The following is a 60,948-nucleotide window of genomic DNA, read 5'->3' on the forward strand; positions in this document are numbered from 1 at the left end:
GTGGCAGTGCATCTTCGTCAGATAGGCTTGGCAGGTTTCTTCTGGTCCTCTGGAGGCTACTTGAAGTAAAATGTTTCTAAGTCCCAGGCTTCTGCATATGTTAGGAGGAGTACACTTTGTCGCCAGCCCCATGTCCAGGACCTTGGGCACAGAATTTGGGGGTTGAGACTCGCTCCAGCAGAGTACATTAGTAGAGTCCAGGGTAATACCTCACTGGGCCATATGTAGGTAGCCTAACATTTACAACTTCATAAATACCAAATTTTACCGATTCGGTATTTATGAAGTGGTAAATGATATGTAGGTAATCCATCGGTAATATTTACCGATTCGGAATGGGTCGGTAATTTAGAATCGGTATTTACCGATTCGGTAATGATGCATACCTTCCCATTGATTCCTATGGGCCAGGAGGCCCATAGGAATCAATGGGAAGCCAGTTACCATTACCGAATCGGTAAATACCGATTCGGTAATGGGGGGAGCACAATCAAGGGTGGCAGGGTGTCACAGTGACACCCTGTTGCACCCCTGATTCCTGCATGTGTGCACATGTGGCGCACATACATGCCCTAACGGCATGTATGTCTGCCACATGGCACTGTTAGTCCAGCAAAATATTGCTTTTTGCAATGTATTCGGTATTTAGCACCAACATATATTTGGTGCTAAATACCGAATTATTTTCCCTACACATCACTCAATTGAGTGTCACCTACATATCATTTCAGGATTCGGTATTTACCGAATCGGTAAAATTACCGATTCGGTAATTTTACCGATTCGGTAAATTACCGAATCCTGAAATGTGCCCCCTACATAGCAAAAGCCTAAATACCGGTCGGTAACGGGATATTTACCAAAAATCGTCCGTTACCGACCGGTATTAGGCTTCCTACATATGGCCCTTAATATCCCTGCACAGAGTGACCATATTAGTGATAGTGTTAGTGACCTAAATAAAGGTCACAATAAGTTTAGTCTAGACTAACCTAGCGTTTGGTCCTAGTTGAAAAAGATTTTTGATTTTCTACATAGTCCTTGCAGTGTTCATTCTTCCGGCGGTCATTTATATTTCCTTACATTTATGCTTGATCGCCATTTGTCATCTCACAATAAAGGCGCTGCCTTTTTTTTTTTTTTTTTTTTGCAGAGTTTTATATAGCGCGAACTTGACCCGAATCCAATCAGGTATCAGAGCGCTTTACATAGCACCAGTCACGTTACATGAGGACACACATTCATTTCCATTCACCATTGCTAAAGAGGATGAAGGGAGTAATGATGAATATGTAAGTGAAAAATATAATGAAAATGACAATTACATAGAAATGAGTAGATTAATGATGATAGGTCTACTTTAGGTTTCCCCCAAAATGTGGAAGTGGGAGGAGCTTGTGAACTTGTTGTGCTTTTCCGTGATGATTTAATACTGCATTTACAAACGTCCATCTTGAAATAACCCCCAGTCATTATGCATGCCCATGCAATACTAGTGTGTAGAGCTTTCTAGCCTTTAATGCTCAGCGTTTGTGATCTTCACTGTTATGTCTTTTTTCGAGGTCCTTTTACATTCTTCAGGTGAGAAATGCAGGCACCTTTTGCACCATTAACCCAGGCACCTTCTAGTACCTTTATCTAAAGCTTCAATGTTTGTCATATAGATTCTGCTTCAACATCTATGCAAAGAAGGTGTATAAAACTTGGGGAAATTTAGGGAGGAGCTAGCATTAGAAGATAGATTGCTTAGTGAGTTGATGCTCTGTCTCTCTGTAATATCGCTATTATTTTCCTATTTTTGCATAATAAAGATGTTTTGCGCTTCAAGTAAGCTCGGAGCAATATTTTTCTTTCACCAATTTTCATTACAAAAAACTGAAATGATCTCACTCTTTCTTCCTAATCTGTCCTTCAACTCTTCTTTTCTGAGAACTTTTGCATCTTGATTGTTTATATGAGAATTTCAACCACCCACCTCTGTTCATTCTAAGTAATCTCAGGATCTCTTCCTTGCTATGAGATGAGAGCATGGTAAAGGGAACCTCTCTGGAAGCTTTTGAACTCCCCAACATGTCTTGCCGTTACCAATTCGGCTGGCCATATTTTGGATGTTATATTTTCTTTTCATCAAGCCACTGAATCTAACCAACACAACCAATTCCTCTGAACTGAACAACAGCAGTGTCCCTTGCCCAATTGGGATGCCCGCTTGAAAAACTCCACCAACCAATGAGTTCCCTCATACATATACCTGAACATGGAACAGAGTATCTCACGCCAGCTTGAAGTACCGCATGAAGTTGTCAGTGCCACCATCTCAATCATTCTTTTCAGCAGAACAGTTTCAACCTTTTTCCATTGGATGTCAAGTGCCCTTAGTTCCTTTGGGACACTAAAGCTCCTATGGCCAAGGTAGTAAAATCTACATCAAGAAACTATCCACACTAAAATCAAAGAATCGTATTGTGAAATGCAAATGAATGCACATCACTGATCCAGAAGTCAAGGTTCTATACAATCAGCATTTGAGACACTACAGACCAACAGCAAACAAACAGATAAGAGATTTTAAACCATCCTTGTTTCTCCTGACTCTGCTTGCTTCTCAATGAAACAACTTAAAATGCTCTCGGGATGCAATAACTTAGATCTGACCACAGCATGAGAGCCCGCCCATCAACGCTTCTACCTGCTGCTCTATCAAGAAAATAATGACATTGCTCTTGAGCCCATCCCCTTCACCATCTTCCTTGTAAATTTCCTCTTTGGGCGTAGTGGGCGTACCGCGAAGTAGGCAACACTACGCGCACTCCGCGGGCGGAGCGGAGCACTACGCCCACGGTTATGTGCTCAGATTTAAGATTGCAATTTTTCAAAAGATATTTACTCATGTCATAAAATAGCCTGATATAGAACACTTAAGTACATGATTGGGAGCTGCAGTTCATCATTTATGAACATTTTCTCACACAGTTTCCAATAATTATAAATGAGCCATTAATTATATTATATATTCAATGACACATCCTTTCTTTTTTTCAAATAATGAAGAAATCCCTGCCTACAAGCTTTACAAGATTGTGTCATTGTTTTTTCTGCCACAAAGTGATATTCTAGGCTCTGTAGTCTTTGACAAATGTCAGTTCTCTTATTTGATATGCCTCCAAGGAGTCTCTCAAACACAAAATCTCTTGAATCTTTTTTGGGTCACCTCACTTTAATGCCTCCGTACCAGGTCATCCAGTTTCATAGCGTCAGGACACTCCCTGAGTAGTTCTGCACTTTGTAAGCCTGGTCATTCATTCATTAATTTTAATTTGTTTGTTCAAAGTGGTTTTTAAAAGGATAAGACTGAAATATTAAATTGTCTCTCTATTTGCATATGTAGGACTGGTTTCTAGGTTTCTTCTAATTGTATACCTATGGTATGGCTTCTAGATATGTAAATATTACAGTATTATTATTGTATATCTTGGGGTGGTTTCCAGGATATTATAGTCTTCTAATAGAATACATGAGACTGATTTCTAGGTTTCCAAACACTAGAATGTCTTCTAATTTTATACCTGTGCTATGGCTTCCAGATATTAAAATATTACAGTATTCTTATTGTATATTTTGGGGAGACTTCCAGATTATAAGATATTATAGTCTTCTAATAGGACGCAGGGGACTGGTTTCTAGGTTTACAAATATTAGAATGTCTTTTAATTCTATACCCGAGGCATGGTTACGATATTTACTAACATCAAAATGTCTCCTTATTGTGTACGTAGGGCATGGTTTCTCAGTTTGAAAATAGCACACTCTTGTGATCATAGTCGGGGGGGGGGGGGATTTGTTTACCAATAAATATCTGAACATTTTCTAAATGTGTATTCTGGCTGGAGGTTGATGAGCTATAACATGTATGGTCTTCTAAGTGTACATAAGTGTATATTTCTAAATGTAAATTCTCTTCTCACTGGATACCTGAGTCATGGTTTCTAAATCTGTCAACATTACAGCCTTCTGCCTCTGTATCTAAAGTATGGATTCCATATGTGTGAACATTACTATCTTTTAATTGTATATCTGAAGTATGATTTTTCTATTTGTATTTCTGGGGTATAGACTCCATATTTGTAAATCTTCCAATCTTCTAATTCCATATCTAGAAATGATTTTCAGACTTATGTATACTGCTGAGCTGTCCCTTACCCTAAAGCATTGTGCCTGATTAACAGACCTTTTGATAATTATAATGCTGTCCAGCTAGATACAAGGGATATGATTGTCAGACCGTGTCTATGGTTTTTAGCGTGCCGTGCGGTTTCTTGCAAGTGGTTGAACTTACAACTCCATCGCTTTTTCTGAACTATCCAATGCCTCACACTGCATGAACTCCACCTTTTTATCTGGATGAATTGAGCCCAAAATCAGCCATCACAAGACAACTAAATTTCCATTTGATGTTTTATTGCCAAAGTAAATATATTTTATGAACAGCAAAATAAAATATACAGAATTGTCCTCTGTGTACACTGCTGCTTTCTAGATATAGGTTGACTCCAATTTACACAATTTTTGATACTTTATTAGAAGATATTTTATAAAGGTGCATCTATGTACAGTTTATTTACATACATTCATAGGATGTGAGATAAACCAGTTAATACGAGCAAATCCATGTATATTAATTTCTATAGACTAGAGGAATGCATTGCTAAATAAGATGGTTTCCCTATCTCGATAGTTCCTGCGCACAGCATGTTTCCTGCATGCCCCTACGTTGCACCAGAAATGCAGTGTTTAATGCAGACCCTGCATCACTGGAGGTACCCGGAGACTGGGTGTTCACTGCCCACTGCTGGCCTATATCTTGCTTACAGTGATTCTGCATACCAGTAACTTTCCAGAAATATTTCAATAACTACTCTCTTCCTTCTTTGTGAAGAGGGCGAGATGAATGGAAGCAGGCACTGTCCATATACATGAGAGTAAAGCACTTCTTTATACATTACAAGATACATTACTGGTTTCTTTGTACCATTTCCCCTATTGGGCCCAAGGTATTGGCAAGTTGCTGGACACAAGTCAACAGAATTTTATCTGGCTCATTGGTCTCTGTCCTACTGTTATATAGACATCTGACAGGCATGTTAACAAACTGAACACTTTAAGGTAGAGGTATTATAGTGACGTAGCACCATTCCACTGAAACTGCACGGGCTCCGCATACGCACTCAACTGCATGATACATTACACTGCATCATAAGACATTTCAGTCCTTCAAGCTCTTCATTTAGACCTTAGGAATGGCAGTGTCCAACGAGATAATCCATCCAAGCGGTGTTGGTTCGAATGAGGCACAGGACGAGCATACAGCTTTCACTCCATAAACCATACACTGCTGGTGGACAGTTGAGGCTCAACCTTTGACCCCTCCAAGTCCACATCAGTACAGCTAAACAAACAGGTTAAGTCCAGGTGTCCCTAATCACAAAGTGTGTACAACGTGGCTCATGCTTCATTTAGTGGAACAAAAAATACTGTCAGGTTCTTGTGGAAGCAGTAACTGTGCTGTTGACCTGTTTTTGGTATCCTGTTGTGTGTTCGATTTAAGCGCTGACTTTGAACATAAACCTCACAAATCCCTGGGAGTAGCAGCTGGATATGATTTTAAGATGAATAGACTGAAAGACACATCTGAGAAGAACCCTATAACCCACATCAAGTACCCTTTGTGCAAGGGGCCCTGCAGGCACACTGGTTCTTTGACTGAACTAGCAGCAAAACAGCCCATACATTTTCTAGGTGCAGAAGACATCGGCCACATATAAATCAGTGTCTCTTCCAAGAAGAGAATGGTAGAAAGCTAAAACACGAAAGGATATAAAAGTACTAGTCTTTCTCAGACAGGTTTTTAGATATAAAAAAACATTCATATGTGGTGGCATCAAGTAACATCATTGTTGGTTCATGAGTCAATAAATTATCAGGATGATGGGCAGACAAAGTGCTATTGCTGGCTATTCTCCGTTGGAAAAGGGGGTCTCTGAGTTGGTCAGTTCGGTAGTCGAGGGGAGCGGCTGTTTCTGGGGAACCGGTGCACTTTGATGTGTTTCGATAAATGGTCGCTCCGGGCAAATTTTTTCTCGCAGACGGGGCACTGGTAGGGTTTTACACCAGAGTGCGAACGTCGGTGCCTGGAAAGCTCGTCCGATCTAGAAAACCTGTGCAAGACAAATAAGAAGAAGCCATGAGTACAGATGCTCAGGTGACAATTCAAATGTAATGACTGCAGCATTGACATCTTACTTGTCAACAGAACAAGGACAATCCTGCAAAGTATGAGTGTTAAAAGCAAGTACATCTAATACTCAATCAAAGTGTGCAGCTACAATACTTGGGTGCAGCCAGAAAATGGATTTGCCCCAGACTGCCTGGGGTGGAAATGGGAAACTTGTGAACAAATCATAATTTCAAACTCAAATGTTCATGTCAGAGGGCCTTAGCAGAAGTTAAAAAAAACTTTGGTGAAATAAATTGCAGATGGAATTTCTCATGCTAATAAATCATTGTCTAATTATACTTTACCTGCCTCGCGTGTGACTGACAGACAGAGCCCTGGAATACTAGAACTCAAGCCCAAAATGGCTGCGTTCAGTCGGTAGGTCTACATTCTAGGAGCTCGATGAACAGTAGCAATGCGCATCAAGGACTATGCCATTGAGAGTGAGAGGGTCACCAATAGAATAAGGAGCAGATAAACCATCCAGAAAAGAGCTGCTTGATGTTTATCAACCCACAACCATCATAATCTCCTTTCGTGCCATCATCATGACACATCTTTATGATACCACAATCAAAGGCGACTTTTATGACATCACAAATTTCATTACTGGCTTCTGTTCAAGGGGGGGCATCCAACAGATGATATAAAAATTGGTCTCAAACATCATGATACAATGGAATGTTCTGGTATCCTTATTCTTGGTGAATGTTGATGATGTTGAAGTAGAAACACTAATATTGTCCTTATCGCTGGATGACCACTTCTAAATCTTTGCAATATCACAACCATCACTTTTGTGGCAAACACGCAATGATGAACGCCTTTTGTGGCATCTCATGGCATCATTGTATCGTCAGCACTGCCACTGTCTTCATGACCAACTTTTCTGACATCACAATAATGATGGCATAGCTTTTGTCAAATTACAGCTGTTTTATATAATGTGTGTGACACTGCAGAGTTGAAGTATGGATGACCTCTGCAACATCACAGCCACCATGTGCGGCTTTTTGGTCATAGAAACCATGATGAACTGTTAAAAGAATACCTCTCTTCCTCCAGTTCGCAGCACGAGACGCTAATGCTGTCAGTTCCCATTCTATGCTTTCATTTAGACCGTGCGCGGCTGTGTGTATTTGTGTGAGTAGTGTAGGGAGAGAGGCCAGGTTGGGAGTGAAGGATGAATAGGACCGCATTGACTGTCGACACAACTACCAATTCATTCCACACCCAAAGGCCTTGAATAGATAGAAACAACCCTCGACTTCCTAGCAGCCGACTCAAAGTCCCCATCAACTGATTCTATTAATCCACCTCCTTCCAGAATCTTAGAAACACTGGTTCCTGCAATAGAACCATGAAGCCGTAGTGTTGGGTTTAAGGTCCAGTTATCGTTGGATTGAAAGTTTATGCATTAGCAATTTCCAGAATTTAATACTCCATCCAGTTTTCTCTAAAAGTGTGCAGCTCCAGGTCTTGAGTTCTCCAGGGTCAATGAGGACAGAGGAACATCATTATAAACGATAGTGCCAATAATGTTCTTCATTCAATGACTGCATCGCTCTTCTCATCCGAGCCTCTCAGAGAGCTCCGCTGCTGTTTTTGTTGGCTCGAAGAGTAAATCTCGCTTTTCCTCTAACCCACAATCCCCTTGGCTGGTGCTCATGGCCAAGAGCCACGGTTAGGACATGCAATCAGAGGAGTAATTACAATGGAGAGCTGCCACTGTTTGGCAAAGATGACCCATCCATCGTGCCTGGCATGGGGTGCCGGCACCCCCTCTGGCTCATCTTTGAGCCCTTCGAAGCTTGCTGGTGCTTGAGACATGAATGGCTGCAACTGGGTGCCATGATGAACAGAGCACTGGTTAAGGCAATACAAGCAGCATATCTGCTGGAAAGAGGGAGATTGCAAAAGAGTTCCAGTGTGACCAGAGCTAATCTGCAGAGAGCTGAAGGCATGGGGTTTGAGGTACTAGTGAGCCTTGTGCAACCACTATAATGCCAGGCAACCAATAACAGTAATCTGGGGGACAGTTCAGCTTCTTTTTAATGCAGCACATGAGAGCCATTTAAGTGGTGAACAAAATATGCGATGAATGAAAAATGTAAGGAAGAGATAGAGGGGTATGGAAAGAAAGATTGTAGAAAGGAAGAAGAGAAGGTAACAAGAAGGAATAAAGGTATGCATAAAGGAAGGGAGGGCGGAAGAAGGAAAGAGGAAAACTGAGAGGGAGAGAATGAAGGATGGTAGAAGGGAGGCAGGAAGAAAGAGAGGGAAAATGGAATGAAGAAACAAAAGAACGAAGAAAGAAAGGAAGGACATGTAGGTAGACGGAAAAGAAGAAAGAGATGAAGGGAGGGCAGGAAGGAAGCAAGTTAGGAAGGAAGGAAGGAAGCGAGGTATTGAGGGAGAGAGGAAGAGAGAAGAAAAGATGGAATGAGGTGGGAAGTTGGGAAGGGAGGAAAGAAAGATGAAAAGTACAAAGTTAGGGCAGAAGGAAGGAAAGAAGAGGATTAAAGGTCGGCGAAGAAAAGTAGGAGGAAGGAGAAAGCAAGGAATGAATGCAGGAGGGAAGGAAAGAGAGGATCAAGGAGAAAGGAAGAACAGAAGATAGTAAATAAAGAAAGGAAAAGTGAAAGGTGCAAAAAAGGAAGGGAAGAAGAAAGGAAGTAACGAAAGAATGAAGAACGAAGAAAAGCAAAGCATGAAAGGGGGAAGGAATGGTGGAAGGGACCAACTATCTATGACTCTAAATAGGGCAGATGGACATCAGTTTGGTGGACAGGGTGCACGGTCGAGTTTGAAGCAGAGTTCTCTGACCGCAGAACTCTAAATTGATGAATGAATTAATTTAAAGTGTTTATAAAGTGCAAACTCATCTCCTAAGGGATATCCCTGAGCTAGACCTCATCAGGCCCAATTGGATCAAACATGGAGATAGGACCCTGGAAGTTCAAGACTCTAGACTGCGGAATTCAGTGAACCCAAGCTTGAAAGCAGAGCCTAGCCTTTGCATTTCAGGAAGACCCTGAAAACTGTCTTGCCTTCTAAGTGGACAGCTGATTGCAATGAAGAATATTGGACGGGGGCACTATCCCGCTTGAGCCTTAACTCTCACCCATTATACTATGCGCTATCTGTGCAGCCCTGCCAAGTTTCCCATATCCAAGCAGGACTAGATGCTCCAGGCCAGATTTGTTTTGTGCATTCTGGGACCTGAAGTCTTGTTGATCCCACTCTAAAACCAGTACTACAAGTCTCATAATGGAAAGAAAAAACTTGGACTGGAGCAACTAGTCATGCGTTGGCCTGGGTTATGTGGTAGCTATGGTAAAGGTGACCACAAACTTGTTCTTAACCTAGCAACATCGCTCAATGAATTAATATTTGCTGCCAACATCTGCAGTGATCTGAAAGTCATATGTTCAAACATCAGTAACGCATGTTCCACCTTCCATCTTTCCGGGGTTGGTAAATTTGAGAACCATAGCACTGGATAATAGTAAACATCTATTATTTCACAGCACTTGTGACGATAGAAATACTATTTCAAAACAAAAAGATTCTTCTGCAGAACAGCTTCTAATCTGCTAGCTTGTGTCACTTCTTACTTACTCAGCCCTGTTAGGTTTTCCAGCTCCATGCACAATGCGCTGCGCCAATCCATGTTTTCCTTTGCATTCTGGGATCTGTAGTCTTATTTTTCCCATTATAAAATAGGACTACAAGTCCCAGAATTCAAAGAAACAAAACATGGACTGGACAACGTTACACATGCTCTTAGGAGACATGATGCCCTGTGCAACAAGAATCAGCCTACCGGGTTTGGTGGCTCAGTGAACTAATACATCCATTCCAAAAACCTTTGTTTGACCTAATGGCCATAGGTTCGAGGGTCAGTGGGTCCACTGATCTAATCATTCTACTGAGGTCGATAAAATGAGTACCACTGAATTTGGTAATTATGAGCACCTGTTATTCAGAACCAAGGTCTCCCAAGGGGTGATCGTGTGCTTTACGAATACTTATGAACTGATACGCCTCTTGCCTGGCCACTGATTTCTGAATCCTCCAAAGGTGGCCGAGCAGCTACTGTGTCATCACTCATGCCCGTGGGATCTCGCAGTGTCCATGCCATTTAAAACGTAGCCACAAATATTCCATAAATTGTCTAAAGCCCCAGCTCTTCTTCCATTTAACACTTTTATGAACAGGGGTGCGACCAACATGAGAATAGCCAGGCTCCTAAAATACTACTGAGAATTGTTAATTAAATGTTAGGAAAAGTGTAGACAAAGGCATCTGCTAATCTCTAGTCCTGCTAGAGAAATATGTAGTAGAAGAAGGCGACAGAACTACAATTTTGACAAAGGGCCAGTTAAATAAATTAGAACTGCAATATATTCAGTATTGCAATGTCAGCCCAGAAATTGTGCAAGAAAGAAAATACATCATTGATGAATATTGTAAGAGATGGAGGGAGCCAATCACAAATGAGTCACAATTACCTTGGTAAAGCCAGGAACTGGTATAAGTGTGAGCCTTAAGCCAATGTGAAATCTCTTTACAAAAAGCTGCGACCTGATAAGCAACTCAACAATATTGTCTCGTTAAAGTAGGAAACAGAACCAGTAACAAGTCAAGAACTGTCAGATACACAGAAAGTTTCAAAGCTTCCCATTAGGGGAGAGAGAGTTCTTCCGAAGGTCAGGTTCTGCAGTGACCAATCAGAGACTGGATCGCATGCACAGAGAGGAGAAACCTGTGCCACGTTTTACAAGGTGTTCACCTTGGCATTCCCTCAAAACTGCAGGACGCTGGCACAGATCAAGTCCGAGGATTATATAAGATTATTTCAGTTTGCGAAAGAACATGAGAGCAAGGATCACAAGGTATTATGAGCCTCATAAGATTGGCTTTCCATGAGACGCATTTATTTTCTTGATAATGAGCTGTCATTAGGCTCCACTTAACCCCTTCGCTGCCGCGGACATTCCGCTGCAGCGCTGGGGGGGGCAGGGGGGCAGCGCGGTGGGCCTGTGCTCATGACGGAGCCGCTCCGTCATGAGCCACAGTTGAGCTGTGCTCATGACGGAACGGTTCCGTCATGACTCCGCCCATTTGCGTTGTCGCCCCGCACAGGCGGGGAAACAGCGCCGCGCAGGCGGAGCGGCCGCCAACAGGATTGTCATGACGGAACCGTTCCGTCATGAGCACACGGCAACCGTGGCTCATGACGGAACGGTTCCGTCATGAGCGGGGAAGGGGTTAAGGGCATGTCTTGCAACAAACTCGATTATCTGTAAACATAAGTCATTGTTGACTTAATGCAGCACTGAAAACCCTACAATGACCTTAGAGTTTGACACAGCATTGACTTTAAAAGGATGGCATTTTTAAAGAAACCTACCAACTCCAACTTCAGATTTATATATTGTGTAGAGCTTTGTGGCTTGACACTTATAATAAGTATCTAAATACATTTTATAGCTCCAGTTACGAGGTTCACAGCTATGGGCAACATGGCACCATTTTAACTCATAATATCTGATGCAACTGGACCCCTAGTAGTGAGAAGATGTGATAATGTGGGCTTGAACATCTGTCTTTTTCAAAGAGTACCAAGTAAAATATTCAGATCTCAAACAGTGAGTACCAGTTAATGTCTGCTGTACCCAAGAGGATTGTGAGAAGATGGTGAAACAGTGCACGAGCGCCATGCGTGGGTTACCACTAGATGTGCACAAGCACAGGAATGAATTCACCTACAGGGAAGATCATTGTTAAGGCTATAACAAGATAGAAGCGCTTTGAGGCAACCAAAGGCGCTACACATGCATGACATAACATCATGTTTTCAACATCCCTCTTCCCTGAACCCACGTTCTTTGTTTTTGTTTCCTCCTCCCCTATCTTGTCCCTCGCCTCCCTTCCCTCTTTTCCTGCTACTCAGAGCTTTGAGGCATCTTAAAGTCAGTCAGTCTACCATGACATAATACTAGTCACATTGCAAAATATCTGAAAGGGGTGTTCAGAACAAGGTCATCGATGTAAGGTCCAATTCTTGTTGAAACTAACTGATTCACATGATGATTTTGTTACTACCTGAGCATGCGGCTAACGCTTTGCAGTCTGTCTGTTATTTCATACCTATGGTAATGTAATGGATTTTAATCCGTTTTTAGCTTGATAAACTTTTAAATTATGAATGCTTATTTTTAAATGTTTAATGATACTTCTCGTGCTTTTATGATGTAATACTTGAATCGAATAAAGCAAATATTGATTGATTGACATAATACCATGAGCCGCCTTTCTTCTTTCCTGTGCCCTTCCTCCCTCATTATTGTCCTTCCATCACATCTCCCTCTCACTCGCCTGCCCTCTCCTCCTCCTCGGCTCTTTAATGTGTGGTAAGAGACATGCAAAAATAACTAAATGCAATCATTTCTGTAAACGATCTAGGAAGCAGGTGGTATGGGGAGGCGCAGTCGGACCGCTGAGGGGCCTGCGAGAAACCCCTTCCGGGGGCCGGAACCGAGATCGGGTAGTAGCGGAGCTCGGGAAAACGACCGGCGCGGAGGGGTCAGCTTGGTTTGAAGTGACCAATTGGCGTGAGCCCTCTGGGTGCACCACAAGGATACAAGGGAGCGGGGCCTCTTAGAGTACATGTGCCTTTGTTGTTGGCACACCCACCCACACCTGCAACGCGGGCATCGCAGCCGCAGATAAAAGGATGAGCTCGGACAAGGCGGGGACAGCACAAAGGGACAGCTGAAAGGTGGAGCCGCTCAAGCATGTGCCCATGGGATGCCTTACAGCAGGGCCATGGGGTCAGCAGAGGGCTGCACACAACACTTGGCAGCAAGGTGTAGACCAGAGGCCACAGGAGAGGTGCTAGACCCTGGCTGGGAAGGGGCGCTCAGGGCGCTGTCACAAGGTGCTGTTAGGGACTAAGGACTGGACTTGAGTGACAGACAATTTGTTTTGACGTTATGCTTGGTTTGACTTGAGCTGTGTGGTTTCTTAATTCAATATGTGCAGAAAGAGAAGCTGCGGCCGTTTTGCACCATCAGAGGCTTGCTTCATCTGTTACCGCAAGGGAAGGTGGGGTGCATGTATCGGCCGGGGAACTTGAGGGCACTCGCCCATCTGGCAGGGGTTAACGTACCTCTGAAACCACCACTACAATGAACTAATATCATGTGCTAAACAAGACAACTTTGTCTCCAAAACCGTACAGTTACAGACCATGCACCTCTTCTGTGGCTGAGTTTATGGTTTCCCTTTTAAGCCTAAACATGTGGCAGCTGCAGGAGGCAGATAAATCTTTCTAGAACGAGCCCCAGGGGATCCGAAGACACCGATTTCTCGATCCAGAAATAGTTTCAGCACTTGGTGCGTTCTTTTTATGCAGCAGAAAAGCGAGCCCAGCTCAGCAGAAGTGCCCTGTTGTGAGAAGAGAACCCTGCTAAGGTCTTAAAATTCATGAAAAGAAAGCTAGCTCCTCCCCCTCAGGAGACAGTGAGGACGTAGAGGTCGATTCCCCAGCATTCCATGCGTTGCGGAAGGGAGATCATGCACCCTCTGACCCCGATGACATCACACGGATGACCTTTCTACCACCCTTCTGTTTGCGGCGTACGCCTAAGAAGAACAGAGTGACATTAGGGTGACCAACTGGCATTGGTGCAAATTCAGGACGGTGAGTGAAAAAATTCAGGACAAAGGGTCAAAATTCAGGACACAAATTCAGGACAGGAGGTCAAAATTCAGGACAAAACTTCAGGACAATAGGTACGTTTTACAGACACATCAGAGGAGATCGTGCAATAGTAGATAAGTAAGCTCAGCCATATCCAAACATATTCAACCATTCGCAAACCTATCCATCATGTATCCTTCCATCTATCATTTCACTCATCCATCCTTTCACTCATCTATCCATTATCCATCCATCCACCCTTTCACCCTATCCATCTGTACACTCATCCATCCACTCTTCTACCCATCCATCCATTCACTCATCCATCCAGCCATTTACCCTTTCACCCATCCAGCCATCCTTTCACTTACTCATCCATCCACCCAGTCACTCATCCTTCCACCCATCCACCCTTTCAGTCATCCATCCATCCTCCCTTTCTCTCTCCATCGACCCTTTCACTTAGCCATCCTTCCTTCCATCCACCCACCCATCCATCTACTCATCCACTCATGAATCCATCCATTGACCCTATCACTCATCCATCCTTTCTCTCATACATTTATCCTTTCACTCCTTCACTCATCCTTTTGTCCATCTACCCTCCCTTTCACTCACTCATACATCCTTACATCCACCCTTTCACTTATCCGTCCATCCATTCCCCCTTGCACTTCAATTCATCAATCCATCCATTCATCAATCCATCCATCCACCCTTTTACCCATCCAGCAACCCTTCCACCCATACATCCAGCTATTTACCTTTTCTCTCATCCATCCTTCCACTCACTCATCAATCCATCCATCCTCTCTCATTATCCATCTAGTCAATCTTTCATTCATCCATTCACCCTTTCACTAATTCATCCAGCCATCCAGCCATCCCTTCACTTACTCACTCGCCCACCTTTTCACATAAATTTTGAGCTGAGCCTTTTTGAGAAGAGGCCCATCAAGAAATTCACGCTCGCTGCAGGAGCCATTCCAGGACTGGGGCAGAAGCCCCCCAGGGCGGAGAGAGGATCCACCACAGGGGGGACAGGCGCCATCACAGGTGGGGGGGGGGCAGGAGCCACCACATGGGGGGGCAGGAGCCATCACTGGGGGGGGAGCAGGAGCCATCACAGCAGGGGGAACAGGATCCACCAGGGTGGGCACAGGGGTGGGCATGCAGTATTCTAGTATCATCTTGGTCTCTTCCAGGTTGGGGTAGGGCCTGGACAAGGAGAAGACAGGCTCTCTTTCCAAAATGTTAGTTTTGCCATCCCCACTGTGATGTACAGTACTTAAAGGAGATACTCCAAGAGAACTGATTTAACTGATTGTCCTCCTTACTTTGTTAATCAGTGTGGGTGCGATTGCGCCATTTCTTTATTTTATTACATTATAGACTGCATGTTTGAAGAACCGAGGTTTGCTTACAATTTAGTGACAGTAATTAAGCTCTGTGAAGAGAACCGGTGCTAGCTCGGTGTAATCAGGGCCGGTTCTACGATTTTTGAGGCCCTGGGCAGGAAGGAAATGTGTGAGGCCCCTCTAAATTGCAGAGACATGACGCACTCATGGCTGTTTGCATCTGAATCAATGCCCCTGCTCCTGAAGCTGCAGCCCCTCCCTCCCAGTCACCTTAAGCACCTCTTAACAGCTCATCAAGAGCTGAAGGTGTGAGGGTTGCCATCCCGCTGTGCCTCTCCAATGCTGCTGGGGATCTGAGCTTTGGTACTGCATAGGATTCGGTTTCACCCGACCTAAACAGCATCAGAGTCAAGAAGGGAGGTGGGTGGAAACTGTGCCGGTTTAGGGTGGTGCGACCGGTGCCCGGTTAAAATTACGGACAAATGGCGTCCGTTAAAGAATCCTTCACGGACAACGGACAGACGGCCGAAATTACGGGCTGTCCGTGAAATTTACGGACGGTTGGTCACCCTAAGTGACATGGAATGAAACCAGAACGCAATGAAGGTGGTTTTTAGGTCCCCTTTACCCCTCCGTTCTTGCCACGACCTTCACTGCCCCCAGAACTGGGCTAGCAAGGTCAGCGTCTTGGCTATTAAAGGGCAAGTCAGATGTAGCAGCTGCTACGTTCTGCCCCTGATCGAGGTGCATGGCAGTAGAATCTCTTCCGTTTCCCCAAAATTCTAACAAAGTGCCAAAAATGAACTAAAAGTTAAAGTGCTAAAAAATGACAACCAATTTACGTTTTTGGATTTTTGAATAGTGCAGATTTAGGGGATTAAAAATGTCCGCAGTATGGCCAGTTTCAGCTTTATAAAGTAATTACATCTGGAAGTTAGCCTGCTTGAAAGCACCTCCAATTCTCGGAATAAAACTGGAGGAGAGACTCAGATAACAGGGCAAGTTGCACAATTGAAATCGAGGGAAGGATGGATTTCGGCATTTGTCTTGATTCACAGAATGCAGAAACTTGCACAAGAGGAAACTACATCTTGTGTCTACGTGGGACGAAAAATCCACAGACTTAGCACTAGCAGAATAGTGAATTTGCACAGTGCAGCCCTTTTTGACTTCTAGAAATCCGTTTACCACAATCCTTGCACATATAAGAGCACTTGAAGTACCCTCCAATCTGGATGTATGATGTAACCACGCAAGCTATTACCACGCATGGCTGTACAACGCGGTCATTACAACGACCGCAACACAACCACGCAAGTCTTTACCACGCATATGCCTATACCATGCATGCCTTTACAACGATACTAGCATAGTTAATTTACATAAATATACATATGCATATATATATATATATTATATATATTTTATATATATATTAAATAAATACATAAATATACACACACGCGCTAACACCCTTACTACCCAAAAACTCATAGACTCCCTAAACCCTAAATCCCAAAAAATCCCAAACCCACCCTAAACAAACCTCCCATCCAAAAACCCATACTCACCCTAAACCTGAAAAATAACCTTGACCCCCAAATACCCATACCTGCCCCAAACCCGAAAAATACCCTTTCACAGTCGTAGCCATCGCCCAGTGTTATTTTTTTAGGATCACATAATTTTGGTCAAGAGGCGAAACCAGTATCCAGAGCACACAAGTATTGCATGGGTTATGTCAGTGGGATCCCAACCCTGGGCCCAGAGGTGTCATTTACGATGCAACCCCTGTGGACTGCTTTGCAACCTTTGTGCTTTTACTATTCTGCCTGCAGGGCCTTTAAAACGAAATATGCCTTTAGCTTCTATGACTTTTAGCAGCTGGTTGTTTTTGGCTTATTTTGGGGAACTGGGGCTTTCCATTTTTCAGACTTTTACCCAGAGCAAGAGAGAGAAAAACAGATAAGGAAGAAAGAAGGAGGAAGAGAAATGTAGGAAAACTGCCATGAAAGGAAAACGTTGGGATGAAAAAGAGATTGAGGTAGTGAGATAAAAAGACAGGAAGTGGAAGGTGCTGGAAGCAAGAGTTGTCCGGAAGGTCCACCATATAGGACCACTAGGCTTCCAGGAGAAGCCTTACTTATGCCACTGTGCATGTTTATAGTAAATTAAGCAGAGCCAAGTTTCTTTGTCCCAAGAGTTCCGTTTAGTGCTGTGATAGGGACGAGCGGGCTCAGGAGGCAAGGAGCGCTGAGTCCAGGGAACTGGGACACAAGTGATGATGGAAAGGCATCACATGAGGTGTTTGTTAGCTGAGCTGTCTGAGCTAATATGTTAAAAATATTCCTCTCCCTCCCATCGCCCAGGACCTTCCGATACACACGTGTTACATACTGTACATATTTGAGGGTCAGCGAGGGCTCACCGAAATAACCCCTGTGTTTTTGTGTTGATAGAAACCCATAGCAGAGCGCGAGGAGTGTAAACTTGGGTGGAAAAATGTGTAAAATAACTGATTGAAGACATTCCAACTTCTCAAAAATATTTACGGAGTGGGGAAGGGGGCGGAACGTTTAAGGGGTGGGGCTTTGGGTTGAGCATTATTATGAAGCACCTGGACCCTCCACCTCAACCCCTTCTCCTAAAAAAAGACAGACAAATCAGCTTCTGAGGACAATGTTAACAGTTCCAGATTACCACATAGGCAAAGTAGGCACCGGCCTATGGACGCCACTCCTTTTAGGGACCCCGTGACAACGGATCAAAATAGTATTGATTAGATCTTGAAAGAAAATTACAATCAAGCTTTCTTAAATATTGTTTCCAAAAGATAGAAAAAAATGAATCAACTCAAAGAAACGAAAACTCTACATCAAAGACTCTATCGAGAAAATACTGTATTAATGTAATGTACCCATAAACAACTTAAAGTACATAAACCAGAGACATCAGATTCACATAACAGTTAGTCTCTTAAAAGCTGATCTTCTGGCAGCTGGCAGTTTGTAAAGAAAATCTGATGCATTAGGTATTAGGAGATCATTTGCAAGGAGGGGTGAAATTTCGACTGCCTAGGGCCTCCTCAGGGTTTAATGCGGTGCTGATGTCCTGAGGCGGTTCAAACACCAATAATGGACAGCGGCTATGCAAAGCCTCCAAAGACGAGCTGGAAACTCTTGGAACCCAACTCTAAGCACGGGTTTATTTATAAAGTTTTATATAGCGCGAACAAGATCCCAAGGGATATCAGAGCGCTTTACAATCAAACTAGAACTGGAAGGCTAATAATGTATCAACCACAAGTTAAAAACACCAATGAATCATAGAGAGCACGAAAATTCACATGGAAGTTATGTTAAACAAAGTACAGTGTAACGACAGGGACACAGTATGTCAAAAAAGTATAGTGGTAAATGTTGAAACGATGGGAGTAGGAACAATGTCAACGGGCCAAGGGGTTAGCCCAATTACTGAAGGAGTTTATTCATCAGGAATCTTTTGACTTCCAGTTTGAACACCGTTGTTCTGGTGATTCTGCGTATTTCTGGAGGAAGAGAGTTCCATATCTTTGGAGCCACGCCAGAGAAGGCTCTGTGACAGGTTCTCTTTTTGTTAAGGATAGGTGGTTTCAGGAGTAAGGTAGTGGCGTTTCTAGAGGCTCATACACCACACGATAATTCAAGTTTTTGTGCCAGATACCTGGGCGTCTTGAAGTGGATAGCTTTGTGCGTAATCGTGGCAATTTTTAGCTGGATTCGTGCTTCATAGGGGAGCCAATTTAGAGTTTTTAGTTTCCAATCCATAAGGTGCTCTTCATGTGATATTGGCTCTATATTGGGTGACTGTGTGAAGGAAGCCAATATCATGTGACAAACAGTAGCACCGTGAGAGTTGGTGGGTCTTTGATTCCGTTGCACACATTATTAATCTGCAGAACGCACCACATCCACTGGAAAGCCTTTATGCTGCGAAACAATAAGGCTGGGTCTAGAGGGCACTGCATTCGAAAAAGGTCTCAGGAGGTCACCTTCTACAAGGACACTGAGAGGTTTTACCAACCTATATTAATAAGTGTATTCAATGAAATGGCCATATTAGGAATTCCGAGCAGACATGCAAGAGGTGTGGTCGAATGACTAAACTATTGAACCCTAATCCAAGCTTTGGCACTTTACCAACACTTGTGCAATTCTGGGCAAATAACAATCTCCCTATGCCTCAAGAGGTTTAATGAAAATATATAAATCCTAATTTGATGTACACAAGCTTCAAATGTCTCCCAACCCCAAAAGGATGCATGGGTCCTTGTTTTTTCCAGCTAGGCTAGCACTCTATAAATATTGCATAGGAGGCACACAGCAGTATAGAGGACATGTGTCTACCACCCTAGGCTGGGAGCAGAAATATAGAAACACTGACCGAGAGAATTATGGGAACAGTTATGCTAATTCACGTATCGTCATTACACATGTCATCAATAATGTCTATAGCTAGGAATTTCATTATCCAAAATCACTCATTGTATTGTATTGTATTGTATTTTGTATTTGTAGAGCGCACTGTAACCCAAAGGGCATCCTGGCGCTGCAGTAAGATACTTCTACCACCCTGCTTCCTAGCTAGCTAGTTAATATGCTAATTAGGTGGAGAGAGGGAAAAACAAACAGCCAGAGTACACCTTCCCATACAACATACCTGGAACCAACAGTGCTCTAGGGGACAGTCACAGGAACCCCATTAGTGTCATGGTTAGAGCCACAACTGTCTGCTGTCATTTATTCAAAGCTAGCTAATAGAGGGCTCCCATCGGTTGCCCTATTTAAATGAACCCGCCTCCTCATCCATCCAAGGGTGACTAATCCAGGCCAGCTGAAACTGATTTCAGATGAGGCCCATGCACTACAGCCACACAGACCACAATGTCGAACCATCACTAGACCCCAAATTGGTGGAGCGTCTAAAGCAAAGATTCACCATCCTTCGCAAAGGATCGGTTGCCCTATTTAAATGAACCCGCCTCCTCATCCATCCAAGGGTGACTAATCCAGGCCAGCTGAAACTGATTTCAGATGAGGCCCATGCACTACAGCCACACAGACCACAATGTCGAACCATCACTAGACCCCAAATTGGTGGAGCGTCTAAAGCAAAGATTCACCATCCTTCGCAAAGGATCGGTTGCCCTATTTAAATGAACCCGCCTCCTCATCCATCCAAGGGTGACTAACCCAGGCCAGCTGAAACTGATTTCAGATGAGGCCCATGCACTACAGCCACACAGACCACAATGTCGAACCATCACTAGACCCCAAATTGGTGGAGCGTCTAAAGCAAAGATTCACCCTCCTTCGCAAAGTCATATATCAAAGTTGCCCCACCGTCTAAGCGTTTAAGCTTGTGTTGTACCAGCCCAAACCGATCCATGCGCTCCTCCCATCAGTCCATTTGGGATGTTCCCAGAGATGGGACTGTAAATTTTGCAGATCAAGCTTTCTTCATCATGGCAGCCAACCTCTCAAATTCTCTTCGAGTGACTCTTGCTGGGGAAGCCACTTAGCCGTAGCCAGGAAATCGACTAAAACCTGGCTTTTTAAAAAAAGTAAATCTCTTTCCTTCTGTTTTATCTTTCTTTCTAGGTCCTTTGCTTGTTATGTTGCCTTCTAGTGCCATGAAGCCCTATGTTGGTGCGCTTTACAAATAAATATTGGTGCAACAACGTAACATAACAAAACAATCTTCAAACGGCTAAAAAGAGCGCCAGCAGGACGCAGAGTGCAGTTATCTTGACAACACCACTTCAATAGCAGGAGTGCGAACAGATAGCAACCTGATGACTCGTTTCACTGATGCTGCCAACAAATACCAGCATGTGTTAAAAAAAAACCCATAGAGATAAACTTCCTTTTCAAGTGAAAGCAGTGCCATTCATAGCACTGTGCGGAATTCCAAGAAGACAGCAGGAAGTGGATGCAAGTGTAGACAGTGTGTGGGTTTTAGATGCCTTAATGAGAGTGACATCCTTCGACACCGCCACTCGTTAGTCAATCACCCAGTGTTTATGTGCATGGCCAAACAAGTCATAGCTGGCCAACCGAAGACGTCTATGGTCAATACTTGAGTTTCCACAAGGAGGTCTAGAACTCCAAATCTGGTGAGATGATGGGACTCTGTATATGCTGGTGCAGAACTCGTCCAGAATTGCAAACATAATCCTGTTCATTTTCAACTGTGACTGCTCGGAGAGTGGCCATGGGTACAGTGACCCGTTGAGCCGTGTGTGTGAAGGTTGTAGAGTTGTGCGTCACCATCGCATGCACAGAACAACAACAATCTAAGTCCTGGGAAGGTGCAAACATGTTGACATGCTCAACCCTGCAGGCTGACGGGAACATTGAGTGTTGTTATAGCAGGATCAATGCTCACGTGGTTGCATGCCACAGCACGCCGAGGCGGCCATTGTGCAATGGAATGCCCGCGTAATGCTCGATGCCCGGAGCACACTGCAGCACTTGCACACACCCAATGCAAACAGCACATTCTGTAGAAGTGAACGAGCAAGGTTCATGGTTCTTTCAACATGATAAGACATTGTTACAAACACTGCCCTGCTCGCGAGCCTTTAGGTCTGGCTGGTGCATTGCTGAGCCCGGCAGCACAACAAGCAATGATGTTAAGCTAACTATGGCCTAAGCAAGCTGAATCCATGTCTCCTACAGATCTATTGGCCTATCACCCACTCCACTGCTGTTCCTTCTCACAACTGGTTGTAGGGTTGCTAGCACTGGGACCTACTTGGCTTCTACACTGTGGAACGCTCTGCCCCTCAGTCTCCGCTGCATCCCCTCGGAATTTTAGAAGCAATCTCAAAACGTTCTTGTTTGATACGGATTTGATGGGCAAGTTATTTTTTCACTTCCTCTTCTCTTTGGACCTGTTGCTAGCGCTGAGACGCTGAGACACCTCTACAGAGGAAGCTGTGTGCTTTACAAATGTCCTGAATTGGATTGAAGCAGAATGTTCAGGCTGTGCCAGAGGGCATTAAGTAGCAGCAAAGGCCTGCCTTTCATAGCTCTGACTTGTGTCATGTAATATTCAGCAACAGTGTCCATTCCAGAATGTTCCTTTACTTGATGATGTCTCCTTGGGTTTTGAGACCTATTCTAACATCACTCACCAAAGGGATTATCTAAAAACAACATTGAGCAACAGCATAATTTTCTGTCAAATAATGTTCCAGGTGAGCAATTTTTGCCCTTATCATCCTTTCTTATCATGAGGTGACTGCCCAGCTCTCTCTTTGTGTGCCTTTGGCTTGTGATGTGTAACTTGGGAGGCGTGCAATAAACCCACGATAATTCCTTGTATCATTACAGTTCACGCCAGGCTGGATTCACACTCACAGGGCCAGAGCTATGAATATTAATGAGCTGGGTGTCCAGGGCTCCAGTACAGGGCATGGGGGGTGCCCTAAGGATGAAAGGGTGCTGACCCCTTCTGGTCATGCCCACATTGCAAAGGTGACTGTCTCAGGTGGCACCGAGTGTCTCCCAGACATCATGGGCGATTTCTAGGTCTGACCGTGACTCCAGTGATGTGAATGTGATCACTGCCCTCTTGTGAGAGTTACCGCCTGCCAGAGAGGGTGGTAACACTGGGCACTGCCATCAGTCACAAGCCTTCAGTACACATCAGTGTAGGATAGGCCCTCATGTGGCAACAGGGCACGCTGTTTTCAATGTATTCGAGCAATTCACTCACTGAATGAGGTGTGATTACAAAAACATTGTAGTTTATTGCACAAAAAGCGCTTTCATTGTTGCCCACCCCCCCACCCCCTTAGAATCAGCAGGGTCTTTCTGGTGCTTAGGGTCACTAACAGGTCACCCTCGCTGTATTTTATTCACTCCCTACGATTTCCTTGCCATGTTTTCTGCAGAGGGGATAGTTCCCAGAGTGGGCAAGATTCGGTTGATGGCAAGGCGCTGCCTCCCTGTCCAAATGACACATTCAGAATGTCGAACCCGAATGTGCTCACCTTTGAACGGTCCCTCAGAGCTACTCATTTGACATGGTTAAAAGGTCAAAGGGCAGACACTTACCACTAACGCACTGAGCAGAAACGGAGGCGACTGAATCTGCCAACTGCCTCCTGGGAGGAGACAGAAAGACGACCTCTTACACTGCCCTGTTACAGAGAGAGGACAGACTGCAGACAGCGCGTACTGGGAGGAGGCAGAGAGACATGTTGTCTTACACTGCTCTGCTTACAGAGAGAGTACAGAATGAAGACAGCTTGTCCTGGGAGTAGAGAGGCAGAGACATGCTCTTTTACACTGCCCTGCTTACAGAGAGAGGACAGACTGTCAGCAGCGTGTCCTGGGAGGAGAGAGCCAGAGACACTTTCTCATACTCTGCCCTCTTTACAGAGAGAGGACAGACTAGCGTGTCCTGGGAGGAGACAGGGAAGAGACACTTTCACTCATACTGCCCTGCTTACAGAGAGAGGACAGACGGTCAGCAGCGTGTCCTGGGAGGAGAGAGCCAGAGACACGTTCTCATACTCTGCCCTCTTTACAGAGAGAGGACAGAATAGCGTGTCCTGGGAGGAGACAGGGAAGAGACACTTTCACTCATACTGCCCTGCTTACAGAGAGAGGACAGACGGTCAGCAGCGTGTCCTGGGAGGAGAGAGCCAGAGACACTTTCTCATACTCTGCCCTCTTTACAGAGAGAGGACAGACTAGCGTGTCCTGGGAGGAGACAGGGAAGAGACACTTTCACTCATACTGCCCTGCTTACAGAGAGAGGACAGACGGTCAGCAGCGTGTCCTGGGAGGAGAGAGCCAGAGACACTTTCTCATACTCTGCCCTCTTTACAGAGAGAGGACAGAATAGCGTGTCCTGGGAGGAGACAGGGAAGAGACACTTTCACTCATACTGCCCTGCTTACAGAGAGAGGACAGACGGTCAGCAGCGTGTCCTGGGAGGAGAGAGCCAGAGACACTTTCTCATACTCTGCCCTCTTTACAGAGAGAGGACAGAATAGCGTGTCCTGGGAGGAGACAGGGAAGAGACACTTTCACTCATACTGCCCTGCTTACAGAGAGAGGACAGACGGTCAGCAGCGTGTCCTGGGAGGAGAGAGCCAGAGACACTTTCTCATACTCTGCCCTCTTTACAGAGAGAGGACAGACTAGCGTGTCCTGGGAGGAGACAGGGAAGAGACACTTTCACTCATACTGCCCTGCTTACAGAGAGGACAGACTGCCAACAGCGTTCCAGGCAAGAAAAAGGCAAAGAGGCCTTTTTTCTCACACCGCCCTGCTTACAGAGAGAGTACAGACTGTCAGCAGCGTGTTCTGGGAGGAGACAGCCAAAGAGATACTTTCTCTTACACTTCCCTCCTAACAGAGAGAGGACATACTGCCAGTAGTGTGTCCTGGGAGGAGAGAGGGAAAGACACACTTTCTCTTATACTGCCCTGCTTACAGAGAAAGGACAGACTGCTAACAGCATGTCCCTGGAAACGAGACGCACAGATGTTCTCTTACGCTGCCCTGCTTACAGAGGGAGAGACAGACTACTCCTGGGAGGCGAGAGGCAGATACATGTTCTTTTACGCTGCCTTGCTTACAAAGGAAGAGACAGACTGCTCTTGGGATGAGAGAGGCAGAGACATGTGCTCTTTAGGGGTGGTTGGAATTTGCGGAGTTTCAATCTGCAGAATTGTGTGGAGTAAAAGAAAAACTGCAAGATTCCACGGAGCTCCACGAGCGGGTGGAATTCAGCACGTTGCGCTCCTCGTGCTGATTTTTAGCTCCGAGAGCTTGTTCTGCGCTGTAAAATTAGCTCGAAGGGCACCACATGGCACACCAGAGAGCACTGCTTTTTTCTGCTGCTCGGGTAGATTTTCTACTCGAGTGACAGCTTTCTTAACACGAACAGTCGCGACCTTCCACGACTGCCCCCATTGAGAAATCTCGCCACGAGGCATTCCAGTGCCCAAAAATCATGCCAGGTTACACAAATTTTCGCTTGCGTTGGCGAGCCAGGCACAAGAAAAAACTCCACCACGCAGTGATTGGCAGAGTTTTGTCATAACTCCGTGCTCCAAGAGGTGTGCGAAGCGGGCAAAACTCCACAAACTCCGCCGGTGAAGCAGAATTTTTGACCCACCCCTAGTTCTTTTACACTGCTGTGTTACACAGAGCGAGAGAGAGATAGAGAGACAGACTGTCAACAGCATGTCCTGAATTGGGAGAGGGAGAGGCATGTTCTCTGACACTGCCCTGCTTACAGAGAGAGGCCAGACTGAAGACAGAGTGTCCTGGGAGGACAGAGGCAAAGACATGTTCTCTGACACTGCCCTGCTTACAGAGAGAGGCCAGACTGAAGACAGAGTGTCCTGGGAGGACAGAGGCAAAGACATGTTCTCTGACACTGCCCTGCTTACAGAGAGAGGCCAGACTGAAGACAGAGTGTCCTGGGAGGACAGAGGCAAAGACATGTTCTCTGACACTGCCCTGCTTACAGAGAGAGGCCAGACTGAAGACAGAGTGTCCTGGGAGGACAGAGGCAAAGACATGTTCTCTGACACTGCCCTGCTTACAGAGAGAGGCCAGACTGAAGACAGAGTGTCCTGGGAGGACAGAGGCAAAGACATGTTCTCTGACACTGCCCTGCTTACAGAGAGAGGCCAGACTGAAGACAGAGTGTCCTGGGAGGACAGAGGCAAAGACATGTTCTCTGACACTGCCCTGCTTACAGAGAGAGGCCAGACTGAAGACAGAGTGTCCTGGGAGGACAGAGGCAAAGACATGTTCTATGACACTGCCCTGCTTACAGAGAGAGGCCAGACTGAAGACAGAGTGTCCTGGGAGGACAGAGGCAAAGACATGTTCTCTGACACTGCCCTGCTTACAGAGAGAGGCCAGACTGAAGACAGAGTGTCCTGGGAGGACAGAGGCAAAGACATGTTCTCTTACAATGCACTGATTACAGAGAGAGGCCAGACTGAAGACAGAGTGTCCTGGGAAGAGAGAGGCAGACACTGCCCTACTTACAGAGAGAGGACAGACTGACACAGAGTGTCCTGAGAGAAGAGAGCCACTTACAGAGACACATACTTCTGCACATTCTGAAAAGAACATGAAGTATATGTGAGTAAGATTAAAAAGAATATATGTATCTCATCCTTGGACACCACCAGAGACATCAAAGAGAATATAAAGTGTGACTGAGCATGTCACAAGTAGACAAGCTGAGTAGAACAGAACACACAGGAGACCAGTTACAGTTTAGCGAGAACTGAACATCCTCGAATTATGCAGAGTAAACTCAAAATACAGAGCGCAATGCTGAATATCCTTCCCCATAGCGTTATTAATGTCGAAAATAAATTCAACCTGAGTTTTTGACTTGCATCTAGAAATTGGAGGATTTTCAGTTCCATTCAGACTCTAAAGGAAGTCTTTATTTTGTGATGGACTGGAAACTGTGAGGACCTCTACTGGATAAAATGTGTTATGGCATGCACTTGTACTTGGGCAACCAATAATGCACAGTGCATCCGCTTGGTGTGGATTGTTGGGGTTGAAAAGGCAGTTGAATTTCATGTCATATGGATAATTTGCACCCCCTCTGCTTAGTCCTGCTTTGCGCCTTGCATCTTTTTCTACCATATATTTTTAGTCCATACAATGTGATCCTCTCTTTACTCTCTCTTGTTTCTACCACATTTGCAGGCACATGTATCAAACTTTTGGCGAGCGCAAACGGTGCGATTCGCAAAAATCGGCCGTTTGCGCCCGCAAAAAGGGCTTTTATGATGCATCAAAGTGTGAGGCACTCGCAATTTAAGAAATCGCAATTTATTGCGATTTCTTAAAGTGCGATTGCATTTAAGGAATCGCAATTTGCGATTCCTTAAATGCAATGCAATAACCACTTTTAAATAGCGGTGTTGCTATTTGGTGCCGCAAATTACCGAGCAATTGAACTGTTAGGTAATTTGCAAAAACTTTGAAAAAATGCACTAAAGTGCATTTTTCAAAGTTTCATGTTGCACACACACATGCCCTTGGGGAATGTTTGTGCCCAACATGGGTGCACATCACAATTCCAGGGGTGCAACAGAGTGTCCTTTTGACACCCTTGCACCCTTGAAAGTACTTGCGCAATTTGCGAGTACCTATTGATACTCGCAAGTTGCGCATGCAATTTCCCATTCATTCCAATGGGCCTGTAGGCCCACAGGAATGAATGGGGAACCATTCCTTAATTGTGACTCGCAATTTGCGAGTCGCAATTAAGGAATGTTTGGGAATCGCTATTTTTATAGCGATTCTTACATGCATAGGCTTTTGGGAGTCCTAAATTGCGATTCCTTAATAATCGCAATTAAGGGCTCGCAAAATCATACCTTGATTGATGCATGTGCCCCATTATCTCTTGTTTTTCTAACCTGTTATTGTGAATTTCTCGAAGGGCGCTACATTACCTAAGGCACTTATACAACTCAGCGTCAAACGTTATGCACTGTAGACATTTTAGATACATCAACAAACACACTTCAAATACCAACCTCCAGCCACAGCCAGGCCACGTGCATGCGAAGGGCTTCTCCCCCGTGTGTCTCCTCAGGTGGGCTTTGAGGTGGCTGCTCTTGGTGTACATCTTGGTACATCCGGGGAAAGTACATTTGTGCATTTTGATAAGCTCTGCTGCGGCGTTCCGCTGAAATTTTTGACCCACAAGGATTCCAGCTTGGCCCTGGAGCCCACCTCCTGGCCCCACTGGCTTGGCAGCGATGGGAACAGGTGCAATACGCACAAACTTAGGTGAAAAGTTCGAGTTGGAAGACTGGACCACCTGAGGCACCAGGGCGAAGGTTTGCCCTTGAATGTTGACAAGAAGTTGTGCAATTTTTATGTTGTCCGCGGCCGACGCTTGTGCGGCAGGGCTCGTGCTGGGCTCTTGTTTGATCTGTACAGGTTGAATCTGAAGAATAACTGGTATGCCGCCCTCCACAGGAGACGCGTCTCCTGAAGAACTACCATCTTCAGTTGTGGAACCTGATTCCTCGCGTTTGCATTCCTTTAAAGAAAGGTCTGGTTCAGTACTATCTTTAGGTCCCACCACGGACACATTGGTGAAAGTTCTCAATTCCTTGGCCTCGTGTTTACTTTCCCTTTTAAGATCCATCTCCATGTTCTCCTCCAAAAATTCCTCAATTTCTTCAAGGGTTGGTTGAAATACCCTGACGTCCTCCATATCCACGGCAAACTCTGGGACATTAAAGTTCTCCTCTTTGACTGCGGGGCTCAGCCTCCGCGCATCCCACCAAGTCTCAGAAGTATTCCCCAGCGAGGCCTGAGACAGCAAGTAGTCCAGGATGTTGTCCTGACTCTCCGTGCTGGACGTGCTCCCATAGCTCGAGCTGAGGGCCTGGGAGTCAGGGCTGGAGCACGAGTAGAAGCTCGAGGAGTCGCTGTCGTCTTCTGACATGGGCGAGGGCAGCATCTGGTAGGTCCGCCCACTGGTCAGCCCGTCCCCAAAGTAACCGACGGGGGACGCTGCTGATGAAAAGGACTCATCAAATTGAAGTAAGTGGTCTACCATCCCTGGAGAAGGTCCTACGGAGGTCCCTCCACCATAGACCAACAAGACCACCGGCCCCGGTGAAGGAAGTCCTAAAGAGAAGAAACAGAAAGAGATAGTTAGTTAGACGTCTAGCCACATCCAACGGTCTGACACATAGTATCCAGCTCGCCATGCTGTCCTGCTCTGGAGACACTATCAGTTTCGCATGGAGCCTCTGACACAGCATCTATTCATTGCATAGCGTAACCATTGCATAACCCAGACGATTTACGACAGCCTCCGCTTTCAAAGCATTACAACAAGTTTACAACATCCTTCTTGCCAAGAGCATTTCACAACAATGACCTTGTTCAGGAGGCAAAGTCATGCCCATCTGGGGATAGAGTAAAAGTGCTACTGAGGGAGGTAGTAAGACTGGGTGGGGTGGGTCACCCAACAGAAACTACCTCTGATGGGCTCCACAATCATGTCCACAGAGACCAAACATACACCTTCCTCCACATGGCGAGGAGGTGGAAGAATAATTAACTCTACAGACACCCAACATAAATCTGCCTCTGCAAGGCTGGGGGTGTCCACTATCGCCTTTACAAACGCCCAATATAAACCTACCTCTGCGAGGCGGAGGATGCCCACAATCACCTCTACAGACTCTCAACAAAACCCTACCTCTGTGGGGCTGTCCATAATCACATCTATAGATGCCCAACAAAAACCTAACTCTGCAGGGATGGACCTCAGTGGGGCTGAGGGTGTCCACAATCACCTCTACAGACACTCAACGAAAACCTACCTCTGTAGGGCTGTCCATAATCACATCTAAAGGTGCCCAACATAAACCGAACTCTGCAGGGATGGACCTCAGTGGGGCTGAGGATGCCCACAATCACTTCTACAGACACTCAACAAAAACCTACCTATGCAGGGCTGTCCATAATCACATCTATAGATGCCCAACATAAACATAACTCTGCAGGGATGGACCTCAGTGGGGCTGAGGATGCCCACAATCACTTCTACAGACACTCAACAAAAACCTACCTATGCAGGGCTGTCCATAATCACATCTATAGATGCCCAACATAAACCTAACTCTGCAGGGATGGACCTCAGTGGGGCTGAGGATGCCCACAATCACTTCTACAGACACTCAACAAAAACCTACCTATACAGGGCTGTCCATAATCACATCTATAGATGCCCAACATAAACCTAACTCTGCAGGGATGGACCTCAGTGGGGCTGAGGATGCCCACAATCACTTCTACAGACACTCAACAAAAACCTACCTATGCAGGGCTGTCCATAATCACATCTATAGATGCCCAACATAAACCTAACTCTACAGGGATGGACCTCAGTGGGGCTGAGGGTGTCCACAATCACCTCTACAGAGGGAAAACATACACCTTCCTCCACGGCCAAGGGGGGGAGGGGGGAGGCACAATCAACTCTACAGACAAGCAAAATAAACTTGCCACGGCAAGGCTGGTGGTGTCCACAATCACCTTTACAGAGGCCAAACAGACACCTACCTCCATGGGTGAGGGAGGCCACAATCACCTCTACAGAGGCCAAACATACACCTACCGCCATGGGGTGAGGGGGGGCCACAGTCACCTCTACAGACTCTCAACAAAACCCTACCTCTGTAGGGCTGTCCATAATCACATCTATAGATGCCCAACATAAACACAACTCTGCAGGGATGGACCTCAGTGGGGCTGAGGGTGTCCACAATCACCTCTACAGAGGCCAAACAGACACCTACCTCCATGGGTGAGGGAGGCCACAATCACCTCTACAGAGGCCAAACATACACCAACCTCCACGGGCCAAGGGGGGGAGGGGGCGGCACAATCAACTCTACAGACAAGCAAAAAATAAACTTGCCACGGCAAGGCTGGTGGTGTTCACAATCACCTCTACAGAGGCCAAACATACACCTACCTCCATGGGGTGAGGGGGGTCACAGTCACTTCTACAGACTCTCAACAAAACCCTACCTCTGTAGGGCTGTCCATAATCACATCTATAGATGCCCAAGATAAACCTAACTCTGCGGGGATGGTGGTGTCCACAGTCACCTCTATAAACGCCCAATATAAGCCTACCTCAGCCTATGCAGGGCTAGGAGTTTCCACAATCACCTCTACAACTCTGAAGAGGGTTCAGGTCTGGTGCCAAGGGGTGTAACAAAAGCCCCTGCTACGCAACGGATTCCCCACTCTTCTGGGTCCAGCATTTGGCTGAAGGTCTATGAATATCTGTTAGATGTAGGAGTCTTAGGGGTCCCTCATCACAATCTGGGAGGGGGGGGGGGGAATCATTTTGCCTTATGCTTCTGACAAAATAAATATTGTTTTTTTGTGGGCGATGTAGGTTCTATTACTGCTGGGATTAAAAATTGTGAAGAGAAGAGAACTCAAATCTACTGGATAGATTTAGGCCTGGGTAGAGTTTCCATTATGCCGGAGAAATTGGAGTAATTTTGGTAATTCCGAGGTACTCTTTGATACAGAATTACCGATAACGTGATTACGCCCACTTGCTCAATTAAGAGTAAGTTGGGGGAACATATCCTACTGCACGAGCACATTTAATGAGCGCGAGCAGCTGCTCACACCTTCAACCCAACTGCTAGTTTGTGATTCGCTATTTTGTGAGTCAACCAACGTTCAATGCCCTGCTTGAAAATATACTAGCGATGGTTTCAGGCATTTTTTATTTATCTAAAACTGTCATCAAGCTACGAATGGACATCAAAGCACTACACAGATAATGACAGTAAGAAATCAATAGACGACAGCGATTGCACTAATAACAGTACAATGTACACTTTCAAAATACCAAACATGACAGCCCCATCAGCGCGCCCCTACTTGAACGTGTGACCCTCAGGCCGCCCGATGTTCCTCCGCAGGCAGTCGCGTGCTGATTGTGCTAAGCGGCTCACTCCTGGCGTTTGTTGTGTACATAAAGCCGGGATGAGCCTGGCAACTGGCTCGTGACGCAGCGCCTCTCCATCTGCCCACCTTGTGGAATGTCCATCCGCGAGAATTCTGCTGCCACCTATGGAATCTTTTCTGCCACACGTGACCTGCGCAGTCGGTAGCCAGGTCCGGTTACCAGCACGTGTCTCGGTTTCACATAACAAGCCAAGACTTCACCGTTTAAATGTTCTCTTGTACATACAGCGCTTAATAACCCGGGGAGACTTTTTCTAAGCACTTCCAATTGTGACGTAAAAGAGCTATATTTTACTAATACATCAAAGGGTTTATATGGCGAGGACGCTCCAACAGTGGGTTCTCCTTCGGATTTCGCACTTCGTCCGGAACATCATGACCTCTCAACCAGCCCCTAAATCCTTAAGTAACCCTATTAGCTCAAACAGTAATCTAATGTTCACGTCTGATCGCAACTTGGCGCCCTTAAGCACGTGGAAAGGCACTTTACAAGTAACATTCAATAAATAAAGTGTGAAAGGTTCTTGGAGGCAATATGCTTCGCCCAGGATCACACAATATGATCGAGTCTTCTGGTTCTACAACTTGACCACATCTCTTCCGCGGCCAATTTAATTGATGGAAAATGCCTGGGGCAAATGGGGGCCTTGGAGGCAGCCCAGTGCCTACTGAAAGGCCCGAGGGGCTGGGTCAGAGTCGTTTGCATGTCATTCAGCTTGACTCACCTCTACAGGCATGTCGCTTTGACATGTTACTGACTCCATCCCGGCCCCCTGAGTATTTCGTAGAAGCCCGCTGATACGTCACTTCCTTACTGTCAGTGCTGTTCAGGTTCTCGTGCAGGCCAAGGTGAGAGTGCGGATAAAGGACGCAGTGGAAAGGACTTTCCAGGGAGGGCAGGCCGGTCCGGTGACAAGGCTATCAGTCACCCGATCCTTCTGCTTGGCCCGAGCAGCAACACGAGCGGCCATGTGACTAGCAGCGTAGCAAACATTGTGCCCGGCGCGCGCCTTCCTCGTGCCCCCGTGTGCTGCATGAAGAACGGTAGCATGCTTTGGAAGGGAGCCAGATCTAGGGATCAGGGGACCTGCCTTATAATTCCATCTTCTCCACTTTCTAAAATGTGTGATCTTGCGCAATTCACTTTATCTCCCTGTGACCCAGCTGGTTTAACTATATGATATTTATCATATGAGACGGAAACTGGACATTCAACCCCACTAGGGTACTCCGGCCTAGAGGTGGGCGTCACTGAAAGCTCGAGCCAGGCTCAAGCCTGAAGCTTGGCTCTGCCTCAGCTCGAAGTCCTGTTGGAACCTCGAGCCCATAACGACGGAGCTTTCATGTGGCTTCTGATTGCCACCTGCCTCTATGCAGGATGTGAAGTTATGGCCAGAACAGAGGACTTTGGAGCTGGGGAACAAGGTTCGATCTCGGCGTCGCTCAACATCTTGTGATTCTGGGCAAATCACTTAACCTCCCCATGCCTGTAAACAACGAATGAAGAATGTTACCTTGTGTGATGTAACTGGTGCTCGTGTAAGGCCTCTAAGTCAATGACACAAATGGACTGCTGCTGTCGTCCTCTGTGCGGGTGCTCTAAAAGCTGCCTTGGGTGAAGTACAGCCTCACCCATGGTGCTGAGGTGAGCGTGTGCTATGCAGCATAGGATGTATACTGGAAGGACAATCTTCCAGGACACATTCTTATGTCTAGACAAACGTGAGCGGCCCTTACGCACCGGATGCCTCCTGTACACGTCAGCACACATGCAATGCTTAGGTTTTTTAGAAATAAAAACACGTCTCCTTATTAGGCCTGCTTCAGGGAGGCATTTTTTTTTTTTTTTTACATAAGCCTAGTATGGGTATCTTAATAGATAGGGCTTTATGTCAAAACCTATATGGGGGGTGTTGTGCTGAGCTGCCCAAGGAACACCCCAGCAATGCCCCTTGACCCGGGTACCTCAAAGGAGCGCAAAGTGTGTGTTTTTTGTGCTGAGAAGATGGCACTTTTCTAGAGCTAAATGCCTTCTGTGTTGCAAAGTAGATGCCATGCACCCCTTTGTGTCGTATTGTGCTGGCATTGGGCCTTAGGAAATCTGGGCCCGAGTGTGCAGGACATCAGTTAAACAAGCTCAGTGGGATGATGCGCTTGCTGCAAAGATCCGTCTGGAGGCTGAGATGTCTGCATCTTGTAAACCTTCCCCCCTTCCAGAAATGTATACAAAGAGCCATAAAAGATGGAGACAATTCAGTTGATGGAATGCACTCTATTGATTGGTCTGTGGTCAAGCTGTAGGTCTCACATTTCAACAATGAGAGACTCCACCTTTTATCCTGTAGACGATAAACTGAGTATGATAAATGGTAGCGGTAACATTTGTTACTACAGAACTTGTCTATACAGGTGGGGTTTAAGTTGTCCTCCAAGGAACAATGTCACAATCGGTGACAAGGCCTAACCAGAGACAGCCAAACACATGGTCACTCTAGAATCCTTACTGTTACCCATGTTATTGAAGCCGGGATGGCTTTTCTAGCAAACAAAGCCATCGTTGGTCTTACTTCGGCCATCCAGTACACAGATCAGTTCTCTTTGCCCAGTCTTGCATCTCTGATGGCCACCCACAACACGCATCCCTGAATGTTTCTTTCTTTGATGGGGACTGCTTGGATTTTGATGCATTGTGAACAAAATGGCCCCTTTGACCCAATCAGAGATTAACACATATAAGAATATTATGGAATCATGATTGAGGGAGACAATTGGAGAAAAATGTGTACAGAGAAAAATGCTGAGTTCACTTTTGGAACTGCGGCCTGGGATCACCATCACAGGATCCGAGGATTTGGCTGATGGGATCTCTCCACCTGAGGTGATCTGTCACACATTTTCAGAATAACCTGTGCCTATGTCAATGATTTTCATTTACATTGATCGTAAGCAAATTTGTCTTGTTGATATCTTGAACATCTAGCTTGGACCCGTGAACCAACATTAGGCATCTGGGCCTAGAGTGACCAGATGGCTCCCTGTCACTCAGACATCAGGCTTCCGGTCCTGGGCTCTCATTTTTCAAACCGTTGTTGCCCGGTGTGTTGGCCAGCTGAGGAGATCTCTTGAATGAATAGCCAGGGTTGGGAACCAGGCGCTTCGTTGACAGTCAGCCATCCGCTCACCTTGACTTCTATGTTGCTTTTGTTTTATCACGTGGCACAATGCACCATTCAGACTTCAGCCAACGCGCCCACCTGTGTCCTGCGATCCTCACTTCCTGTGATGATGAGACAGTGAAGCATAAACGATCTGACTCACCACGTACACTTTGTTTGGGTTTTCTGAAGAAAGAGGAAGCTGGGAGAAGGAGCACTTTTGCTCAATGCGCTTCCTTGTGAGAGCCACGCGGCACTGATCAGGAAGTTCAGCTAGAGGTTGGTGACGCCCTCTTCCTGCTCTCGTGGCGGGTCATCTGGTAATTGGTGATGACCCTCTGATTTCCTCCTAATCTTCTCTTGAAACTGAGTCGGACTCTTATACTTGAATGCCCGTGGCACTGAGGCCAACAATGTGGAATTGATTACCATACCTTCTCTTTAAACAGCTTTAAGACACCCTTTTTTGCACTTCGGGGCGCTGTAAACAGCTAGGGTTACCAGATAATGTAATGCCACCAGGGACGCTATCCTCAAGCAAGAAAAATCATTGTTTTCAGGTGGGTAAATCGACTTGGTACATTTCAAATGAACAGAGATTAAAATACCCAGAATGCATTAAGTTGTTAGCAGAAAACTCAGGACCACAAAATGGTGTCCATGTTGACATGGAGTCACCTACTAACCTTATAAGGACAGGTGACGCAATCACCCAAAGTTTCTGCACAGATCATGCTCAATTATATTGACCTGCAATATGGGTCTCTCCTCTCTTGCTGCTTGATAAACGAAATGGTTACTCATCAATCCTCGTTTTATCAACTTTAAGAGGATGAAAGGCCAAGGCAACTCTCCCAGATTCAACATTGTGACCAGAGATTGCGCCCAGACCTCTGCTGCAGATGCATCGACAGTATGAGCTGTCTGACCAGCTGTTGGGCAACTCTCTAAGAAGTCTTTTTACAACAACAGCTGAAAATAGGCACATGCCATTCCAGTTGCAGCCAGCTGCACCCACATTTGCTTTAGGAACTTCAAGTGGTATGGGTCTAGCTTGAAGAAGTGCTTTACAGAGAGACATTTTATTGCACAGGAGCATCTCTAGCGTGAGGTGCTGAACCGCGATTAGTAAGTAGTAAGGTGTGTGTTGTGGGGATATGTGGGTCCAATTGAGACCAGAATTCAAAAACCAGAATATGGTGTAGGGACATCTACGCGAGACAGAACTAAAACTACTCTGTACATTTAGTACTTGGACATTAGCAGTTTATGGCAGTAGGACATCAAAGCAGCTTACCCAGAATAGTTGCAATGATTAGAAGGAACCCTTATTTCCCAGTTACAAAGTCAGTTATTTTCCACTAGATCAGATCTCCCTCAGTTCTGTACCAATTTAGGGCGCGACCACACATGTTGAGAAGTGACTTACTCATGTAGTACGCCTGACTTTGGGAGATTGGTTGGAGGCCGCTAGCCCATTAGATTAGCAAAAATATATCCCTCTATCTCCTACATGGACTATGCCCACCCCCTCAGGCAGTCTGAGATCCCCGTGCCTTCACAGAGCCACCACAGGAGTGTGTTATTGAAAAAGAAAAAAACAAATAGCCCTAACACATTAGGAGTTTTCTATGAGTCTGTGTCGAACGTGGTCACTTCTTTGGCTTTTTGTCAAGGACCACCGGGCTTCTCCCGACAGTCCCAAACAGAAAAAATTTATTTCAGAACATCGGTGGCAGGTGCTCCCAGGAAGCAGCAGTTGGGCGGGGAGCAGGGAAGAGGGGGAGGAGGGCTTGGGGGTTAAAAAAAGAAAATCACTTACCGGCCAGTCGGCCAGCCGGCTGCCACCTCTCCTCCGTCCTCTCTCGTCCACTTCCTGGCTTCTTCTGTGCAAGCAGGAAGCATCCAGGCCCCCAAGCTCCTCATAGCCAAGCACAACGCTGCAATGCAGCGTTGTGATTGTGTGATTGGTCTGAGCGCCGTGGTTCAGCACTCAGCTAGGGAATGGGATTCTGGGCATGTTCTCGAGAACATGCAAAGTGCACATGAATGTTTGGCCGGCTGGAAAGGGCCCTCCAGTCCTCCCCCTGCTCTAAGAGCAGAGCAGATCTGCCCACCCCACCAAGGAGCCGCAGCAGAAACAAATAACATGATAATAAGGTCAAATTATTATCATTTTATTTTTCCTTTTGTTTTCACTGCAGGAAGCATTGGGGCGACGCTCCTCTGCCGTAGCTGAGGTGCCACCACTGCAGAATATATGTCGAACCTAACTGAACCTAACTGAACATAAATTGACCAATGGCAACGAGGCCGTCGCTCAAAGGTTTCTGGAAGGCGGGGACATCGGCGGCTTCACCAATGCAAACATGGTGCTTTTTATGACTTTAGAGTGTGTGAACTGCGAACTGCAAATTTGGCGAATAGGACATCCACCTCTTTTTGGAGGGTGGCCTTAATCCGCCAAACTTGTCATGATTTCCAGGAGTAAGCAAGGAATACTTCAGGAATTCAAGAGTATGCTGGGATTACTACTTGAGTAAGTCACATTTACTCCTAGCAAAATCTTTCTGAATCAGGCTCTTTGTTTTGAAAGGTTCTTTTAGGAGGCAGTCATTGGAAACCCCCTTGAGGTCTCCAGAGCTGCAAAGTGAACCCCATGTCATAAGTGACTCATTCAACCAGGCTTAATTTTTTGACCAACAGAATTTTGGAGTGTTTTTCCTTTTTAAATACTTGTATGGAATGAAAAACCATGCCAAACAGCAGAATATTGTTGGAAAAAAAACCAGGAATTTTTTTAAGTGTCATTCGGCTGACACATGGCAAGTGACTATTTGGTAGCAATAAATTAGGAGTGAGGACTTTCTGAGTCGCAGCCTTGCCTTAAAGCACACAAGAAAAAGAACAAGCATTTGCAATGCAATAGGTCTAGAATTAGTTAAATGCAGAGCTTTTGGCTTTGCAAATGGAAAAGAACTGTGGCATCCAACCGCGTTTGTTTTTTTATTTATTGACTTTTGTGGCAATGGCGGCACGCCACACTTTAGATGTTTGAAGGAAAAGCGTGGCGTGCCACTATTGCCACAAAAGTCAATAAATAAATAAAAAAACAGTGTGCGGCCGCTGTATTTTTTCTATTTATTTACTATTGTAGCAATCGCAGCACGCCGTGCTTTAGCTTAATATGTTGAAAAGTATCATGCAGTGTGCCACAATTGCTAGAAAAGTAACTAAATAGAAAAGAAATGTGGCATCCACCCATCTTTGTTTTTTTTATTTATTGACTTTTTTAACAATGGCAGAACACCGCGATTTGGCTTTAGATGTTTAAAGCTAAAATGTGGCGTGCCGCCATTGTCACAAAAGTCAATAAATAGACAAGAAATGGATCGGCGTCTGATGAGCAAAAATCAAAGACATGCAAATGCCGGACAAGACAAATATAATTATAGTTACAGGAGTGGGTGAATTCCGGCTCTACAAAAAACAGGCAGATGGGAGGAGGAAGTGCACGGAGCAGGTGGGGGAAGTGCACAGAGCAGGTGTCTTTAGGTCTGATGAGCAAAAGACATGCAAATGCCGTGTGTGTTAGCTCCAAAAGAAAAAGTCAACCAAAAAAAGAGTGCCACAAGGTATGGTAAATAACCTGAAAGCGTAACAGCACATGTAATAGGGTCAGTCCTCATGGGAGGATACAAAAATCCAAAAGGAGGGACTACTAAGTGTATTCACCAATGAAAACCCAACATTTCTAAAGGACAGGAACAGGAACCAGTGAAAAAGATGAGTGTTTTTTCAGCCCATATCCTAGACATAGCATGTCTCGAAGAGACAGCACAAGCGCTGCCTAGGCAAAAACCTAAAAACACCTCAGCAACTTAGGCAACTGTGTGCACATGCTTGGGTTTTGCATTTGCTGCAGTTGTGCATGCCTTTGCCAAATACACTATCATTGTACATCAGTGTGCCAGCGTCTAGCTGCCAGCACCAGCCAAAAAGCTTGCTTGCCCTTGTGCAAGCTTTTCATGGTGCCAAGGGGTGTACCCACTTGGCACAGGTTGATACAGTGGGACGTTCTATAAATGATTCTCTGTAGGTTGCCCGGTGCCTAAGCTCTTCGTTAAACAAGCCAGGACTAGTTAGCCAAGTGTGTGCTGATGTGCAGATATGTATTTGACATTTCGCCAAAGGTTTTGCACAGTCGATGCCTGATGCTGACTTTGTGGCATCAATGAGTCAAGTCACAATGATAAAGTACAGTCCAGTCCATAGCTATGGACTGGTCATTAAACCAGTTGTGTTGTTGATCCCACCTCCAGTACTTAGCATGGACCGTGGAGTTTCCGTCCCTCATTATAAGCACGAGCCCACAAGCCACTGCAAACAAGCATCTCTGGTTAATGGACTCCTCCATGACATGGGCCTGCTGAAAGCTGGGCACTCGGCTTCATCACCTGTGGGCCTTCAGCCAGTCCTGGTGTTTGAGCGTGCAGCACTTTGCATTTTGGCACTTATACATTCTCTCTGAATTTCTGGTATACAAAGTGCTCTTACCTAAAAAGCCAGGTCTGACTGAGGGTGTTACACATGACAAAGAGCAACTTGGCATCTCTGACAGTACATTCCATAAGAGTCAATACAGTCAGATGCCCCTGCAGTAACTTTACCCAGTGTTGTGGCAAACCTCTGTAAATGGCTGCAATGGAGCCCTTGCAGTAGAAGTCATCTCACCTCATCTCATGTTAAAAGCATTTGCACAGCCATCTGTCATTTTTAGGCCTCGCCCGCAACAGCGCACGTGCTACGTGTGCTCTAATTTGCTAGAAACATTGCAGCCCGCTCATTGGTTAACATTTGTTAGCTTCACTATCACTCTTATTTGCTGCCCTCTAATTGGCCAGTGCATGTTAGCTTCACTTGCTCTTCTTTAAGCTGGAGCATGGACCAAGCCCTGATTGATTCAGGTTGATTGCCATCCTTCCGCAAATAGCGCTGTATTTGAGGTATTACTTTTATTTTTTCTTCCTCCCTGTTGTTCTTGTTGAATCTCTTGCCAGTTGCAGCTATGTTTTTCTATGCCACACACTTCAAAGAAGCCCTTTTCTCCGTTCAAATGGGTGTTTATACTGACAACAGATGTTATCTGCATTTATTGTGACAACAGATGTAATCTCCTTCCAAATGAGACCTGGGCCCAACTGCTTTCCTGGTGTGATAGAAAACTTTGCTAAATGTCATATTTTTTCACACATGTGGACATTAACTGATTTGCTCAGAATCACAAGGGTGTTGTGCCGAGGCCTATCAAGCACTGGCAACACCAATAGGTCTTGCCTTTGAGACTATTGGCTCTGTCATTGCCTTTTTTCATTCTATACAGCAGAGGCATTTCAGAGGCTGGCAATGATTTGTAGCCATGCTATATAACAATCTGTCTGCTGTGCAGCATGGCTAAAAGAATGATAAAAAAAAGACTATGATTTGTCCTGTGCTACTGCACTTTTCTTTAGTCCCTTCCCTGCTCATGACGGAACCACTCCGTCATGAGCCACGGGCGCCGTGTGCTCATGACGGAGTGGTTCCGTCATGCTGCGGCCGTTGGCGGCCGCTCCGCCCTCGCGGCACTGATTCCCCGCCTGTGCGGGCGAACAATGCAAATGGGCGGAGTCGTGACGGAACCACTCCGTCATGAGCACAGCTCGCCCGTGACTCATGACGGAGTGGTTCCGTCATAAGCATGGCGGCGCCGCGCTGATCCCAAACCCCCCAGCGCCGCGGCGGAATTCGTGCCGCGGCGAAGGGGTTAAAAAACATTAGCCCTGGCTGCCTCAGAATGCTTTTTAAGTCTCGCCTGAGCCAGCGCTTTAGCACTGCTCTGGCAAGAGTTTTAGTACGCGAGATTTGGAAGTGCAGACTAGTGGCTTTTCAGGCCTCCAGGTACAGTGCATGTGCGCTGGGCGCGCGCACCATTTGGCAGCCTGCGTGATCACTTTCGCGGCCGCTTTGATGTTCTCAGTGAGCCGCGCGGCCACTGAGAACATCAAAGCGGCCGTGAAAGTGCTCACCATTTGCCACCCCCTCCCTTATCCCACTTCCTGCTTGTTTTTTCTGTTTGCTAAGTGAAATTTTGTTTCTTTCACTTTCAAAACAAAGATTGTAAGTACCATGGGGTGGCGCTGTTAAACAAGCCACGTCCGATTCAATTTTCTCACCCTCTGCACTGAAATTGGAAGCCAGTCAAACGACGAAAACACCCTTTTTTCACCGTTCTCTGTACCAAAGCAGTATATTTTAAAGCCATGCAAGCCTTAAATAGCATCAATTACCCATCTGTACTGTGAATAATGTGTCTGCAGGTGCAAGAGGCTTATTTTGAGTGTGAGTATGTCTCCTTTTCATAATGTTTCTTTTAAAGTTGAGACAGCATATTATTCAAAACATTTACAACGTTGCGAAGTACGTGCACAATTGTAAAGAATGACACTTGTGTGAATGGGCCGTTTCACAAACGTTTTCTGGGAAGTTGTACTATAGAATTACCCCCTAACTATTCTTACACAATTTGGTGAACCTGCCTCAAAACGTCCCTTCCCATTAGTAAAAGTAACAAGCATTGGCATAGCCAATAGGTCTCGCTTTTGGGGCCTTATAAGCATTTACTTATGCAGTACAATATACTTTGTGCAACAACATCAACTGTTGCATGGCTAAATACTTATAAGGTCCCAAAGGCGAGACCTATTGGCTATGCCAATGCTTGTTAAAATTAGTTATAGCCACACTGCAAATCATCTGTGCTGCCGAACAGCATGGCTACAAAACATTGGCAAAGCCAATTGCTTTCGCAGGCGAGACCTACTTGCTTTGCCAATGCTTGTTATGTCACTGTAGTTCTTTCCTGGTTTGGCCACCTTTTTCATATGTTGCTGTGGTGCACATTAAATAGCTCTGCGTATTTATTTGGTTGCCTTTGGTTAGTAGAGATGTTAAATGTCTAATTTACCATCAGGTCATGTTCGCTAATGGGAAAGTAAATGTGTTTGATTCAGAAGAGCTTTGTGTTTCTTTATGTGCACAAGTAGGTGTGCTGAAGGAGTAAACCTTCTTTTCACTGAGGTCATAGGCTGGTTATCTCTGGCCCGGCCAGTGCACTTTTATTTTGTAGTAACTGAATCACTAGCCGGATATTCACCCATAATGCAGTGCTCTGGGCCTGAGATGCGTGTAACTTTATCTGGGTTGTTCAAAGATGTATGTTTGTGTGGGCCGGAGAGCAGGGCTTTCTCTGGGTCTCCGACCCAAAATACCGGGCAAAGACAGGGACCCCTGTCTGGCTCTATGTTCATGTCCTTAACTCTACTGGCAAAACCAGCACTGAACGATGAGTGTGAAAAGCGAGAGTGTAAAGCACGGCCGAGATTCGGTTCCTGTTTATGTTTCACACGTGTTTCTGGATCCCGCTTCCCCAGGAGAGTGTGCAATTTCCAAGATGTTGTTTTTCTCTGTTTTTTGTTTAGAACTTTACTGTTACATAGTGTGTACTTGAACCGAGTCGTCTCCAGGTGTTTATAACGGACCACATTGAGGACTCTGGAGCGGAGGCAGAACGCAGTGCGAGTTTCTCACTGTGCCCGTCAGTGGGTCCAAAGGGATTCAGAGTACATGCACATCCAATCCTTGGCTTCTCTGCAGAGCACACAGAGCCACGGATTACAGTTGCAATTGTGATTCGGTGCAAATGTGTGTGAAGGAGGTGCACAATTGTCAGAATATTGACGAGGTAAAAGACAATTCAGTGGTTATTGGTGAGCGAGTGGGTGCAGAGCATATATGGGGGGATGTTGAAGTGAAGGAGAGGCGAGGAGGTTCATTCAGGACAGAGTGAGAAGAGAGTGCTGAAGAAGAGAGAGATGAGGTGTAACAAATGCAGATGAAGGTAATGCAGAGGGAAAAACGGGCATACATGTCTGGCACAGAGTGAACATCACAGGAGTGACCGAGATTCTATGAATAACACAACCCCTTGCCCAGTCTCACAGTTTCAGAATTGAAACATTTTCAGTGTAAATTATTTACAACAAAATCATTGTTGTTGTTCATTTATTTATAACACCTAACAAACATTGACGAAGCCTGGCTGGTTTCAGGTGTTTGTCAGTTGTTTTGTTATATATCTGGGTGCAGTAACAGAAACCTCAGAGATGAAACACAATACTGGTTGAGTGGCACACACAGGGAATCACAGAAATGTTGTTTACATGTTTAAGCCACGCCCTTAATTGCACAGGCCACACACCTTTTAGCGACCCACCCACTTTTTTCATCCTTAATTAAAGCCCTGCAGGAGAGGGTTGTCAGAGGGACAACTGGACCAATCTTCATTTTCACAAACCAATGTAACCTCAAACCTTTCTCTAAAGTGGTACATTTAAACTTCTAAAGATAGTGGGCACAGAATGTATCACTCATCTGTAGAGGAATTAACAGAATTGATTGTTGTTAAACCATATTGCATTAAAACCAAGTAGTATGCCACTCAAAACCAATGACTCAATAATTGTTAACTACAGGTTGAATACTACTGGAATTTCCAGCCAACAGGGTAGTACATTGATGTTTCGACCAATAAAGTTATTTGTTATCGGGTCTTCTTCAGGACAAGAAGAGGAAGCTTCTGTTCAGGATGTGGGACAAATCACACTTGTTGCAGGGGACTCACACACAACCATTTGAACCTGTTCCCTGATCAAAAATGATCAAAGTACTTTGTATATGTTTCGTTTGTTTCGGGCCACTGTGGTGAATCACAGACATCAAAAGCCAGTGGGACGCACTCATTCTGGCTTTGGGCAGACGCTTTTAGTCTTTTTAATGGTACTAATTCTCCTCAGTTAATCCCCTCTAATTATAGCTGTAATAAAGACACAGAAGCAAACATTATGCAATATCTTTCTAGTCCAAACAGCAAGAAGGCCTTTAGGCAAGGTGTTGGGTTAAATTTTCCTACGCCAGGTATTACGTACACATCCAGTCCTGTTTTTCCCTATTGTTGCAAATTCTTTAAACTATCCATAGCGAGAGCTACGGCTGCATCAGTGGAGTGTTTCTCTCTCATCTCACTGTATTTGTTTAGGTACCATTACGCGTCCAATTGAGTTCTTGCATTGCAAATGCTTGGTTTTGTTTAGGTACCATTGACCGTCCTATGAAGTTCTTGCATTGCAATACAATCGCAAAGGAACTATTGTATATCTTAAAATAACTCAGAATCTTGGCACATTACATTATGCATCTAATAGCAGCAGCCTATGCAGAAACTAACCGTTTTTGTATTCCTTTTCACAGCAGCAAACGACTTTACTGTTTTAGTCTGGACTAATTCAAGTCAGTTCTATTGGCTTTATCGTGGTTGAGTCAAATGTCCTGATCCGATTTCATGTCAACTGTTAGTTTAAGAGAAAGCTGTTGTGTAGCTAAAAGAACAGTGGCGCGTGATATGCCCAGGATCACACTATTTGATCAAGCTGAGATTAGAACTCGTGACTATGCTTCGGCGTCAATAACTAAACTACGAAAACACTGTTCCTCCCTCTCCCGAACTTGACACTTGTGCGTGTTCCCACTTCGTCGCGAGACAGGGCAGGAAGAGGGAGCAGCGCCTTCCTGCCCTCTCACTGCCCCTGAAAAGCCCAGCCTGCCCACGCAGGGGTTAAGGTCAGTGCCAGCAGGCGGGGGAAGCGGAACTCTGCCCCTAGTGGCCGGCAGGGGGTACTGCGTGTTGTTGAATGCTCCGGTGCGGGAGCTTCCCTCTCCTCGGCCCCAGAGGCGGAATGGGCGGGATGGCCGACAGTAACCCCGGCTGCCGAGCTCCCAGCGTTGTGATCAAAACAGAGCGGGAGAGTGAAAGGGGGAGGAAAAGGGGAGTAGAGAGAGGGTGTGAGTGGAGAGAAGAGGGGGTGCAAGTGAACAGAGAGAACAAGAGCATCGGGGAAAACATATACAGAGATATAAATGGGAGTGACAGCAGAGGGATTCATATTATGGAGAGAAATAAGTGGGAGTGGAGGGGGGAGAGAGAAAGGGGGCAAATAGAGAGAGAGAGTGATAAAGAGAGAGCGAGGAAGAAATGAATGGAGAAGTAGGGGGGATCTGAGAAAGAGATCGGGAGAGAGACTAGACTGAAGGAAATTCGGAGGAGGTAGGAGAGGGTAAGAGGAGGAGGGGAGAAAAAAAACACCAGAGAGAAATAGAAAGAGAGAAGCTGGGAAGGGCTGAAAGAGAAAGAGGAGTGGAAAGGAAGAAAGAAAGCGCCGAGAGGTCCCCAGCGAAAATACACATAGCGGTGAGGGAGAATTTTAATCGTGGGAGGAGGGAAAAGAGAGGGTGTGAGAGGATGATAAGGGTGAAAGAGAAGGAATGAAATAGGAGAGGTAAGGGAGGGACGACAACCAAAAGAATGTAGAGAAGAGAGCGAGGGAAAGTAAAGTGAGCAACCGGGATTGACGCCGCTCCAACCCGACCCCACGTGAGTCGGAAAAGTACTTATTCGCATTTTCTTTCTTTTTTTTTTGCAAATTGTGTATTTCCGTTTTAGGTAAAATCTGTCTTTCGGTTATGAGAGCTTCCAACAGATGGCAGCGAACAGATGGGGAATGCCAGGGCGAGCTTCTGATGTCACCGGCTCCCTGGGGAAGGCTCACTATAGGAAAGTAGCCCCTCTTGGGTGGCAGCACTCCCGCCGCGAGACCTCAGTACCGTACCCTCTTTACAATATAGTGCGTGTGTGTGTAAAATATGGTAATCATAGATCTGAATACTGAATTATTCCATTAATAGCTGTGTACATGTGCACACTGAGATTAGTCTAACTAACATTTGAAAAATCAACCATCAAAATTAGTAACAATGTTCGGACAGGGTCTGCTAATATATTACTCTTCAAGAAAAAAAACTACCTTCAGGTTTCCCTAAGAGTCTCTGATGCTGTGCCCGGGTCTATGTGGAGCGGGAGAGGGGACGCGGCGTCCCAGCCACCGCCGAGCGCCTCTGCCAGCCAGGCCTGGAATGAACACCACGACGCACACACTGCGCACACAGCCCGTGCACCAGAAAATACCCGAGAGAGCACTCTCTGGAGGCTGGGCACACACCGACGGGGGGCCTCCCTGCCGTCCCAGCAGCGATCTGGCGTCTGTGCATCAAAGGCAGCGGACATCAACCCGCCCGAAGACGATAAAAGTACGCATGAACCGCACCGCGGATTCAGCAACACGTCACCATGTACAGCACAGGCAGGGCATGTTCTAAAAGGCTCCATGGTACCTCAGAGCTGCGCCTAAGGTCCACACCCGCCCCCGTGCTCCGCTCCCCGCCCCGCCACGGATCGAGCTCTGTAACATATGGCCATCTGCGTTCGTAAGCATGCGTAATCACCCCACGATGCGTAATCACCCCACGCTGGCATGCAGGGGGAAAGTAGCTACAACTGCCACTTACTGCAAAATAAACAGCGTAAACTTCCGAAGTACCATCAGGCAGGCAGCGAAATAATTCAGAAATACATAAAATGCATCTTATCATTCTACAAATAGCTGCACAAGAGCCCCATAGACAGAGCTCTGGCCAATATATCTATATGACATGGTGGCAAGTAAACACAAAATATCATATGCAGTTAGAATAATCATGCATGTTAATCAACGAGAGACCAGCAGCCCAATCCCACTGCTGCCACTTTACCAGCCTCCTCCCCCCGCCTCAAGTACCCCCTACCACCCAGCAGGAACATGTAAACAGCACGCTGCCATATGCCCACAGGCTGCGCCTGCAAAAACTGTTTTCTTTTGCAGTGATACATCAAAAGCAGGTCCGGTTTCACTTCCTACCTGATTTCTCAGCAACAAAACGATTCCAAAAATGTTATTTAAAAAATAAAAACCAATCCCAGTTGGCTGTGTCCCCGCAGCGCGTCTGCGCTGCACCAGCTGCCCTTGAACTTGACGGCGCTGCGCGTCCTGCGGCTGCCACTGCTACTATGTGCCCGTCACATGACCCACCCGTGGGTTATAAAAGTAAAAGCAGGCGGGGGCTCGCGGAGGGCTCGACCAAGCCGCGCCTCCTGATTGGACAGGTCTTCAAGGGGGCCTGGCTTGCTTCTTTGTCGTCAATGGAAGGAGCTGCCAGGCCTCCCTCCTCCGCCCCCTCCTTTCTCCTGATGTGGAAGCAAAACAAGCGGCAGGAATTCCTGGCTCCGTGGCATGCATGCTATACGATGTATAGCGCTAGCCGCCATTGTTATTATGGCATCGTGGCGCATGTGGGGAAACTGAGAGGTATCCAAGCAGGTTGGCGATTTGATAAGGCTCGTAGGGATGGGTCCGAGCGAGTTGCATTCCTAAAACAACAGAATGGTGTACAGGCTGCACTACCTTACACGGACACAGGGGGAATTTTGACAGGCTGATGTTTTTGGAAGGCCGATAGAGCTGGGACGGAGTAAGTCACAAGTAAGGCGCACGGACGACTATATAACCATGCTGGTTATTCACGGCCTTTAGCGGGGTATAAGAAAACAGAGAAACACCCCAAAAAACTCATATAGGCCGGAGTTATACTGCAATTGCATTTTGGTTAGTAGCACGCTACTCCTAAAGGGACTATGAAGGATCAGTCATACTCCAGGCTTGCTGGGGCTTTAGGGCTATAGACACGACCATATACCGGCTATACTGGAAAAAGTGGAACTGTGGTGACTGTATGGCAGGGCTAGAACGGAGTCAGTCTCGCGTGAGATGATCCAGGGCGTGTCTTAGACGGAGGAGTAGTAAAGGTTGTAGTAAGCTGCTGGCAGGCCCAGGCGGCCCCACAGCGCCCCATCTGCCCCACAGGAAAGGCACGTGCTCTCTTGTTTTTCTGCCATGTGCCCCAGAAGGCGCAGAGGAGACGCCGAGCAGTGTGCAGAAGCGGAGGGCGGGGCTTCGAGGCATATGCAAGGCAGGGGCGTTCCTTCTCGTGCTGTGTCCTTGAGATGCGCGAGCCAGGGAAAAGTAATGGCTCGGCTCCAGGAGCCTGAAGACGAGCCAAGCCAAGAAACATGTTCACATTGTAATTGCATTTATGTTGCGCTTAGCATCCCGGAGGAGGCATTTTAGCGCTTTGATATGTATAATGCGTAACAGACGCCATTTTTATATAGGCTCGAGACTTCAACATTTAAAAAACAAAAACTTTATATGTTTGTAATACCTAAAAGTACGTTAGATTGTATCAGTGCATTGAGTAGCTTTTAGTGCAGGTGGTAGTTTCTGAACACGAACCTTGAAACATACATGAACCCCTCCCACCCCGATGATGAGGCCGTTAGTGAACCAAGAGGCAGTATAATAAACCGCAGAGCATCTCGGACCGCGCCCGCTCTGAAGTGACGTATACCGAGGCTCTCTCAAATGCGACAATGAAGGAGAATGAAAAAAATAAACTGAAATAAAGTCATAGCCAAGGATCACACAAGGCAATCAATTCTTTCTTTATTCGATTATAAGATATAACCATAAGTGCACAGGTAAATATTTTAAAATACAGTGTCACTACCATCAGCAATTTCATATTTGTTTTTTGTATAAACTCCATAAAACGGTAATTAGTAGAGCGATAAGGACAAAATCAAGCATCATTCAAATTGTTAAAAACATTAATTGTTAAAACCCATACCAATCCAAAATCCTAAAATTACCCTTGCCACCCCAAAACCCATACCTACCATAAACCCTAAAATTACCCTTGCCACCCCAAAACCCATACCCACCCTGGACTCTAAAATTACTCTTGCCACCCCAAAAACGATACCCAACCTGAACCCTAAAATTACCCTTCCCACCCCAAAACCCATACCCACCCTAAACCATATATATTTACCTTATACTTACATGTAAAACACATATACCTTTACCTTTCATGCCTTTACAACAACATTCGTTGTGATGGCAAATGCATTGTAATGGCATGCGTTGTGATGGCAGTGCGTTGTAATGGCACTTACATTGTAATGGCATGCTATGTAATAGCATGCATTGTGATAGATTTGTTGTAATTGATGTTTTCCATCTAAATCCAGTTCATCCATAAAGGATACAAAGTTGTCAATTTTGTCCCGAAGCCCATTAGGTGCGCGGGAGAGCAGGCCCGCATCATCAGCATATAATAACTCCGACACAGGATTAAACTTGATCCTGACTAAATTGTATCAGTTACCAATACGAAAGGAATCTAGGGGCTCATTATGATGTCCGCCCACCATCGTTGCGGTGCTGGGACCGCCCACCAGATGTGCGGTGGTCCCACTACTGCAATTAGGATGCGCATCCAGGGCATTTAACATGCTGGCTGCAGCACCGTACGCAATGCTAAAATGCCATGCTGTGTATTTCCCTGCACTACGTGGCCGGCACCATGCGGTGCAGAGAAATTCAGGGGGTACCATGGGTACCTCCCCCCAGTGCACCCCCCCAACTCAGAGGCCCCCGAATCCAGCCTTCGCCTGTGTTTTCACGGTGGGATGACCGCCGTGAAAAGTCATTCGGAAAGGGATTTCCTAATCCCTACGGCGGTGCCGTGCTGCTGGCCTGTGTTTTGGTTCCGCAAGGCGGGCGGAAAAGGACCACCAGGGACAGATTGGGATTCCCACCGCCATCCTAATTCGGCGGTGGGAATTTCCTGTGTGATGGCAGATGGATCGCCACCGTCGGCCCGGCGCTGGCGGTCCTTCCGCCATCCTAATGACCCCCCTAGGCTGTTAATATATAAAAGAAAGATGATTGGTGCCAAAATGTACCCTTGGTGAATGCTTCGTGCCAAGGAGAATAAGGTGGTGGATTTCCCATCTATGCCAAACCTCATCCTGGTAGAGACCGCGCAGTGCATTGCACGTAGGAAGCCAAGCAGATCCTGCGGGCTACCAATCCGCGGAAGGATGGAGCCCAGTTTGGATTAGTTGACGCTATCAAATGCACTGCTCAGGTCCATAAAAGCGAGGTATAGTGGGCATTCCTTCACAATTGTATATTTCCGCACTATTAGATTCAGGTTACCGCATCGCTCCTGTGTTTCCAGGCCTTCCTGGAAATCACAATGAGCCCTGCTCAGTACTCCATATTGGTTGGCCCAGCCCTCCACCCTGTGAAGAATCACCTGACCAGCTACCTTGAATACAGAGTCGAGGAGTGAGATTGCCCTATAGCAGCGAGGATCCTGCCTAAGGCCCTTCTTGAAAACTGGAACAATAGTGGCTTGCTGCCAGATGCTGCAGCATTCAATGCAGTGGTAATAATGGGCGCCCACATATCAATGTTGCCCTTATACATCTCCATGGGAACCCCTTCGGATCCCAGGGCTTTGTTTGAGGGGCTATAATAACAGCCTTTATTACCTCCTCGAGATCCAACCAAAATGGTAAAGGGAAGTAGGGACAGATGTCATCAAGCTCAACGGGCATATGGTTCTCATATGAGTAAATATGCTTTAAATGGACAGTCCAGCTCTGGGGAGTAATATTTGAGTGGGATACTGTTTGTCATTAACAATTGCTCAGACGTTTTTAGGGTCCTCTTCCTTGTAGGAAGTAACAAGGCCTTTCTCTTCCTTAATGGCTGCCTTACACTTTTTAATTGCACACTTACAGTGCTGTCTAATTTTAAGTATGTTTTCCTGGTCTTTAGGCCTAGAATTTAGAGCATCCGTCAGATTTTTGTTTACAACCTTACATTCCCTGTCAAACCACCCTGGACTGGTAGTGTACGAAAGTGGGTTACTGTTGCACTATCCCCAAAACATTTTGCCTGGCATTTGATGTAACTTTGACTGTAGAGTACTGGTTCCCTGCAACCATGTTCCCAGTACCAGTGTTCTTTCTCTAAAACCGTACCACGATTGGCACAACTTCAGACGCCCTTGTAAGTCCCTAGTAAATTGTACCCATGGTAGCTAGGGCATTGGGACTGCAGAGGGTCCCCTATGGACCCCTAACCAAGCCATGCAAACTGCCACTACAGCCTGCATGCCTTGGTGCAGACAAAATTGACAAAGTGGACATGACACACTGGCTGTGATCCATTTCAAAGCAGCACTGCCTAAGATATGGGTAAGTCACCCCTCTAGATGCCTTACAAAGTCCTAAGGCAGGGTGCACTATATTTCAGGTGTGGGCATATCTGCATGAGCAGATATGCCCCTACAATATTTAAGTCTACTCTTAATATTGTAAGTGCCAGGGAAGCCATAGAGAGTACATGAGCTGGAAACTTGAGAACTCGTGTTCCCCAGCACCATGATGGCTTCACTGAACCTAGGAGTGTTTGGTACCAAATCTCTTAATAAACCCACACTGATGCCAGTGTTGGATTTATTAAAATATGCCCCCTGAAAACCTACCAACCCTGGTTTGGGCTCTGAATGGCTTAAGGCAGCCTGCCACCACCAGACATGTTTCTGGGCCCCTGGGTTGAGAGCCCATGCTCTCTGAGGCAGAATCAAAGTCCATCCTCAGATGAGGTGTCACACCTCCCCCCCAGGAATGCCCAGTGCATGAGAGGGAAGCTTCAAAGGCCTTGCCGCCGTTTTAATGCGACCCAGCCTCTGCTGCTAGCAGAACCAGCGGGAAAACTAAGTGAGAATAGGAGGTGTGCCTCCCATGCCAACTTCACCTCTCAGTTGCTGGAGGCGAAGTGAAGCACATTTTTCAATGCCCACCATCTTGAAGATGATGAGACGTATCCAATCAGGGCTAGGACTATGCCCCCTTCCCACAGGAGGAGGGCATAATAGAGGGTGTAGTCACCCCAGGTAAGGAACCCATAGATCTCTACCTGTCACTCCCCTGTAACACCCATAAATCCAGTATTTAGGTGGCACCCCAGGCCCTGAAATCAGATTCCTGACGACCTATGAAGCCCGAGCTCCAAAGATCTGCACCAGCAAGAAAGAAGAATGACCAGTGACTGGCTTGGCGCCAGCCTTGCCCGTCTGTCTGCTGCCTTTCGCCCTTGCTACAATAGTCGACTCGTCCCACAGTTCCAGCAACCTCCAAAATCCCGGAAGGACTGCCTGCCTTCTCTAAAGATCAAGAAACTCTTGTGGAGCGCGGACCTGTCCAAGAGGAAACCAACTTTAAAAGCAAAGGGCTCTGCCCTAGGAACCTCAAAACAGGCTCCAGACCTACCTCTGCACCGATGCCCATGGTCCGGGTTCAAGTGGCCCACAGGTCCTGCGAAGGTTCCCCAGCGACCCTGAGCTAGAATCCACAGTGGGCTAACCCCTGCTGGACTCTACCCTGACGCCTGCAGCCTCAATCCAAAGACACCCTCTGGCCGCGACCTGGTCGGTAAGCTGTTCCCGACGGAAAAGGACACTCCAGCACCAAAATTCCCTGGCCATGGGGAACTTGACCAATGGTGTCCCTATGTCACCTAGCATCAGAACTTACCTGGGCAGCTGTGAGTTTTCTTCGTTCAGCCTCCTGGCACAAGACTGTAGCCTTTCTCCAAAACCGATCTCCCTCATTGATTTGCATTGGGCGCCGGCGCTGTGTTGGCACTCTGCACCTAGCTGCCCCAGCGCGACTGAGGGTGTAAGTTTGGTGCTGCCATGTGACCACCCCGTGCTTACATTAAGTCCTGGAGATTGACCCCTGACACTCTTTTATTTACCCGTGAGCAGCGCAACTTCGATCACCTCCAGTTTCCGTTGGTTAACATCAGGTACCCGACTCTGAATTGGACCTCTGCACCCGGCCGCCCCTGTGCTACTGGTGGTGCACAGCTATCTTGAACCTTGCCCGGTGTTGACTACAGACCCCAAAGACTGGATTTGTAAGTCGTGTAGTTATCTTCAAAATTGCATTTTTGTTTTCCTCCCATAGGTTAACATGGCCGAACTGAAAAACTGCCCTGTGTCCACTTTTTAAAGTGAGAAGTATTTTCACAGAAAAATATACCTACGTTTGATAGTACATCTTAGTCTTAAAATAAATCTTGAAAGAAGCTTAGTTTTATAAACTTGGTGTGGATCACCTATTTGAGTTTTGTGACATTTATTGGTCACTGTGTGTATACCAAATGTCTTACACTCCTCTGTTTTAGGACTAAGGCTGCTCGACCACCCTGCCACAAATAGAGCATTTTGGGTTTCAATTGAGCCCTATACACTTCTGGGGCAATCTCTGGACTCTTTACACGATATAACCAGTTATTGGTATACCAGATAAAGAGCCAGCTTCCTACAGGCAGTGTTTACGCATTTATGTGTGAATATAAATAAGGATTTAATGTAGCTATTGACTGTTTCGAAAGAAGTAAGGATCTCCAGGGATGAGCAATTTCCAGATAGAAGATGGTCCACAATCCGGCTCAGATTTGTTTTAACTGGGGATGTCTATCTCCTTCTACCTAAATTAAGTCCTTTATCCTTTACAGGCAGATTGATGACTCCTTTCAGCAGGACAGGTTGTTGCCCAGGTGGCAGATTTAGGATCATTTCTATGGGGTTATGGTCTCTATATCCACTGGAGATAACGCCCGCAGCCACTACATACTTATTCATATCCCTATATCAAAAAACATAATCTATGGTGGTACCTTGTCCCCAGCCTATAAAAGTCGGAATATATGGTTCTTGGCTCCCCCCAATTTCGGCCAAATTGCAGAGGTTCAATTCCAGCAGGCTATTCAAAAGTGTTCGCCCTCTGTTATCTGTTTCGCAAAACCAGGCCCTACCAGAGGTGCCACAGCAAAGTGGTCAGAGGTAGTATGGCATAAACCAATTTTCGCATTAAAATACACCTCACAATTGCCAAAATCCCACCCAACTTACTCTCTTCTGTGATTTAATGTCCCAATAACATTGAATAACACCCTGATTTGGCAGCCCAATTCCACTACCGCATTATAAAATCACTTAAAGATTAAAAGTAGTAGAATGAACATCCCATAATATCTGGATCCCTGAATGATTACATATAATGGCGATAATTGTAAAAAGTTTAGTGATTTGCACCATAACTGCCAGCCACCGCCCCCCCCCCCCCTGCCCCCAGGTCTCCCTCCCACCGAGCATGTTGCTGGAATAATACAAGTTTCAAACCCATCCCAAGTAATCTCCCCTATTGTCCATGTTTCCTGCAACACTATAATGGCATATTTAGCAATAAATGAAAACAAATTTGGGTTCTTCTCTTTAGACCGCAACCCCGCAATGTTCCAGGATATTAGCATCACCTGAGAGGCAGCAGGTCGGCCACTAAAGCTGAGGAGTCCCTAATTGGCTCGGCTCCATCTTTTACCCTATCCACTGGCCCCAGTCAGTCAAATTCCTCCACACTGGATAGGGCACTGAGTCTATTAGTGGTGGGAAGAGATAGGACAGGGGCCCTGTCCTCAAGAGCCACTGACCTATGATGCAAGCCTCTCCTGGCAGGCTGGAATCAGGTCGTTGCCCCATAAAGCAAGCCTCTACTAGCAGGCTGAGGTCCAGTACCATGCCGATAGAAATAACCTAGTGGTCGATCCATTATACAGTTGTTCCAAAGAGAGCCCATTGCAGGACGAGACATAATGAGGCGTTCAGTAAGGGCCGGATTCCTGCAGTTAACAACCACCCGGTCCCCGGACAGGTCCTTACATGAGGAGCCAATCCAAACCACACTTCTGACCAATTAGTCATCATTGTACTCTGCAAAACCCAAGTCCATATCTTTATTCAGCCAATGGTAGACTTTATTTTTAAGGTTGACATATGTTTCTTCTTTAGCTTGAGACAGACATAGTATGTTAGCCAGAACCACAGCATAAGGGTTCCATTCGGGTGGAAGGTTAAGACAAGTGATGTTTGCAGCCAAGAGGTAAAAACTGTGATTTGGTGCTGTCCATAATCCCATGGTTTTGGTTGGTGGCACTGGTTTCCATTGGCCGAACGAGCCAAGGGCCCCATCCTGCACAGATGTTTAAATGTCCTCAGAATGTAGTGGCTCAGAACCCCTAGGACTCTCCTTCATTGTCGGTGAGGAGGGGGCCGCGGTGCCACGTTTCCTTGTATTCTCTGCTACCATATTAGGAATAAAACCACAGTTAAGGAGTTTTGAGGCGGTAGATTCAAGACTTGTTATTTTGTCTATGCGGGGAACTATGCAAGTTTGAATTAATACCTTAAATTTGTCGAGCATCTGATCAAACATCTGATCCCACATTGGAGCCCCAGAACAAATACTGTATCTTGTCCCAGGGAGATCAATACTGCCCATAGCTCTTCCAATCGCTTTCCCTTTGGTCTTAATTTCAGAGGCCCCCTTCCTTGGCGCGCCCAGTAGCCCTAGCCTGGCATTTCCTCTTCACCGACGGGCCTCCTTCAGGTGATGAGATAATCTGAAGATTCACCAACAAAGCTTGATGAGGATCAACGCTGGTGTTGCCTATAGCTTCTGAATGCTCAGTGAAATGAAATGAAATGAAAATAAATTTATAACGCGCAAACTTAGCCCGGCAGGGCATCAAGGCGGGGTGGGCGGTTCTAATATTTTCTTTGAGCCATTTCAGGGCACAGGATCGGTAGCATGTTGGTGGAGGGAACGCCTTGCCCCATTGAAAGCCATCACTCAGCCAAGTCTATTTCCCTGGCAACAACTCCCACAGCTCTTGCCAGAAAGGAATCAAGTGTGGTATTTGTGTGCGAGGGTGAGGATGTTATGGGCTTATCTCCCTATCACATTTTTCCCTTTCCCGTCCTGTCCCCTAGATGTTGGGATGGTCAATGTCAGGAAGAGAAAGCAGAGGGAACGGGGGAAGTAAATAAGGAAGCAAATGTCAAGGGGTCCAGGGCAAGGGGAAGGAATGAAATCAAGTCAAACACCCTCCTGTCCGCACAGATGGCCTGATTTAGTTCTTGGCGGACGGGTTACTCTGTCACAAAGGTGACGGATATCCCATCCGTCAAAATATAAATCCCATAGGATATAATGGGATTTATATAAATCCCATAGGATATAATGGGATTTATATTTTGGGGGACGGGATATCCGTCACCTTTGTGACAGAGTAACCCGTCCGCCAAGATCTAAATCAGGCCCAGAGTCTGATGCCCGAAACTAAGCAGCCAATGGGCTAAATCCCAACCCTAACACAAAGTCAATCAGTATAAAAAGGGGCAGACAGACAGACATTCCTTGGCTTGTCCACCGTTAATATGTATGTCCATAGGGATAGCCAGGGGCAGCAGCAGCCACATCTGGTTTGTTTTTTGGTACACCTGGCACTGATTTGATTTGTTTTGCAGAATTCAAAAGTTAAATAGGGTATGGCTCCGCTATTTCTGTGATATTTCACATCCGGCATTTTCCTTAGGCACAATACATACAGGCATAGAATTTTGTGACCTGTTCACTGTTTTTGGTTGTAAGAAATGTGCATTTTTTTGTAGTCACCCCAGATTTTATTTTGATGGACCTCAGATCTTTTCTGACTTTAGACTCTGTGCACTTTACCCCAGCTAACCTATAGTAAAGTGCATGTGCTCCCCTTTTTAACATGGTTGAACTGGCATACTCCTAATTGGTATATTTAACTTGCCCATAAGTCCATAGAGTATGTTACAAAATGTACTCAGGGCCTGGAAGTTAAATGCTACTAGTTGACTGCAGCACCTATTGCCACGCACTAAAGGAGTGGTAGTGCAAACATGGCTTCAGTCCTACTATTGTAACCTAATTGTAGGAGTGTAAAAACTGCAATCTGACCAGACAAAATAAATCCTTTTGAAAGATCAAAACCTCCCTTTTAAACATTAATAAGTCACTCCTTAGGTAGGCATTGTAGCCCACAAGACAGGGTGCATAGCAGTTAAAAGTAGAACATATAGAAATTGAAAGTTAACAGTGACTCGTTACCAAAAGCCATTTTTTTCACAGTAGGAAGTCTGGCAGGCCCAAAGAGAAACTAGAGTGCAGATTAAAATACTAATACTGTATCCCAGGAATGAGAAAAGAAAAGACAATGAAACAGCAAATGTTAATAGTTAGAACATCCAATTCAAAGGTGAATTTGAATTTTTAACAACTATTAAAGAGAAGTAAAGTTTAGAAAGTTATACATTCTCTGCCTGAATTTCCTGGATGCTAATTTAGTCTACAGATTCTCACATGTAGTGATTAGCATATGAATATGTGTGAAAAGGGGTGAAATGCCTCCCAGGATCAAACAATAAGCTGGCCCGGGCATCTATGCCTCCTTTGAGCTTGGTAGAATATGCAAGGTGAGGCTGTGGGCCTCGTTTTGATTGCACATTGTCAAATCCGACTTGCTGGAGGGGGCGCCCTGGTATTGGATCTCTAATCCAACGCCTTCCCTACTGTTGCACAAACTGGAGTAGGAATAGTAAATTATACTATTCCTAAGTCCAGCGCGGCCCCTACAGCAAGTCGTTGTAACGACTTGCGATGTAATGTTTGCGTTGTAATAACGCGGTTGTTGTAACGACCGCGTTGTAATGGAATGCATTGTAGTGCATTCGTTGTAAAGAGATATACTCACCTAGGGCTCCACTACTAATGTGTGGTAGCCATTGCAGTTCTAACTTGGGTCCAAATGTTATTTCCCGGGCAAGTGTGGATGACTCACTGTATTTACACCAATGCGAGCCCGTCTCCGATTGCCCTCTGTCAATCGTCCTTGTTCAAAGTCTACACATAATAAACGACAGAAAAGACCGCCATTCACGACACAAGATCTAGTTTTCTGCAATGGCTTGTCTTTCAGTTTCAAAGCAGTCCCTGTTGAATCCCAGATCTACTGGTGACAATAGTGGTATATACTAAGTATTTCGTACATAGATCACACCAAATACGAAGAAAGGAGTGTATTGTTTGAAATTTTTTAAGGGAGACTATCCTGCCATGTTTATATTGAAATCATGGGGCTTCAGGATCAGTTTTGCTTCCTAACAAAACATTCCAGTCGTCCCTACTTGCCAACCCAGTCTCAAGAATCATGAAGGGATCTAAACTTACCCCATCATCCATCTTCATCATCCCAGGCCTTACCTTATTAGAATGTGTCCCAATCCACAGACATTGTTTGTCTATCCAAGCTAAATGTAAAACCATTCCTAAATGGCTTCGTCCTCGGACCCCCTTCTCTTCCCCCCTTCAAGGCACAAAAGGAGAAAGCCACCTCTCAAACATCCTGTTTTGTTTTCTGCCTTAGCAGACCGTCAAGTTTGCCCATTCTCATGGTATTCAGGTAACTTTATTTCATATTTTGATTTAAATTATACTGTAGGGCCTGCTTCCTTGGTCCTTCCTGGTAAGGATGCTTTAAATGCTCATTCCTCTGGCTGAGACCATTTTAGGACCATGCTTTAGTTGGTATAAAAGGTCCATGTAGGTTTTATTTTACTGGGGCAGGTATTCAGGGATTGATATTGTGGTCCAGGCTGACACTTGCCATGATCCCCTTTTGAAAAAAGTTAGTTGGGGTATCTGTCTAATCGTTTCGGTACTGGTATCAAGATTGCCACCTTCACCTGTTTATAAGATTGCTGCTGTCTCGCAAGACATGGGTGAGGCATGATACCTGGTTCCGGTGGGAACAGGTCAACACGGGAACTGCTGAGCTGATTTGTGGGCATGAGTATCGCATTCTTGCTGTTGTTGGCAATTACACCGCAACCAAGCGAATGCTTCGGCCAGTGGTGCAATGAGGAGGGGGCAGATCTAATTCTGCTGCCAAGGTGAACAGGCTTCTGCCCTTGGAAACATTCCTTTTTATTGATGTATTGAACAGATAATGGAGCAGGCTGTGCCTGCTGCCTTCCTGGCCAGGGAGGGTCCCACAACTCCCAAAAACTCCAAGGATGGAACCTGTGGTTGATGTGGATGCAGAAGAACCACAGAAGAAGGGGACATTTAATTCCAGGGTCTGTGTGGGTGAAGTTCTTTGGCATTTGAGAGTCAACTTAATTATTCCATGAGGCTACTTCTCAGTTGAAGGAAAAGAAAATTGTTGTTCGATACAAAAGAAAGGAACCTCAAAATCCGCCTCTGCATGGTGACGTTTGCAAGTCTTTTCCCCATGGTTGGAAAGAAGTCAAGTGTCATACTTTTCTCGGGTTTCCAAATAAGTGTTCTCCCTTACAGTACTTTGCTGAGGAGTTCCCTTCTGTTGTCAAGGTTGAGTTCTTGATGGCAGGTTTTCCTCTCAAGAAGATATAATCTCTGAAGGTGCCACTCCCACCGATATGGTCAATTATAAGCAAGAGGTGGTAAGAAGCGATCCTACTCAGTTTTTTTACTTAGTTTGTGTTAGTGCTGCTGTGCAAACACAAGAAGAACCAATGCAAGCGGGAACCGTGTTTACTTTGACAACATCCAAAATGGAGCAACGGGTGTGCTTCCTTGGGACATTCCATTGGATTCCCTACAGCGAATAGTGGATCCTCCATTGCAGATGGACGACATATTTAGATGCGCGTTGGAAAGGCAGGTGAAGTCCAGAGCCTTTGCTCATGCATTTGCCTTTTATAGGAGCAATGCAGTTTAGTCCCCAGCTAGAGGGTTTAGTAAAAAAAGCCTATGGAGGACCAGCAAGTTGATGATGCCCCTGCGTCCTCTGGGTAAGGGCATCAGAATTTTGGATCTAGGAATCTTTTCGTCCTACCTCCACTCTTAATGGATGAACGATGAAGGAGTCATGCCTGAAGTGGTGGGGGGGGGGGGGTCAGTTTAAGGACACGTCCTGATTCATTCCAAGTGCTGCACCTACCCTTCCATCACCAAAAGCATCACTTTATCCCCATTTTCCCCAAAAGTTCAGTGCAGAGAGATAGTTTTCAATGCCTGGGACTCCTTGATTTCAGACAGCTGGCTCTTGGATATATAAGTACTTCAGAGAATGTTTTTCATCTGATCTCAATTCCTCCTTTCACTTGTCACCAGCAAGTTCTATGAAGGGGTGAATAGCACACATTGAACACTAATGCAATTCTCCCAGACCCACCCACAGAAGTAGGTTCAATCCTGTTCCTGGGGCAGAAGACCAGTGCTTGACCTCCTACATCCCTCACAATCCTTCAAGATGATCTCTCTTCAGGCTATTCTTTCCTCCATAAACCCAGGAGACGTAGTGAACCTGCTAGATCCCTATATCCGCATTCCAATCCACTTGTGTTCTTAGAAATACCTTTAATTCTGCATCCAGGGTCAAGGCTTACTCATCAGAGTCCTAACTTCCCTCCCGCCAGTCCTACACGTTTGGTTTTGGGTGGGGAGGGGTTCAGAGGCCAAACAACTCTTGATATTACAGGAAGTCTGAGGGGTGACTTCTTCCTTAGTGTCTTGGAAGAAACTAGAGGATGCAAGCAGGAAGCCATATTGGAGGGTCTTTATGTTGAGGATGAATAGGTAATCAATGTTTGTGGATTTTTAAAAATGCTCATAGAACAAGGACTGCGATGAGACAACCATAACTTGGACTAATGAAGATTGACGGTAAGTAACCCATTAATAGGGCCATAAAACATATTTACTTTCTGTAGCTTCTATTCCCTGCCCTTCTTGTGCCTTATTAGTGGCAGCCATGAGGGTGTTGAGGGTCAAAGGTAAGGCCGTGGGGTTTAGACCGTGACATCATCCTGGGTTAAAAGGTTTATGATGGCACTTCCATTACCCACGGCGTTTTACTAAATCGCCTTCTCTATGTTTCACGCTGCAGTACTAACTTGTACAATAAAGTACTATAATTAAACCGTTCCCACTCTGGATAGTAAATTTAGTAGCTGGTCGTTGATCATTTCCAATTACATCTAGCATAGAAAGTTATCCTTTGCCGGGAGAATATTT

At 45.8% G+C, this 60,948-nt stretch overlaps 1 protein-coding gene across 2 annotated transcripts; it reads right to left on the bottom strand.

Moving 5' to 3' along the window:
* Nucleotides 1-4,441: 4,441 nt before the first annotated feature.
* On the bottom strand, nt 4,442-47,119 carry KLF15 (KLF transcription factor 15). Of its 2 annotated transcripts, none has more exons than XM_085624424.1 (3): nt 46,961-47,119; nt 27,930-29,037; nt 4,442-6,215 (listed from the first exon to the last, which is right to left on the bottom strand). In XM_085624424.1, the coding sequence occupies exons 2-3, from the start codon at nt 28,964-28,966 to the stop codon at nt 6,047-6,049; spliced, it is 1,206 nt and encodes a 401-aa protein (XP_085480550.1). In that variant the 5' UTR covers nt 28,967-29,037; nt 46,961-47,119; the 3' UTR covers nt 4,442-6,046. The 2 variants fall into 2 exon arrangements, with proteins under 2 accessions (XP_085480550.1, XP_085480551.1); XM_085624425.1 differs by lacking the exon at nt 46,961-47,119 and adding an exon at nt 46,031-46,147.
* Between the last annotated feature and the right edge of the window lie 13,829 nt (nt 47,120-60,948).

The sequence above is a fragment of the Triturus cristatus genome, chromosome 9 (assembly GCF_964204655.1).
Source record: "Triturus cristatus chromosome 9, aTriCri1.1, whole genome shotgun sequence".
In the NCBI taxonomy this organism is placed as follows: domain Eukaryota; kingdom Metazoa; phylum Chordata; class Amphibia; order Caudata; family Salamandridae; genus Triturus; species Triturus cristatus.

Excerpts from the sequence above, each read along its gene's own strand:
- KLF15 (XM_085624424.1), bottom strand. The coding sequence starts at position 28,966 with ATGGTAGACCACTTACTTCAATTTGATGAGTCCTTTTCATCAGCAGCG. Across the intron at positions 6,216-27,929 it reads TGGCCTGGCTGTGGCTGGAG|GTTTTCTAGATCGGACGAGC; the intron begins GTTGGTATTTGA and ends TGTCTTGCACAG.